At 35.0% G+C, this 72,089-nt stretch overlaps 1 protein-coding gene and 1 pseudogene across 1 annotated transcript; one reads left to right on the top strand and one right to left on the bottom strand.

Moving 5' to 3' along the window:
* Window positions 1-14,528: 14,528 nt before the first annotated feature.
* LOC123558676 (multimerin-1-like) lies at window positions 14,529-20,370 on the top strand (annotated as a pseudogene).
* An 818-nt stretch (window positions 20,371-21,188) lies between these two features.
* Window positions 21,189-44,433, bottom strand: LOC123557997 (syntaxin-binding protein 4-like). The gene is made up of 9 exons (XM_053544382.1): window positions 44,329-44,433; window positions 41,894-41,977; window positions 41,000-41,044; window positions 35,663-35,827; window positions 34,862-34,978; window positions 33,916-33,956; window positions 32,330-32,457; window positions 27,739-27,796; window positions 21,189-27,212 (listed from the first exon to the last, which is right to left on the bottom strand). Exons 1-9 carry the CDS (start codon window positions 44,386-44,388, stop codon window positions 27,092-27,094), a joined length of 819 nt encoding a protein of 272 aa, XP_053400357.1. The 5' UTR covers window positions 44,389-44,433; the 3' UTR covers window positions 21,189-27,091.
* Window positions 44,434-72,089: the final 27,656 nt, after the last annotated feature.

The raw sequence follows: 72,089 nt of genomic DNA, 5'->3' as shown, positions 1-72,089 counted from the left end.
CTATATAGTTAATTGCACAAGAATTAATTCATAAAATTATATAGTAAAGTTTGATGAGGATTTTCTACATTTGAATTAAATATCTGAGCCGTGCCATGGGAAAACCAACATAGTGGGCTTTGCGACCAGCATGGATCCAGACCAGCCTGCGCATCCGCGCAGTCTGGTCAGGCTCCATGCTGTTCGCTTTTAAAGCCTATTGGAATTGGAGAAATTATTAGCGAACAGCATGGATCCTGACCAGACTGCGCGGATGCGCAGGCTGGTCTGGATCCATGCTGGTCGCATACCCACTATGTTGGTTTTCTCATGGCACGGCTCAATTCTAAAGATGAAATATTTTCGTGAATGATGGACATAAGACATCTTATAATGAGCATAAACTTAAGAATTTGTTTAACGTGCTGAATGTATTATCATCGATTATAGTTTGAAAATTAGAGCGTCCTTGTGCTTTTATTCCACGGCTGAATTGAGTCAAGTCGGATCACGTAGCTCGAGTAAAACGCTCTAACACCGAAAACCGGAAGTGAAATTGTACAGCCCTGTTTAAGGCGCTTGTTTACATTGTTCACAAGGGTAAACCAACATTTCTACAAAAGTAGTTCTTTATTGAAATAATATTCTATTTGGTCATAAAGTTATCATATGTTTGCACCCAATACTAAAAGGATCGGGAAATGTGTTGTTTTTTTTTTTTGTTGTTGTTTTTTTTGCCCTGTAAACTATGCACGAATCGTCCTCACTTTCTCAATCCGCCATATTGTTCTCACATTTTTCGCGGTCCTCCCGGTCAGGAATTGGTGTGAAATTATGACCCGAGAACAATGTTCTTGGTCCTTGTTCGTGTCGTTAGGGCGATTCTCTCTCAAGTCGGACACAGAAGAACGAAGCGCCCAAGGACGCTCTTAGTGTCTTATAATATAGTTATAGCGCAAGAATACATTTATGTGTGATATGATTACACTAAAAAACTACAATAGCGCACTGATTTATAAATGAAATAATAGCTTTAGATGCCTCTATAACCTAGTGGTAGAGCGTCCGCTTCGAGTGCGGGAGGTCGTGGGTTCGATCCGCGGCTGCGTCATACCAAAGACGTAAAAATGGTACCAATAGCTCCATTGCTTGGCGCTCAGTATTAAAACGGAAACTGACTTCTTCACACCAACGTGGGGAAGGAAACCATCAGGAATAAGGCGGCGAGAGTGATTAATATAAGTAGTATTAGCGTCTCTTTAGCCCCAGGAGTACGCATGCGTGAGAATGTCCATTTTGAATTCTAGTTTTAGAATGACATCACCTTTCTATGTTAAGAATGACTTCACAATGTAATAAATATAAACCAGCATTGGTAAACTTTATAATGACCTTATATGTTATTAATAGAAAAGGTAAGTATAACCGCATGAATTGTACATGTCAAACTAAAGTCTTCTTTCATCAAGGGAAACATCTGGTTTCAGATCTAAGTATGGATAGCGCACGCTGCATGCAGCTATATATGCGACACTTTGCTATTATTCAGTTCTGTCAGGTGCAGTGTAGGGTAAATGTTAAATTCTCAAAACTATAACCTGCGTTTTGACATATAACAACATGTTACATTCTAAGACCGAATATTTCAGTGACATCTAATAGTGACAATTTACATTTTGACCGTAATAATGACATGTGTTTGTGACATTAACACCGTACTTATTTGTACATTTATAATTTTAAATAAACGGTATGTAACGCGAAATGCGATAAAGGCAATATTTTAAACCTTTATTTTTAAACAATCAGTCAAAACAATTAAGCTAAACAATTGTATTCCAGTTATAATAATTTTAACATCTTTGACTCTAAAGCAAGACAGAGACTCTTATCAGCTATCCGAACATAACTCGGACATTTTAGACAGAGTGGCTAATTTGCATTTTAGTCATTTTTAAGTGCAAATGAAGCAAAATACTATTATGAATTACTTATATGAATGATATTTTTGTATTTTCATTCTCTTTGTTTGTTATCCTTTCACGTCATAACAGTGATAAAATTTGTTTTAGAAGAGAAACAGTGTTAAATGTCCTTTAAAGTTAGCGAAAAGACCTGGTTTGCTCACATTTTATATATATAGGGAAGTAAGAAGAAATACACCAGTGAAAAGATTAGAAAATGAATATTATGATAGGAACAGTGATAAATTTAAATATGGAAGCATGAAATAAGAAAGGTCAAAACCAAATCTAATCCTTCTATATTTCAATGTAAATGACAGGTCTGTCTGATATCAGAAAGTCTCTGCCGCGTCTGTTCTCGCACACCTCTGCGGATAGTTTGATAAGTTGGGTATTCTATAACGTACAAATACGATGATTTTACATAGCGCGATTTATGAGCGCATTAATATAATGATTACAATTTCTTTAATAAACCCGATACGAAATACAATAGAAATAATTAACTAAATTATTCATACAACTTACCTGTCCGAATAAATTCGCCTAATGGATCAAATCTTTAGATGGTTGAATAGAAATATCCTTTCACTACCAACAGCCAATCGGAATGCAGTATTTTGACAAGCGGTAACGTTTTTCCGATACACCTTACAGGTTAAGACCCGTATCGCTTTACGTCTACTCCACGCTATAGTGTACATATAGATTGATTTTAAAGAGCGCCGTTAACGCTTCATACATAAGTATAGAAATGATTAAAGCAAAATGTCTTTAATAAACCCGACACGAAAATGAAATACAAGCACCTAATTTAATCGTTCATACAGCATAAACCGTGATGTGCGCTTTACCTGAGATCCTTTAACCGAATGTTATTTACCTGTAGAACTGGAGTATATAACACTTCGCTACCTACAACCAATCAGGAAGCAGAATTTTGACAAGCGATAGCGCGTAGTTTAACATTTGGCCGCATTATTGAGTGCGTTTTATAATTTCAGTGTATAGCTTTATAAATACTAACGGAATTAAAAAGCTAGGTTATTGAGTTTATTTATTTCCTCTAACGGTTTTTAATGTGATAATAGAAAGGAATATTTACTGTTCTTTAATACATAGACGAATAACTATTGAAACGGCAGTCAGTTAAGCACGAAGGCTGTCTTACCTTACCTATCTGTTAAAAAACGTAAAGTACAACATTTCTCTATTATGCTTGGAACGGCTTTAGCAGTGTTTGGTATCAAATGAAACGTTTTGACGAGTACTATTGACAAAATGGTTTGTTTTATCACATATCCAAAATGGCAGCGAATGAATTTACAGGGCGAAGTATAATAAATAGAGCCAAAGCAACGTTCTGATTAGTTAATATAACTTATAGCATTGCTTTGATTTGCTAGCGATACGGCGCATTTTGATTGGTCGCACAGGGATCACACGCATATAAGTCAAAAGTAAATTTAACCATGACTGAAGGGGTTACGAGTTACTGTATATACCTACACCACCTCCTCTCCCTCCTCCTCCTCCTCCACACCTCCTTCTCTCCTCCTCCTCCTCCTCCACTCCTCCTCCTCCTCCTCCACTCCTCCTCCTTTTCCACTCCTCCTCCTCCTCCTCCTCCACCACTCCTCCTTTTCTACTCCTCCTCCTCCTCCACTCCTCCTCCTTCACTCCTCCTCCTCCTCCTCCTCCACTCCTCCTCTCCTCCTCCTCCACTCCTCTCCTCCACTCCTCCTTCACTCCTCCTCCTCATCATCCTCCACTCCTCCTCCTCTCGTCCTCCTCCTCCACTTCCTCCTCCTCCTCCACTTCCTCCTCCTCCACTCCTCCTCCTCCTCCTCCTCCTCTTCTTTCTCCTCTGCCCCAAGAAAGCGTAAGAATGGCAAACAGAATAAAGCAGTGTCTTTTTGATAAAAGATACTTACATCGATTTCACAAATGCATCAGTGTCCTGTTTGCCATCAGTCTTTCTCTAGGATCGACAACATGCGGAGACATCAACGTTATGTCCACGGAAATGACGAAGCCACTGACAGTTTTTCACCGCCATTACAAGCATGGGACATCTCAAGAGAGATCACGTTTCAACATCCATTTTCTATGGTCGTTTCAGGACCAAGTGGTAGTGGAAAAACTGAATGGACAAGAAAACTGTTATCATCAAATCTTGTAAGACCTCAGCCTCAGCGTATCATATGGTGTTTTGGACAATGGCAACCATTGTATGACGAACTTCGGCGTGAAATTCCCGGGGTCGAATTTGTACACGGTATTCCAGACTACCTAAACGATTCCCAATATATAAATGTTAATCGAAGGAACCTGCTGGTCTTTGACGACTTGATGACTGAAGCTAAATGCGATCAAAGAATTGCTGATCTCTTTACCAAGGGCAGTCACCACAGGAACATATCTGTCGTATATCTCACCCAAAATTTGTTCCCTCAAGGTAAAGCTTGTAGAGATATCGCTTTGAATACGCAGTATCTGGTGCTATTTAATAATCCTATTGACAGACAACAAGTTGCTACATTGGCCAGAAGAATTTACCCTTCGTCTAGTAACATCTTTATGAAACGGTTTGAACGAGCGACATCAAGACCGCACGGTTATTTGGTAATAGACTTAAAATCGAGCACCCCAGAACAACACCGTTTACGCGAAAACATTTTCGAGGCGATCAATCCAGAAAAGAGAAAACGAACGAATGATGAATATAAACAAGAAGACTATTTCAATGGAGAAGGATACTTATCTGACAAAAATATTGACAAGGATAAAGATGAGGAGGAGGATTATGATGACCATGATGATGATGATGATGATGATGATGACGATGATGATAGTGATGATGAAACAGAAAATAGAAATAATGTCACGAGCTTTGTAAAGAAACGATCTTTGATCAAGGGACCTCCAGGTAAACGTAGAAAACTTGAGATTATAGAAGAGCGATCACGCCGTGAGATATGGGATAAGCGTTTTCAGTATCCTCTCAGACAATCTATTAAAGAACAATTCAGCGCTAAAGTTAACAACTATACGGAACAAGGGCTCTCTTTTGAAGACGCGTACCGTCACACCGCTAATGACGTGCTGCCTGAACTAAGAAAGAGACTGAGACAAAATTATGCCCGATTTCTAATCGACTTTTATGAGCTACAAAACGACCCTACTCAGCAGCAGATTATACAGTCGGCTAAGAAACTTAAAAATCAGCACGGGATGACTGTCAAAGAATCTATTCGGCAAGCCATTGCCCTTAGAAAAGACCTTTTTGTTGAGTTGTGGTCCGATCATAAAACCAAAGGAGACTATTCAGTGGAGGATAATAAAGAAAGTGATGACGATCAAGGATCGGATGATGATGAATGAACGTTGTAAGAAGGATTGGCGTGCTTTAACTTTCACCGTGTCAAAATGGGTTCCATAGAAGTGTACGATTATAAACAAGAACAATGGGTCCCGGATAAACCGGACCCTGAAAAATGGATACAACATTTCAAAGACCTGAGGGACGGATACGTACGGCCTGATCATATGGGCCGTTACTTTGTAGGAAGCGGTGCATATCGAAGAAAAATGGCCGAATTAAAAGAGGAACGAGAAAGGGAAGCAATGAAACAAGAACAAAAAGGGGAAGATCTCCCCGTAGTAAAACTTGTGACACCCGTAGCCCAAGCGGTTGATATTGCTAGGTCGGAAATAAGACAGTCACGAAAGCATAGTGATCTGAAGCGACATAGGTATAAAATGGGCACACCTTTGAGTCGCGATTTAGACAGCCCAAGACGTAAGAAGTATCGCGAAAGCATGACCCAAGATACTATAGATTGGAACACCTATACATTTTAAAATGAATAACTACGAACTCGAGGAAATGTTAAGAGTACCCTGTGACAATATGCGCCGCGGACCAACTTCAAATACGTAGAGGACAATACGTCATTTCGAATACAGACACAAGCAAGGGATCAGGAAAACATTGGGTGGTCTTTTATTTTCCAAAAAGAGGGCCCGACGAATTTTTCGATTCACTAGAAAATAGACCGGAGCGCTACAAAGTTCATTTTGAGCTAGCGTTAAAGAAGCGCTATTGGATGAACTTCAGTCAAATACAGGATACGGATTCAAACATATGCGGGCTGTATTGCGTATATTACATTACGAACCGATGTTCCGGACGAAAAATGAAGGACATTTTAAAACCGTTTGATGCGTATCGCAAGAAGTCGAATGATGAATTCATTGTTTCTTATTTTAGTTGATACATGTAGCCTGTTTTAGTAATACAAGCTTTGGCAATAAAAAATTAAAAGAACAATATGTCTTTATTATTTATAACCTATAAATTCGAATTTGATTTAACGGAAAAGATGAAGCGTCGGTAGGTGTACACAAATAAAACGACATATTCGTTTATTGTATTTTATTCCGTTTCACAAATCCATATTATGCTTTTTAATAAGCCCTCTCGCAATTCTAAATGAAGAACTGCATCAATGATATCTACAGTAAAATAAAATCATGTTTATTATTCTTTTCTCGGACTGGAAACCAATCGTATTGAAATTCTTAGCCACCCCATCGTATCACATCGTTAACATAAAGCGCTATTTCTTCGTTCTCAGGAATATAAGTCATCCAGTCACTGATCGCCCCAATATTGAAATTCATCTGAGAGCCATTCTATACGGCTCATAGTCCAACATGTAGCATAACGGTATATACGGTCTTTCTACACAGCCGGAAAATAGTTTTCTACAGAGATCCGATGGTAACACATCCATCACTTACACTGTTTAAAACTGCCTCTTTAGCCTGTCTTTCATACAAATTTCGTGTAATTGATCAATACAATTCAGCAACTAGTTCAACGCTTTAAAATGCTCTTTTCTACCAATTTCTGTTTGCATGATGATCACAGAGCATAGTTAGTACATCTATGTAGATATTTCCGGGTCCTTCGGGTTCCGTACTGATGTTACAGGGGCAATAGGAATTTGGTTGCAAGCTATGTTCGCACCACTTGAGTTCTATTTTCGGATGATATTTGCTCATGTATTGTCGGAGCATATATACCCATGTAGAGTAATTCATATCGAACTCTATTCTCGTTTTTGTTATGTCCTTGTACTGAACATAGAGACATCCCTTCGCTTTCAGAAAGTCGCCTAAAGCACACTCTATGTCTAGCAAATAATGTCCGTCAGGCAAATTAATCTCCATGTCCGTATACGGATCACCAGTGTGGATGATGGAGAAGTCTACATTCAAATTCGTCCTGTTTCTTATATAGCTTGTCAATAATTCTACCCAAATGTCTTCCGAAAACCCAAAATGTACTTTACTGTAATGCGCTTCGTAAAGCCATACTTTGTGATGTACTGGACACACTTCCTTTAGGTCAGCAGCGAAGGAATTCATCATATTCTGGAATACTTCCGAGCTATTTTCCATGATTTGACTTCTGAATGATTTTGTCTGATGAAAGCGTTATTATATACTCGCCACAAAGCCTCGATTTCAAAAGGAGGCTTGTATTTGAAGTAAGAACGGCATTTATCTCAATTCTGATTGGTCAATTAAAATAGTAATACTGGATTAAACCGGTAAAAACCAGACAAGAGGCACTTATTTTCAATAATTCTCATTTAAAGGACAAATGTTAAACTTTCCCTGCGGTTTTATCTCAGTATTGGAAAACAAAGTCGATCCGTGTTATCGCTTGTCAAAATTCTGCTTCCTGATTGGTTGTAGTTAACGAAGTGTTATATACTGGAGTTCTACAGGTAAATATCATTCGATTAAAGGATCTCAGGTACAATGCACACAACGGTTTATGCTGTATGAACGATTAAATTAGGTATTTCTATTTCATTTTAGAATCGGGTAAATTAATGACATTTTGCTATAATTATTTCTATGCTTATGCATAAAGCGTTAACGCGCTGTTTAAAATCAATAAATATGTACACTATAGCGCGGAGTAGACGCAAAGCGATACGGGTCTTAACCTGCCAGGTGTATTGGAAACGTGTTACCGCTTGTCAAAATACTGCATTGCGATTGGCTGATGGTAGTGATGTGTTATATACTGGAGTTCTACAGGTAAATATCATTCGAATAGAGGATCCAGTAAAGCGCACATCACGGTTTATGCTGTATGAACGATTAAATTAGGTATTTCTATTTCATTTTTCGTATCGGGTTTATTAAAGACATTTTGCTATAATCATTTCTATAATTATGTATGAAGCGTTAACGCGCTGTTTAAAATCAATAAATATGTACACTATATCGTGGAGTAGACGCAAAGCGATATGGGTCTTAACCTGTCAGGTGTATTGGAAAACGTTACCGCTTGTCAAAATACTGCATTCTGATTGGCTGTTGATAGTGAAACGATATTTCTATTCAACCATCTAAAGATTTGATTCATTAGGCGAATTTATCCGGACAGGTAAGTTGTATGAACGATTAAATTAGGTATTTCTATTTCATTTTTCGTATCGGATTTATTAAAGACATTTTGCTATAATCATTTCTATAATTATGTATAAAGCGTTAACGGCGCTGTTTAAAATCAATATGTACACTATAGCGTGGAGTAGACGTAAAGCGATACGTGTCTCAACCTGTCAGGTGTATTGGAAAAACGTTACCGCTTGTCAAAATACTGCATTCCGATCGGCTGTTGGTAGTGAAACGATATTTCTATTCAACCATTGATTCATTAGGCGAATTTATCCGGACTGGTAAGTTGTATGAATAATTTAGTGAAATATTTCTATTGTATTTCGTATCGGGTTTATTAAAGAAATTGTAATCATTATATTAATGCGCTCATAAATCGCGCTATGTAAAATCATCATATTTGTACGTTATAGAACGGGTTTAAGCCTGTCAAAATAGTTTATTCTCTGATCAGTATTCAGACTTACCGTTGTCATTTGCAGAAGAGAACGCCTGTATCCCCGCAAAATTCGTCTGCGCCGGTGAAAGTGTTAACGGTAAAGTTTTCCATGTCACCCGTATGAATTCCAATGGATGACGGCTGTGCACTCTCTTATATACGATTCTCTTTCTGAATTCGCGATGTCATTCGTTAATAATATTGAGCGCTGATTGGTTAAAATTTCGACGTTTTCATTGGCCAAAACGACTTTATTGGAGATGTTTCATTGGTTCGTTTTTCCTACCCTCTGATTGGCTATTTTATGTTTAGAAACGACGGTATTAATCTGTATTCTAAACCGTAAACATTCCTTTCTATTATTACATTAAAAAAATATTGTAAACCGTTAGAGGAAATAAATAAACTCAATAATCAAGCTTTTTAATTCCGTTAATATTTATAAAGAAGAAAGAGATTAAAGCTATACACTGAAATTATAAAACGCGCTCAATAATGCGGACAAATGTTAAACTACGTGCTATCGCTTGTCAAAATTCTGCTTCCTGATTGGTTGTAGTTAGCGAAGTGTTATATACTATACTGAAGTTCTACAGGTTAATATCATTCGGATAAAGGGTCTGGTAGAGCGTATATCACGGTTTATGCTGTATGAACGATTAAATTAAATATTTCTGTTTCATTTTAGTATCAGGTAAAGTAAAGAAATTAATAACATTTTGCTATAATCATTTCAATACTTATGCATAAAGCGTTAATGGCGCTCTTTAAAATCAATATATATGTAGCGCGGAGTAAAGTGATACTGGTCTTAACCTGTCAGGTTTATTGGAAAAGTGTTACCGCTTGTCAAAATACTGCATTCCGATTGGCTGTTGGTAGTGAAACGATATTTCTATTCAACCATCTACAGTGTGATTCATTAGACGAATTGTTCCGGACTGGTAAGTTGTATGAATAATTTAGTTAATTATTTCTATTGTATATCGTATCGGGTTTATTAAAGAAATTGTAATCATTTATATAATTATATTATTGCGCCCATAATCGAATCCTGCGCTAAAATCATCGTATTTATACGCTATAGCGCGGTGTACGGGTTTAAGCCTGTCAAAAATATTTTATTCTCTGATCAGTATTCAGACTTTGATTACCGTTGTCATTTGACGGTAAGATGCAGAAGAGAACGCGTGGCATTTACATGATTGATCATCAAAGACTCGTTAGATTAATGACCATCGCTATGAGCATACATACCTAAAAATAGTTGCACCGACGTCAAAAGTTTTTTTCTAAAATTAGACTATGAGTTCATTTGAATGACCTCTTGTTAAAACAGATACATGGCCATTTACTTAGTGGACGCCGAGGGGTACACATCATGGACAAAAAAGTAATCTTCAGTAAATCTTGCTTCTTTAAACATGTATTTATCTTAAACAATGCCTAATGTTTTAGTTTCAATGTGATAAATATTTCGTTTTAGATTAGTGACTTTCTTTACTTTTTAATATAATCTGTTTTGATATAAAAGAAATGTATTTGTTCATTTAGGTCTGAGATGAATTTATATGGTTAAATATAATTAATATTCTATTTGATTTTCTTGTAATATTTTGTTTTTGTGTTATCTCCCCGTATAGGGCTGACCCTCAATGTGCGCGAACACGCCCTAGATAGATATATAAGTCGGCTCTATCTACTTTAGGGAGTCATTTCTATTCATAGAACGTAAAGTCATTTTTGGTACGAAAAATAGGTTTATTACTGTCGTTTCTATCTATAACATTGTAAAGTCATTCTTAAAATAGAAAGGTGATGTCATTCTAAAAATAAAATTCAAAATGGCCGCCGCGCATGACGTCATTCTCACGCATGCGCAGTCGTGGGGCCAAAGAGACGCCTATACTACTAATATAAGTTGTAGACCTTCCTGGCCTAAAATGAATTAAGTGCAAACTAAGTTTTAGATGTATATTTAGATATATTTTAATAATTCATCTTCATGTTGAACAATTCTCCTCTTTGGCGATCTTATCAGTACATCTACGGCACATATTCTGATAAGCCATCAGACAGCGCAACTGATAAATCCTATTCCTATACATACATTGATTTATATAGGAAAATAATACATTTACCATAGAAAATGTCAAAAATTACACATTTCTATTTATTCTATTATACCATCCCGGATATTTCCTGAAAAAACAATTCAATACCTTTACGATGGTATATTTTACTTCAAAATAAGTCAATATTTGGTTGCTTCAAAATTCGTTTGAAAAATGTCTCTTAAATTCATTATACTCTCTATACAGATTTGGCAGAATTACAAGATAACCCTGTTTTTACTAAGTATTTTTGAAGGAAAAGTTAAAGTTAAAATACCATCCCGGATATATTTGGAAAGTCCTCGTCGTGCACATTCTAGATATATAGTTTATTATAAAATAAGTTATTTCTTTCTTGCTTCAAAATTCCTTTAAAAACAGAGTTTCAACGCTTTCTGTATATTGACAGAAACGTGCTAAGTTTTACGATAAGATAGAGACGTATCGGAATAGGAATACATGTATAATTATATAACCGAGTTTAGAATGATTTTTGGGTGCGTTCCGTCTGACAAATGTTCTTTTAAAAGTTTTTACTTTTTTTTCCATGGCATTTTCCTTTTGAAAATACTGAGATATGTTTTAAAAAATTCGAAAATAATAGTGAAAAACAGTTCTGTTGTTGCATTATAGTAATAATCAAAATAATAATACAAACTATTTATTATCACTTATTTTGACATAATGATTGGGTGTTTCAATAAATTAGTTGAATTTGAATTTGAAATTTTTAAAAGTGTCATTTTGGTCAAGTAGCATCCTGTTTCTTGTATACATGTATATCTTCGTGGCACGGGACAGCGTATTGTATTGACAAGATATTAGCATTATAAATTTTATGGCCATGTGCGCAGAATTTAAATTGTGTTAATTTAATTTTAAAGTGACGACAGTTGCCGTCCTAATCACGGCATGTTTGAATGAAAGGTATAACATCGTAACACGTGCCGATGTTTTAATATAAGCTTTTAAATTTAAACGCGTGATTTACGTCAAATTAAGTAGCGGATTGTATCAGTGAATTAGAATTAAAATGACATTAAGAAAATTTACAAGATATTGGCTATGACTTTGATGCCCTGTGAAATCAGCAGCAAAGTCGAAATTGCCTGAAATGTTCTTACATTTTCCGAAATCTAAATGGCTTTAATTATATTATTATTTAGTACTAAACTTAAATGCCGTTTAAAGAATTAATTTGATAACAGTTTTCTAGTGCGTGCTGTTTTACGCCAAAAAGATGTTTATCTCTTACTTAGATTATTAATTAACAGTGACCAGATGCACATGTGTTTTCATAATGAAGGATGAATCTACACCTAATAATTACCACCTGTGTTCATTTGGGCCAACATTTTAGGTTTTATTTTTTCCCCATGTTTTACCCTTTTTTAAAAAATAACAAGTGACAAGGAAAGAAAATAATTCTCAAATATGTTAAACTGCAACTATTATGTTAAAATTCAAATATATTTACGTATATAGGTTTTATTGTTTATTAAAGTCTCATCAAAGTACAGAAATCAATATTAAAGACATGATAAATTCTATATATACAGCGGAGAAGATCATCAAGCAAAAAACCGAAGAAATGAGTTTTACATTCAAAGTGCACATAAGAAATTTGAAAAAGAAAATGAAAAACCCGCCAGTGAAATGCATGACCACGGAAAAACTAAAAACAAAATTGAAATCGCTAGGAATCGTCACAAAAATTAGCAAACACAATATAACTGATAGAGTTATTACGCAAAGCTACACGGATGCGTATTGATAAGGATGTGTTAAGATGAAGCAGAGATAAAATAAGGGGAATTGTGTTGGAGATGATATATTATAAACAGATGTTTTGATATTGTATCTGATTTAATATTATCAAGTTTCATAAGAACTCTTTGTTTTATCATAGCTGCATACATTTACAATAGTATGGCCATTCATCCATATATCATATACATGTATGTTTTGATTTGTTTGAATAGCAATACTTGATATTATTAAATGATGTGCAATGAAATTATTGAATAAATTTGGTAAACATGATAGATCTATCTTTGTCAATCATACTGAAGAATACGTCAACTATTCAAGTAAATCTGATTTCTGATCTGATAATAAATACTATCACAAAAAATAAAACATAACACTATATCGTATTGAAATGTTTTCCTCTGGTACAGTTTAGATACTTTCGTTGGATTAAAATTTCAGGTCAGAAATAAATACAATGTATAACGAATAAATTTCTAATGAAACACTTGTGTATTAGGTGCGAAAAGTATCCATTGTGTCGTGCAAAGAACAGAAAATTACTAAAAAATTTTGTTAAAAAACAAAACAAACATCAGTCACAACATTCACGTTCTGAATAAAAAATGCTGTTTATTTATATTCATTGATTGTACAGACAACCAAGCCTGTAAGAGATGATGTCTGGTTACTTGGTCACTGTTTGAGATAAGAGATATCAAAGCGCTATCGCATTTTTGCTCATAAGGGGAGAAAACGCTAATAGCGAAATTGACTTAATCGCAGTATTTGCACACTTCCTTCCCCTGATAAGTGAGGAAAATTTCTCAGTATGTAACCCCTCCCTCGTATGAAACAGAATGTAAGTGCTCTAAGTGTGAATAAACAATTACAAAAAGCGGTTTATAAATCCCATGGATAATTATCTCATGTCGTTTTGAATGTTTGTAATTGCATACTTCTTGTATCTATTCCAGAAATAATCCTTACAACATAATGATATATAACAGGATGCAGCTTATTGCAAACGCTAGAGCACAGATTTCTACTGCACACCATTTTAGATAACGGTGAATCAGTGCTCGATAAAAGACGTCATTTGATTAAAACAATAGATTATTAAGTTTTCGTTTGCAAATGTGAATTTAAACTTTCCTTTAAAAATGTGAGTATGTGGAAATATGATAATCGATCTGTGAAAACAAAACAAACAAGATGAAAGGCGTTTTGTCTAGTTTTCTATGTATACGCTGTACAGAATACGATACTCAGTAGAAGCTTACGTGACGTAGATGTGCATGAGCTTCTAATCACGTCGGATGTCGCCCTTAGATACGCGAAAGTCTTAGTAAGGAGTGTAATGATCAACCGGAAGTCAACTGACCAGGAACTGACGTTTAACGTTAAGCTCCCGAAAGAAGCTTATATTACAAATTTTGTTATAGCCACAGACAATAGGACAATCGAAGCGGTTATAAAAGAAAAAATAGAAAGCTCAAGAAGCCTACGATAAAGCGAAGGTAAACAATGTAACAGCGGGTCTTGTTAGCCATCAAGGCGTCAGAGATGATTTGGGTTTGGACATCTTTGGAATCGAGGTAAATGTAGCTGGGGACACTGATTAGCAGAAGTAGAATTCCGTCTAGAATATGAAGAATTTTTGCTGGAAAATATTCTCAAAAGTTATTTATAGACACAGAGCAAGGGATACCTAGTCTGGAAGTAAAATGCAGTTTTAAAGAGAAACAGAAGTTTAAATATTTCTCGTATAAGACACCGTACCTTAAACAACGCGTAATGTATGACGAGGGTGTTGTGTCAAAAGATGGTTACTATGTAAATACCATAGACTGGAAGCCAAGTACTACGGAACAAGAAGTAGCAAACTTTGGACTAGAAGCGCCATTTGTAGTAGAGTATGAGTTAGAACTGGAAGACAACGGGGGTATGGTTTTCATGAATAACGATGGTAACTTTGTTCACCTGTTTTCAGTCCTCTGTAAGGAGAGTAACGTCATGAGGAAACAAATTGTGTTTGTAATAGATATAAGCGTTTCAATGTCTGGATATCCAATACATCAAGTTCGAGAAGCCATGACAATAATACTTTCTCAGCTTCGGTCAACGGATTATTTCAATATTATCATATTTGATGACATCTCCGCCGAGTGGGAAACGAGTTTTCAGGAAGCCAATCCAGATAATATAAACGCGGCAAAATTGTTTATTCAAAAGTACGTTAAAGCAAGTGGCTCTACAAACATAAACGATGCGTTTCTGAGTGCTATTGACTTATTTAGTCGTTCTAATTCTGTTGAACGCTACGGACAAATAATCGTTTTTCTAACTGATGGGGAACCAACAGTCGGTATAACGGATACTTTGGCAATACGACAGAATGTCCGAGATAGGAATTATGTACGTGAAGAGTGCTGCTAATCCACAATAAACACCATTGCATTTGGGCGGAATGCTGATATAAACTTTCTACAACTGATTGCATATGAAACGGGGTACTTGACAATCATAAAAAGAGATCGAAAGCAATGTAGCAGACGGGGGAATTGATTTCGTTGTATAATGAAATTGCGACATCCGTACTACAAAAATCTAGTATCTCATTCGGGAAATGGACGGTGCATTTTCAGAAACCAAAAATACGCAAGCGAAATTTTCGGCAATTGTTGCAAAGGTGAACTTTTTTATAAGGGGGCCAGACACGTCCGGGAGAGCAAGTTGCATCGTAAAAGTAGTGGCAAAGTTGATGATTTACCTTTTAAAAATGTCCCTACAATTCTATATTGACGACCGAATCTGAGATTTGCACGGCTTGCTGGGCTATCAAAGGGTGAAATATTCTTAAAAAAGCCTAATAGCGGATCGACTCAAATGAAAGGGGGAGAAAGCGAGAAGGTTAGCGTGAATGTCACTGCAGATGGATTTGTTACACCCTTACTTCACTATTGTTACGACTTTTGACCAACACAAACTGCTGGGCTGTTGACTATGGATTTGAAACCCGTGCCTTTTATGATATTGGTTACAGTTATTCAAGTAACAGTGACAAACAGTGCCTGTCATTGAACGTTTTAGTCACTGTATTTGTTATTTCAAAATGTTTTGATACGATTCTGTAAGCTAAATATAATGTGGTAAGAGAGTAAATAAATTCTGGCTACTGATAAGCGAACAGTTACAGTATAAAATGCCGCATGTATCTATTAAGACGACATATGAAATAACTCGTCAAGCTTTAACAACTTCAAAGTATTTTGTACATATTTGTTTTTTTTTCTATTTAACTTCTAAGTTTATGGGGAGTTGGGTTTAACATCACACTGACACAGTTAAAGGTTATATGGCGACTTTCCATCTTCTAATGGTGGAGGAAGACCCGATGAGCCCTTGTTGTTGTTTTTATATATGTGTATAAAATTATTATTTGTATCGTTGTTTTTTAACTTTTGATATTTGTGTTTATGTACATATTTTCATGTTCCCTGAGCGAACAAATTTTCTGGTTCCTTATTCAGCGTTAAAGCCTTATCATGCTGGACACGACTGATTCTTGCTTTGCGACCAGTACAGATCATGGTCAGCCTGCACATCTGTGCAGTCTGATCAGATGTGCAGGCTGATCATGATCTGCACTGTTCGCCATTCAGTCAGTAACTTTTTAATACGCACCCCTTTAACTGTTAATGGTACTGTCCAAATTAAAAGATGGACAAGTTCATTATAGAAATTTAGCAGAGTCAGGGTTAACTATGATGACAAAGTACTCTCATTAGGCATATATGGAGATTGGGAAAATTAAAACAAATAAATACATTAAGGAAACATATTTAAAATATTAATGCATTTATGAATATCTATGTCTCTTTCTAAGATGATTAAATAAAATATTTGATTTTAAGAACTGACAGTGTTAGATCCATAAATCATTAACAGTACAATAACTAGACTGCTTATATTCACAGGAGGATTTTTTTTTTTTTTTTTTTTTTTTTGGCATTTATGAAGGTATGCTTTGTCAGGATTTAAAACAGAAAAAAAGAAATGTGTATTTCTTATGTCAGTTATCATGTACATGTACTTGCTTTATATGAAAGAAAAACTGCAAGGGTTTAAAAGATAATCTCTTTTCCCCGAGATACGAACTTATTTTATCTTGTAACCTGGGCCATTTTGCTTATTCTTATTTACATAGTTAACGCTGAAGTAAATACAGACGAATTTATGAGACAAAAATATAAGCAATGAGTGTGTTGTATTTTATGTCTTGTTTTATTTTTATGGATTTAATAATGTTACCAACTGGTGCAGGTGTCTGGCACCAGAGCAATGTTGCGGCCTCCATCGTTTACGATATATATCAGTGTTGTTTTATTTCTGACAATAACCTAAATAGTTTCCAAGAAAATTCGAAACAAATGTTAAAGAATTCCAGACTCTTGAAACAGCGCTTGGTAGATCTTGGAAGTTATAAACATGATTTAACAGAACTTAGAAACCTAAAACAAGAAATAATGGACTTAGGAAAGTTCAAAGGAGAGTTAACAAGAATTGCAAAGTTTGAACAAAGATTTTACGAAATTGCAAAGCTTGAAAGAAGTGTCACCAAAACTGCGAAGCGTCAGAATTGCGAAGCTTAAAACAAAAGGTATCAGAATTGCGAAGTTTTAAGCAAGTGTTATCAGAATTGCAAGATTGAAACAAGAAATATCAGAATTGCGAAGCTTAAAGCCAGCGTTATCAGAATTGCGACGTATGAAACAGGAGATATCAGAATTGCGAAGCTTGAAACAACAGATACCAGAATTGCGAAGCTTGAAACAACAGAAACCAGAATTGCGAAGCTTGAAACAACAGTTACCAGAATTGCGAAGCTTGAAACAACAGATACCAGAATTGCGAAGCTTAAAACAAGAGATACCAGAATTGCGAAGCTTGAAACAAGAAATGTCAGAATTGCGAAGCTTGAAACAAGAGATAACAGAATTACGAAGCTTCAAGCACGAGTTGCCAGACTTGCGAAGCTTGAAACAAGAAATATCATAATTGCGAAGCTTTAAGCAAGAGTTATCAGAATTGCGAAGTATGAAACAGGAGATATCAGAATTGCGAAGCTTGAAACAAGAGATAACAGCATTGCGAAGCTTGAAACAAGAGCTGAAAGGATTGGAACAAAATATTATTGGTGTTACAGCAAATGTAAGATTGCCAGCTTACGGTTACCAAAATCAAGATGCATTTCGTCGAAATTTTAAAACCAATAAGAGCGCACAAGCGAAGAAGCTACCGCTAAAAATGATGAGTTCAAAAGTAGACGAAATCCAAGAAGACATGGTAAAAGAAAAGCCTGCTCTGGTTTCGAAGTTCAGACGTTCAGTAACTAATAACGTGGATACAGTGGCGTTTTCAACTTACCTTGACCACGAAGTGTCAAACATTCAGCCTAACACTGCAATTATTTTCAATCAGGTCTTCATAAATGACGGAAATGGCTATAACAAGAAAACTGGTATATTCACAGCTCATGTTCCAGGCGTGTACATGTTCACTTATAACATGGATTCCAAAATAGACCACATTGATATGAAGCTTGTTTACGATGGAGTAAATACGGTAGATACAATTTCAAACACAGACATATCTGGCAGTAACACGGTTATACTGCGACTTGACCGGGGCCAATCCGTTTGGATGGAATCCCACTTCACCGGCAATGCAGTAATTATATCAACAACTGCTTTCCATTTGGTCACATTTTCCGGATTCTTGCTTTACTGATGAACATGTTCACAGGTTTAAAGACTTTTAGAAGAAAGATATTACATTGTATGAGATAAACTTGTACACATAGAAAGTTTTAAGACATTTGAAAGACAAACTGACAGACAAAAGGGTGCCATAGTTGTCTTAACTTATTCGTGTGATGTTGAATGTATATATGACACACGAAATCATGAATGATAAACAATGTTGTTAAGTATAAACAAGAGCTGTCACCATTAGTGGCAAATGCCCCCGAAGCGTGCCCAAGAATGCTACAGTTATCTGCACATGATAAATCAACTCATTATGGGGAACATTTGTGCCAAGTAATTTTAAAATCCCTTCATAAATGAGTTATGGATGAAACAAGAAACAGACCATGTTAGCCTTTGACTTCTACTTTTGACCTTGACCTTGGAGCTGGGGGTCTGGGTATTGCGCATGACACGTCATCTCATTATAGAGAACATTTATGCCAAGTAAATTCAAAATCCCTTGATTAATGGCAGAGTTATAAACAGGACACCAAACAGACCATGTTAACATTTGACTTCTAAGTGTGATCTTGACCTTGGAGCTGGGGGTCTGGGTCTTGCGTATGATACGTCGTCTCATTATGGTAAACATTTATGCCAAATTATTTCAAAATCCCTTCATGGATGGCAGAGCTATACCGGTATACAGCCCGGAATAGAATTTACACAGGCATAAGCACAGACGAAAGGACAGTACGACTTTAATATGATCCCAATAGTCCTGTTCAATAAGGTTGTTACTTCCCTTGCGTGAGTTGTCGTTATTGATAAAAACTACTTCCGGTGAGCAAAAAAAAATCAGAAAATGGCGACGAACGAAAGAATCGATGAACCGTGTGACTTTGACAAACAATCAGTGCGTGAATTGAGGGTTATTTAAGAGATAGAGGTGCACTTGTGTCAGGAAATAGGCCGGAATTAACAAAACGCGCTAAAGGACTTGTTAAATTATGTACGAGGCCACTTCGTGAAATACAAATCGAGGACGATCCGCGCTAATAATATAATGTACAAACAACGACAATCAGAACTTTTTTGTACTCCTCTTGGTGAGAAAATACCGGAGCTCAAGACTTTAAAATGTGTGTGGGACAACGATTTGTCTCGATTTGACGAGACCTTACAAGGATGCTACTGACCAACTTTAAAGAAGATCCACCTTTTTTGCGGTCCATGGAAAAAATCATTTAAAGATTTCTATGTTAGCTCTTTTTCCATTTTGAGGACTTCATAAGAATGTTACAGTCTTAGAGTAGTTTCTATTTTTAGCTCTAGTGCTCGTAAAAAGAAGACAAATGCCCCCATTTTTATAAAGTTATGAGAGGGCTTTACAAGGATGTTACAGATTAAGTTTGGTTGAAATCCGTAAAGCAGTTCATGAGAAAATAATCATTAAAAGGTAACTCTATTTTCCTTTAGTGGTCCTTAAAATAGGCTAAGTATTCCCATTTGAACAAATTGAGAAGAGGATCTTCTAATGATGCTACAGACCAAGTTCAATTAAGATTCATTACGCGATTCATAAGAAGTTTTTTCAATGTATTTCTATTTTAACTCTAGCTTTCCCTTGCGCCCATTTGAAAAATTTGGGAGTGGTGCTACAGACCAAGTTTGATGAAGATCCATCAAGCAGTTCATGACAAGTTGTTAAAAATATTTCCATTTTTAGCCCTTGCGATCTCTAAAAGTGCCTCCATTTGAACAAAATTGAGAGAACCTTGCCAGGATGCAACAGGCCTAGTTTGGTGCCATCAATGGTGTGCTGGTGCAAACGTCAAAGGTTAGAGCGTCCGCTTCGAGTGTGGGAGGTCGTGGGTTGGATCCACGGCCGCGTCATACCAAAGACGTGAATAATGGTACCAGTAGCTCCCTTGCTTGGCGCTCAGCATTAAAAGGGAAACTGGCCGCTTCTCTCATACCCTCGTGGCGATGGATTCCATCAGGAATGAGATGTCGAGAGTGATTAATATAAGTTGTACAACTTCCTTCACAATCGACGTTAAATATATTATGTATACACTAAGTGTTAGTAGGATAGCTCTCGCTGTTTTTCTAATAGCGGAGATAGATGTTTTAGTTTGAAATACGAACAGCACTGAATTTAATTCAGCCATTTTTCCAGTAATTTGTAGCTTTAATAAATTGATGTATACATTTACAAATACCTTTTTTAAAATGCTTTTGGAGGTAGAAGTTTCTGGGGTGGTTGGGTCTCGATGGATTTATAGAAACAATATGAGATGTATACTTGTTTAAGATATGTTAGCGTGAGAAATAGCAAATGTGATAGCGCCTGAACCAGTGCTATCTTGTTCTCTTCAAGTACAGTAATAGAAACCTACCCTCTAGAAGAGAAAAAATGTTTCTGGTAAATTTTAGTAGTACAAAGTGACATTCACCTTGAGAGCCGACCTTGAGACTCCTACCCTTTGCGTGCTCAGCCTACACATCCGTGCAGGCACTGTTCAACATTCAGTATCTTTCTGGTATGCGCCCCTTTTAACACTCGATGGTACTGTCCAAATGTAAAGATGGACAGGTTCATTAAAGAAATTTAGCAGGGTAAGGGTTAAAAAGCACTTCTTCTTGAGCTGGTCATGACACCTCTATGCAAAGCTTTTGAAAGAAAAGAAGACAGACAATGTTTGGATACCATACAATTTTATTAGCACCGTAAAGAGTTAATACAAATATGTAGTTCTAAAGAGTGTATATAACAACATAATAATGAGTAATTATAATCAAAATCAAGCTAACAAGAGATTTAAACTAAACATAACTGTTCTACAATTAAAAAGACTCAGATCTTAAATCAATTAAAACTCCATAAAATTACACACACTAAAATAATTTTAATATGTCATTAACTACAATTACACAAAATAAAATTTCTAAGTACACATTATATATGTCAGCAAGGGTTTTGCTTACAAAGCACATGCTATTATAAAGTGTTTAATAAATTAATACATATTTTATTCACTAAAGAAGGTGCATACAAGTATAAAAACATTTTACATCGAGAATACACAGAAATAACATTATATATCAATACATAAAAGAACTTCGCTGCGGGTGGTTGAAACACATTTTTTTTTTAAATAAGATACATTACAAAAAGGGGTCCAATAAAAATGCTGACATTCTCATTTTTAACACAATGGTCCCAGTTTTGATGCTACATCAGCACTAAAAATGCATTCCATTATCAAGAGAAAATGGTTAACGAAAAGAAATTGAATAAGTCCGAACATTTCTTTTTTACAGACTGAGTATTAATTGACTTATTGGATTATATTTAATCGCTACATAATTAAAGTCATATTCTAATTTTTCAATTTTATTGTGTGGGAGAAGACCCCAGATGTTCTTCAGTCATTAATTTATGCACGGGGTGACCTGGGTAGAACTACTGACCTTTCTTAGGTAGAGTGGCTTCCATACACATTTATCAGAGATCGAACCCACAGTGGTGCCGGCAAGTGATCTCTTTTTATAGAAAAATAAAGACAATGAAGTTACCATCTTGTGACCGGAGATTAAAACTTTTTCGATGTCAAAAATAGTATAAAATATTTCCAATGGGTCAGCTGACTTTGAATAACTTTATTCTGACAAAATTTGAATTGTAAAACCTCTACAGAATTCAGCTCAAGATTATCAATTAAATCTATTGCACAATAACCTTTCAAACCCGTTTAATCTCATTCCCACACTTCTATCCTATGAAGTTACAGGCAAGTCTTTTGTTAAATTCTTTTAACACATTCATATATTCTATGCTGTTTGCAATGATTTTATATGTTGGTGAGTGTTGTTGTAGATGAGAAACAAAAGAGATATATAAGGTAAGTTATATATGTCACACAATTATCAGGTATCTTTACCTGGAAACAGCTAAACCCAGCAAGCATTATATATCGGGCAAAATAACAGACCTATATTGCAAAGTTCACCTAATATTGGTCTTGGTCCAATACTGATTCCAATAGTGATTAGATGATGATGTCAGATACTGGCTGAATATCTGACTAATATCATAAATAGATATTGGTTTGCCAATATTGGTCCGATATACCGATGTTTACTGGGAAGTCAAAGCAAGTGTCAAATGTTCTACAACTACATGTAGTGCAAATAACAAGTACAACATCAGTGCTAAAAACAATTATATAACATCTTTTTAAGTAAACAGTTACATGATTTATTTACCTGCTTTTACTTAAATACTTTTGGTTAAACATTTCATACAAAAACAAACTATCAACAGACTCATACAGTTGGCTATTATTTCACTAGGTTGTGCTCTTTGCTTCCAAAAGACCTCCTTATAGATTTCATATGTTCACAAATATATCCTGTACCAGAAACTAAAAATGTACGAGGCTGCTTTGACTTGACAGTCCAAAATGTTTAAGAAGCCTAATGGTTTTATATCTTCGTTTTGTCTTCATGTCATTTTTCAACTGTATTTCCGGCAGGCAGTTAATCTAACCAGTTTTCCCGAGCGAAGTACCAGGAAAAAAAAGAATGAACAAGAGCTGTCTCCATAAAATGACAAATGCCCCCGATGGCACTTTAAATGAATAGTTATGGCCGATGTTAGAGTTTAGGACCTTTGACCTACGGAGCTGGGTGACTTGCGCGCGACAGGTCGTCTTACTGTGTCACACATTCATGCGTAGTTATTTTAAAATCCATGCATGAATGACAAAGATATGGACCGGACATGCCCATCAATGCACTATCATGAATAATGACCTTTAACGTCTAAGTGTGACCTTGACCTTTGAGCTACGGACCTGGGTCTTGCGCGTGACACGTCGTCTTACTGTGGTACACATTCATGCCAAGTTATTTGAAAATCCATCCATCGATGACAAAGATATGGACCGGACACGCCCATCAATGCACTATCCCTTAATGTCTAAGTGTGACCTTGACCTTTGAGGTACGGACCTGGGTCTTGCGCGTGACATGTCGTCTTACTGTGGTACACATTCATGCCAAGTTATTTGAAAATCCATCCATCGATGACAAAGATATGGACCACACTCGCCCATCAATGCACAATCCTTTAATGTCTAAGTGTGACCTTGACCTTTGAGCAACGGACCTGGGTCTTGCGCGCGACACGTCGTCTTACCGTGGTACACATTCATGCCAAGTTATTTGAAAATCCATCCATCGATGACAAAGATATGGACCGGACACGAAAAATGCGGACAGACCAGCAGACAGACAGATGGTTCAAAAATTATATGCCTCCCTTTGGGGGCATAAAAACTGGTACTTTATAGGTTGCACAATGAAGTCAGTCAAAAGGTGGTATTATATCTATCCAGTAATGTGAAATCATTAAATGTTTGTGGGAGACTAATATTGGTGGGTTTCCTTGTTACATTAATCAAAGAAAATCAGATCCCAGTGAACAAACACATTTTACATTCCTCTTATCTTTTAGTTTAAACTGTAATCATTGATATATCTTATACATGTTATCTTTAGCAAAAACATTGATAAATGTTACAGTAGTATGTTAAACAGGGAACATACACCCTCCTCCCCCACAAAAAAACAACAGCTGTCACAGGAGACAGTGCGCTCGACTATTCTGATGCTGGATAGTGAAACTAGGCACATCTGAGGAAACTGGAGCTGTCACTGTCCAAGTGTTTAATGACTCCAACGGTGGATGAAGATATTGCACAATAGCTTGAGTATGTGTCAAAAATATTAAGTAATAAGAGAGGTAAAGACAAGTATAATTCTAAGCAAAAAGGGGGGCATAATTCATAAAATATTGGTGAAAGAGTTATGCACCTTGTGTCATATGATGTGGGTGATGATGTTGCACAACTACTTCAAGTTTGAATCAAATCCATTTTGTAATAACTGAGATAAAGTGAAAGTGCATCAAAACTTTAACCTGAAACTGTAAGTTAAAGGGAGGATAATTCATTAAATATTGGTACAGAGTTGTGGGCCTTGTGTCATATGATTTGGGAGATGATGTGGAACAACTACTTTCAGGTTGAATCAAATCCATTTAGGAATAACTGAGATAGAGTGAAAGTGCAAAACTTTAACCTGAAATTCTAAGTAAAAAGGGGGGATATTTCATGAAATATTGGTGTGAGAGTTATAGCCCTTATGCCATATGATGTTGGTCATGATGAGGAATAACTATCAAGTTTAAAGCAAATCCATCAAGAAATTACAGAGATAAGGAGAAAAAAGAGAAAGTGTAAAAAAAACTTTAACCAAGGTGGGGACGCGGAAAGACGCAGACGCCAACGCGAGTAGGATAGCTCTCCATATACTTGGTATAGTCAAGCTAAAAATTATACAATCTGGCTATACAATAATAAAGACAAATAAGAAAGGATTAATTACATAAATAATAAGATTTCAAAACAGAATTGGACGGCTTGGAAATGACTTTTATATTAAATGCATAGCTAAAGATCAAAAATGCATAATTTCCAGACTAGATTATAAACCAGAACGATGTCCCAACGTATATATACCTTGACTAAAACACATTTCTATTTATCAAATAAAACGTGAACATTTACAAAGTTTTGCTTGTACTAAAAATACAGTTGAAACTCTGAATCTAGGATTCTGAGGGATCGAGCGTTTTACTTCGAGATAACCAAAATTTGACGTAAAATGACATCTTCTGCACGTTTTCAGGATAGGACTTGAAAATGTATTCGATATCGCTAGAATTTTGAGATAAGCAAGTTCAAGATATCGAGTTTCAACTGTAACATGCTACTTTGAATGGGTACATAAACATGCACAACCTTATCACAACTCTAATTCAAGTTTTACTGAATACAGAAAAAACTTCTGTATAATAAATATAGAAATCATGAATTCTAAAATAAGTGTATAATATGCACCTGCACCTGAATGACAAAAACTATTAAATCATTACAGTTTTACATAATGGCACAATCATTTTTCCTTGAATGTTAAAAAGACAAGCAAGATAAAAACAGTAAAATTTACAGAAAAATCATTTTGTTCATAACTTTTATAGTCTTACTGACTACATCTGTATATCCACCATGATCAACCAGTAACAAAGGATGGCGTTGGTAATATCAATTGTGTGGTAAAGTAATACCAATGTGCTGCAATTTCATTTGCGGAATCCAGACATCAACCTTGATATTTTCACTTCGGATAATGCTAAATAACGATTTGTTTATTTATTTGGGTTTTACGACACACCAACACAGGATAGGTTATATGGCGCCAAACAGGACTACAAATTTTGGTTTCACATCTCATTTACATCGAAATAAAAACATGAGGTATGGAATCAAAATTTGCATACCTGCTGGAATCACAGAGTTACAGCAAAACCAAGTGTTAAGACCCTATTAGTCGCCTCGTACGATCATGCAAGGGTAAAGAAGTGGTTCTTTCCATACACAGATCGTCCCAGAACCACATGGGGCACTAAATAATGAAATGTATATTATTTGTAAGTGTAAATGAGTACAAAAAAAAATAAAATTATCAGCTTTGCATCAAGAGATATCAAGATGTACTTTCGTCAAGCAATAATGCATTCTTTATGTCTAGTGCAGAACAACTGCATACAGTAACTGTAAAAGCATATAATTATTTTCTCTAGGTCAAAATTTCGCGAATTTGAAATTTTGAGTATGCTTGCAAGGTTTAATACTCAAGAAATTGTAAAAATGGTATCCTACTTATATCTGAATTATACTGATTGTGAATATTTACATGGGGCTTAATTTTTGCGATATGTAGGGCCTCCCGAATATAGCGCAATTTAAACCCTTAAGAAAATTTCTGCTTTTACAGTACTTATCCATACAAATCTAATAATGTCTAAAAACTGTATAGCTTACTCTGCTATTTGTTAATATTTGTCATTAAGATTAAATGCTACAGAATCTCAAATGACTGAGAAAAGCATCGGTATTTTTTTCTAAAAATGCTGATATTCCATACTTGCTGATGTTTGTGCAGAAACAGGCATTTCCATGTCGTTTAAAACAGAATAAAATGTTGAAAAAACACAAAGCATTTAAACCTGTTGGTAAAAAATTTGTTTTTTAAACCACAACAGATAAGGAAAGTAGTGCATTCCTGCCATGCAGTTATTGTAGAACACATATCAACAAATACATTATCAAACAAACATTTTCAGTTGTTCTACAGGTCCACTATGATCATAATCTATTCAGCATAACATTTCTTGGTTTTGGCCAGAATAGATCTTCTGATAGGAAATAATTTCCTGGATTTCAAACTTTAAACATATAATGAATGGAAATATACTTTAGGATTTCATATCAAGTTTTGAAAACATGAAGAAACTTTGTCTTTCACAAAAATAAATGATTTAAAAACTTGTTGCAATCACTAACACTATTAAAAGCATGCAACAATAATTCTAAATGCAATAGCTGGCACGTCTCAAAATTAAAGCATTCAGAATCAAATAATGTCCTAGCTGCTCCCCCACCCACTTCTGTCTGCCCCTTCAAATGGAATGGATCAGCTCTCTGACCCTGAAGGTTTGGGTTCATCACCTTTAGACTTCTTATCATCCTGTACTGAAGGAAGGTGTGTCACATTTGATAGTGGGTGTGTCCATGTTGTCACTTGATTTAAATGGCTGCAATAAAATATATAAATACTATCATGTAAATGCCTGTAATAATACATTATTTTTTATTCTTTTTATTTTCTATTTCTAGCAACACAAGTATCTAAACCTGTATATATAGAGGTACATGTATTTCTCAAGTCTACACACCTCTTTTGTTATACATGACAATATCTTTACACATGAATTTCTTGTGGGGGTTATGTTAAATGTCACACTGGCTAAATTTTAGGTCATATGGTAATGTTTCCAGCTTTTGACAATGGAAAAAGACCCCAGGTGCCTCTCTGTGTATCATTTCAGGTATCTGGGTAGAACCACAAACTTCAGTAAAACTAACAGGATGGCCTCCTCGCATGAAAGAACTCTACACTTCGGGCAGTGTGTGGACACATAACAATGAGGCACAGGCTATTCATAACAAACCTGAATCATTCTACCAAGAAGCGCCCCCTTCATCCCCTTAAAATTTCTGTAATAGGCAAGCATTTCAAGCTGTCTATTGTTTTGAAGCAATGATATTAAATGCACTTACTTGATGTAGTATCTCATGCCATCTGTGGTGTACGTCTCTTCCCAACCAAACGGTAAAGCTGAAACACATAATTACCAAGATTACATTTGAAGTTACACATCATTATTATACACTTTACTATAAATAAACTAGATGTGTGTCCATAAGACACAGGTGCCCCCACTCCTGCCACTGTAACATGGTTTAATGACTCAGGTTAAACAATTTTTAAGATGTTTGCAACACAAACTTTTAAGAACCTTATGTGTATTTTTCACTTAGTTGGCCACAACTGTGGCCTAGCTGAGTAAAATCCTAAAGAGAACACTTCGTAGGCTATAAAACAATCCTCTAATGTTTTATGATTGTAGGTCAAGTACATTTTAACCTATATGTTTCACAAACTTTTTTTTTTGAGTGAGTAAGTATGGACAAGAAGTCTGGTCTTGTGTAGTGAAATAATGACTGTAGGTAAAATATTTTTGGAGCTATGCACAACAAAACATTAAAATGACAATTTTTTCCTAGGTCAGGGGCCATAACTCCTACAATACTGAATGAATCCGGACCCGAAACCCCAGGTGCACAACTGCACATGCTGACCAACATTCCTGTAAACTTTGGTGACTCTAGGTCAAATACTTTTGGAGCTACGCGTGACACAACATTAAAATGACCAATTTTTAACTAAGTCAAGGGCCATAACTCCTCCACGACTGAATGAATCTGGACGCGAAACCCCAGGTGCACAACTGCACATGCTGACCAACAAACCTGTAAACTTTGGTGACCCTAGGTCAAATACTTTAGGAGCTATGCGTGACACAACATTAAAATGGACAATTTTTAACTAAGTCAGGGGCCATAACTCCTATATGACTGAATGAATCTGGACGCGAAACCCCAGGTACACAACTACCATGCTGACCAACATTCCTGTAAAGTTTTGTGAATCTATGTCAAATATTTCTGGAGCTAGGCGGGACACAACACTAGAATGACCAATTTTTACAAAGTCAGGGGCCATAACTCCTACACAACTGAATGAATCCGGACACGAAACCCCAGGTGCACAACTACACATGCTGACCAACATTCCTGTAAAGTTTTGTGACTCTACATCAAATACTTTTGGAGCAAAGTGTGACACAACATTGTCGGAAGGACAAGAGCAAATCTATATGCCCCCACCATTCTCTTGTGAGGAAGGGGGGGGGGGGGGGGGGGGCACAAAAATGCAGTTACAATTTTTCATTAAAACAACAGCTATCACTAAAGCTGATTAGCTCCCCTAGATATAACTTTGATACCTTAGTTACTTGAAACAAGAAACAATCCTAATTCTAAGTAAAAAGGGGGAATAATTCATGAAAAAATGGTGCCAGAGTTATGCACCTTGTGTCATATGATGTGGGTGATGATGTTGAACAACTATTTTAAGTTTGAATCAGATCCATTCAGTAATAACAGAGATAGAGTGAAAGTGCATCAAAACTTTAACCTGAAAATCTAAGTGAAAAGGGGGGATAATTCATGAAATATTGGTGCCAGAGTTATGGCCCTTATGTCAGATGATGTTGATGATGATAAGGAATAAGTATTTCAAGCTTGAATCAAATCCATCAAGTAATTACAGAGATAAGTTGAAAAAAGAGAAAGTGCACCAAAACTTTAACCAAGGCGGGGACGTGGAAAGACGCCGACGCCGGCGCCGGGGCGAGTAGGATAGCTCTCCTTATACTTCTTATAGTCGAGCTAAAAATGACCTTGGGGCAGATGTAAAACCTACCTAAATTTCTTCCACAATATGTTATCTAAAGAGTGAAAGCAAAATAGAGAACTTTTACCGCATGTAACTCATTATTTTTAAAAATGTGTAACTCTACCCCTTTTGTTTAAGTAGTAATTCACTTTGAACATCAAGAAATCGCTTATCAAATTATTTTTTTCCATTTTTGTACAATAAATCAATCATAGATGTTGAAAAAAGTAAAATTTACCACAAACAAGAGGACCATGATGGTCCTGAATCGCTCACCTCTTCCCACATGATCCAGTTTTGAGTATGACGTCGTCTTTTCTATTATTTGACATAGTGACCTAGTTTTTGAGCTCATGTGACTCAGTTTTGAACTTGACCTAGATATTATCAAGATAAAAATTCTGACCAATTTTCAAGAAGATCCATTGAAAAATATGGTCTCTAGAGAGGTCACAAGGCTTTTCTATTATTTATCCTATTGACCTAGTTTTCGAAGGTACGTGACCCTGTGTTGAATTTTACCTAGATATCATCAAGGTGAACATTCTCACTAATTTTCTTGAAGATCTCATGAAAAATATGGCCTCTGAGAGGTCACAAGGTTTTTCTATTTTTATACCTACTGGCCTAGTTTTTGACCGCACATGACCCAATTTCGAAACTGACCTAGATATCATCAAGGTGAACATTCAGATCAATTTTCATGAAGATCCATTGAAAAATATGGCCTCTAGAGAGGTCAAAAGATTTTACTAATTTTAGACCTACTGACCTACTTTTTGACCGCAGTTGACCCAGTTTCAAACTTGACCTAGATATCATCAAGATGAACATTCAGACCAACTTTCATACAGATCCCATGAAAAGTATGGCCTCTAGAGAGGTCACAAGGTTTTTTTATTATTTGACCTACTGACCTAGTTTTTTAAGGCACGTGACCCAGTTTCAATCCTGACCTAGATATCATCAAGGTGAACATTCTGACCAATTTTTATGGAGATCCATTCACAAGTATGGCCTCTAAAGAGGTCACAAGGTTTTTCTATTTTTAGACCTACTGACCTAGTTTTTGACCGCACATGACCCTGTTTCGAACTTGACCTAGATATCATCAAGATGAACATTCAGACCAACTTTCATACAGATCCCATGAAAAATATGGCCTTTAGAGAGGTCACAAGGTTTTCCTATTATTTGACCTACTGACCTAGTTTTTGAAGGCATGTGACCCACTTTCGAAACTGACCTAGATATCATCAAGATGAACATTCAGATCAACTTTCATACAGATCCCATGAAAAAATATGGCCTCTAGAGAGGTCACAAGGTTTTTCTATTATTTGACCTACTGACCTAGTTTTTGAAGGCATGTGACCCACTTTCGAACTTGACCTAGATATCATCAAGGTGAACACTCTGACCAATTTTCATGAAGATCTCATGAAATATATGGCCTCTAGAGAGATCACAAGGTTTTTCTATTTTTAGACCTACTGACCTAGTTTTTGAGGGCACGTGACCCAATTTCGAACTTGACCTAGATATCATCAAGATGAACATTCAGACCAACTTTCATACAGATCCCATGAAAAATGTGGCCTTTAGAGAGGTCACAAGGTTTTTCTATTATTTGACCTACTGACCTAGTTTTTCATGGCACGTGACCCAGTTTCAAACTTGACCTAGATATCATCAAGATAAACGTTCTGACCAATTTTCATGAAGATCTTGTGAAATATATGGCCTCTAGAGAGGTCACAAGGTTTTTCTATTTTTAGACCTACTGACCTAGTTTTTGAGGGCACGTGACCCAGTTTCGAACTTGACCTAGATATCATCAAGGTGAACATTCTGACCAATTTTCATGAAGATCTTGAGAAATATATGGCCTCTAGAGAGGTCACAAGGTTTTTCTATTTTTAGACCTACTGACCTAGTTTTTGACGGCACGTGACCCAGTTTCGAACTTGACCTAGATATCATCAAGGTGAACATTCTGACCAATTTTCATGAAGATCTTGTGAAATATTTGGCCTCCAGAGAGGTCACAAGGTTTTTCTATTTTTAGATCTACTGACCTAGTTTTGGAAGGCACGTGACCCAGTTTCGAATTTGACCTAGATATCATCAAGATGAACATTCTGACCAACTTTCATAAAGATCCCATGAAAAATATGACCTCTAGAGTGGTCACAAGCAAAAGTTTACGGACGCATGCACGGACGCACGGACGGACGGACGACGGACGACGGACACCGCGCGATCACAAAAGCTCACCTTGTCACTTTGTGACAGGTGAGCTAAAAGCGGAAAATAACAGAGAAAAAAATTTGGTCCCAGTAGGGTTTTGAACCTATGCACCCCTGAGAATTGCAGTAAAAGTGGGTTTATGTTAGGAATTGAATACTCTTCAAAAAGGAGGTACTCTATTAAACATCTACTACCTTAAGTACAATCTGCCCACTGACAATGTGGGAATCAGCAATTTCTTCCCATTTCATATTGATCTAGATGCAAGGAAAATCATTTGAATGAGAGTATTGTATGTACAGCCCACCTTGAAAAAGTACTTTGGTGATTTGACTTTGAGATAAAAATCTGTGTGTTAAATAAAAAGATAACACATTAGCTGAAATATCAAAAGTGTTATCTTAAAAAGTGTGTCTGTTATTTCTATTCATATCTGACTTGATGACTGAGCCGTGCCATGGGAAAACCAACATAGTGGGTTTGCGACCAGCATGGATCCGGACCAGTCTGGGCATCCACACAGTCTGGTCAGGATCCATGCTGGTCACAAACCCACTATGTTGGTTTACTCATGGCACGGCTCATGTGTTTATCACTTACGTTGAGTATCTATAAGTGATCTAACAGATTTCACGATATCTTTCGCCTCGCCGGCCACCGTCTTCACACTTTTTGTGCTTCTCTTATGTTTTCCTAATACGCCTGTAGTTTTTGTTCCAGCTAGTGGCCTAGACAGAAAAAGAGGGCAATGTGAGAAAGCACGTTCAAATGCTGTAATGATCTCCTAACATAAACATACAGGCACACTTATATACAGTCACACCTGTACATTGTACCACAATAGAAGCAAAAATTAGTCTTTATTTGCAATAGCGTACATAAAATAATCTGCACAGTCCTTAAATAGGAAAGGTTATCAAAGAACAATTGTCTAGATGTTTACTAGAGCACATGTCAGACTGTATGTAAGGGAAACCATGAAAGGCATTCCCTTTCACTGTGTTTCTTGCATTGGTTTCTGTAACATATAATTTCAAACATTCCAGAAAAAGCAGTTCTACACAATTCATTGAAATTTCTGCTACATAAGTTTATTATGTATAAACCAAGTATTATTACAGTAACTGTTAATCCTTATCATGCTGGACACAACTCCAATCTATCTGTTCCTTCTACTTTAAGGAATCAATATATGGTATGAAACTGTCTTTTAACCTTATAATTGCTTCTATCATTTTACTTTAGAATTTATTACTTACAAACATATACAGTCGAGACTGCCTTAACGACCCCCTGAATTTAGCGACTCCCTGTCATATGCGACCCTATTTTATGCTCCGGACGCAATTTACTATTAAAAGAGTCTGAATTAAGCAACCCCCTGCCTTACGCGACAAGCGGCTGTGAAATCAGGCTCCCGAATCGATATTTAGACCGTTTTCAGCGACTTTGAGACGCTCCCTCGCAAGATTTTACACGATAGAGTTACCGTTCTTTATCTCGCGTGAAGTTGTTTGAGACGAGAACTTATTTGTTTACAAAAAATGGCTGAAGAAAAACATAAAAAAGAACTGTCATTAAGGCACTTGAATTGCTCGATTAGGGAAAACCAGCGTATAATGTCGCTGAAGAATTCGGAGTTGGTGCATAAATTAACTTTATTCCTGGTGAAACAAAACTATGGCGGTATTTAACAGGAAACGACGAAGTAAACACAGATTAAAGATGCAGTCAATAATCGAATAAATTAAAATGAACAATTAGAACATAAAATATAAATATCATCAACCTCAGTGTAGTTCAAATGGAACATTTATATTTTACTGCTCCCCTTTATTTTCTTGCCAGATCATGAGCTTAAATTTGTTTTATCAACATCATATGAATGATGCAAATTATTTGAAATTTATATTTTATCAATATGCAATTAAAGAAATAGTATTTTATCATTTTCCACTCCTACCTTAAAAGAGGCCAATATATAAGTATCCGATATTCATGTACTTTAATTGGAAACATATTATGAAACCAGCGTCATCCTGTTAAGTAAGACTGTTTTAAGAGACTCCCTGTCATATGTGACCTTTTTCGCTGCTTCCCAAAGACGGTCTCTTAAAACAGTCTCGACTGTATCCTGAACTCAGTGAAATGAATAAAATCAATATTTTCAAAGTAAAACAGGGTACCTGGATGCTGCTCCATTTTCACTGAACATCTCATGTACACCCTGAAAATCAATTTAACAGTGTCAGTAAAATATAAACAGGACCAGTAGATTGTTTGTTTGTTTTTTTGTTATTTTTGATGGATCTTGAATCACATTGATAAAACTACAGTGCAGCATTTAATGATGGAAGAAGACACAAGTAATTTTATGCTATGAAAGAAATGCCAGCACATAATAAAGATATTATGCTTGTATGGCATTAGCTTAACTATTAAAAGATACTAGTAAGTGAATGGGCCTAACTTGTGCTAAAAATCATCCAGCTGGCACTGAAGTAAAACTCCAAAGTAAACTCCATTCATAGTTCGTCATTACTGAACATATCTCAATCCGTAACAGTTACTGTATGAAGAACAACTGCTATGGACATTCATTCTTAAATCTGACCTTTGACCTTAAAGTGTGACCTTGACGTTAGACCTGGTTCTTGCGCATGACACTCCATTTCATGATGGTGAGCACTGGTGCCAAGTTACATCAAAATCCCTCTATGCATAAAGAACAACTGCTATGGACAGTCATTCTTGAAGTTGACCTTTCTCCTCTGTGACCTTGACCTTAGACTTAGGGACCTGGTTCTTGTGCATTACACTCCATCTCATGATGGTGAACAATTGTGCAAAGTTATATCAAACTTCCTCCATGCATGAAGAATTGCTATGGACAATCATTCTTTAATTTAACTTTTGACCTCTAAGTGTGACCTTGACCTTAGACCTAGGATTCTGGATCTTGCACATGACACTCCATCTCATGATGGTGAGCATTGGTGCCAAGTTACATCAAAATCGCTCCATGCACGATGAAGAAATGCTCCAGACAAAATTTGTTGATGTGGCCTGCCCGCCCATCCTTCCACCCGTCAAGTAAAACTTTTTTCTTTATTTTGTAGCAAATCTACATACCTCAGCAAACTGTAAGAGCTTTTCTGTAGCTACTTTAAATGTTTCTTTCTCAGATTCAGCTTTCCTCAGCTGACAGGTGAGTACAGCCAGTCTTCTCTGCATGATAGGATCAACATCCTGTAAAACAAACAAGAGTAAACCTTATATTCCCTAATAAATGCTCCCCGAGTCATTTAAACGGATAGAAAATCTTTTATTAAGAGAATACCACATTCCTGACGTGCTACATATGTTAAAATTCATTTATTACAAGTCTGGTTCATAGTATGCATTCACTAAAAAAATGTAAAAACAAACAAACAAACAAGTTAAGACATAAATAAACACCCCCGTTTTGCAAAATGTAACGTTCTTTGGAGCATTAACAAAAAAATAAATCAAAATCTCAATCATATGCCCGTAGATAACTTACAACTTCTTCACAAGAACCAATTGTGGAGGATGAAATATTTCACTACAAAGAAAATATGCCTCTCATTATCTATTGAGATTGCAGGCAAAATATCTTATGTAAAGCACTTAACATTGCTATCAAGTAACCACAAATTTAAAATGTTACATATAAAAAAAGAAAATGAAATATGCCACGCCATGAGAAAACCAACATAGTGCATTTGCGACTAGCATGGATACAGACCAGCCTGCACATCCACGCAGACTGGTCAGGATCCATGCTGTTCGCTAACAGTTTCTCTAGTTGCAATAGTCTTTGAAAGCGAACAGCATGGATCCTGACCAGACTGCGCGGATGCAAATGCACTATGTTGGTTTTCTTATGGCACGGCTAAAATCATAACTTACAGACTGCCTACCCAGCTGTACTTTGAGCTGGGCTATTTCTCCCTCCAGTAGCCTCACAACCTCTTCATAATCATGTTCCATATCTCTGGCTACTTTCTGCGCCTTGGCTGCTAAATGCACCTTGCTGCGTAACTCTCGCTGTTCCTGTATGGCTCCTTGGGCTTCCTGTTTAAAGCAGCAAATATATTATACATAAATGTTTGAATGTTTCTTACAAATTTCATCATTTACTGCATGGAAGGTGCACACAGTTTTAAATGTCATCCTCTATGATGAACTGTTTCTTATGCAAAAGTTTTTGCATCTGGAGCATCTAACCATGAGTTTATTTCAAAGGACTGTATGAAGCATTTTGAAGTATATTATACCATCCATGTAAGTTTCTTTTAGAAATAAATCTCTGTTGTTACAAGTTTTTCATAAAGCAATTACGTAATAAAACATTTATTTCATGGGTATTTTTTTGGAAACAGTTAAAATTTATTCACTCTGTGTATTGGTGAGGCAACATTTAAAACGGTTTCCCTTAGCCTATCAGCATACTACAACAGTTCTAATGTCATTCCCTTTACATGAATAAAATGGCTTATACTGCTCCATTAGCACAAATTAAACTAGACCTGTTGCCTTTTGGCAGACTAACTAATACATCCATAATACCCACTTCCTGTGTGAAACAAAGACCTCTTTAAACAAGAGCTGTCCGTAAGACAGCCAAGCTCGACTATTTGAAATATTGTCACAGAAGCAGGAAATTATTACCCAAAATGTTAAATATCAAAAGAGTTTTAAGTTCCGAAACGGAAACATAATTTGACCAAAATGCATATTAGAGTTATGGGACTTGATGCTATCAACTAGTTTTATAACCCCGAAGAAACATGTTAAGTTTCAATTCCATATCTGCATTAGTTTTGGAGATAGTAACTTGCATGTAAAACTTTAATCAGAATTTTCTAAGTCCAAAAGAGGGCATAATTTGCTCAAAATACATGTTAAGAGTTATGGAACTTGACCCAGTGAGGTTGGAAACTGACCTAGAAAAAGAATAAATAAGTTTCAAATCTATATGCCTTTTAGTAATAGCTGTTTGTACTTTCACGCAAAACTTTAACCAGAATTTTCTAAGTCCAAAAGGGGGCATAATTTGGCTAAAATACATATCAGAGTTATGGGACTTGATTCTATCAACTAGTTTTATAACCCCGAAGACACATGTGAAGTTTCAATTTAATATCTGCATTAGTTTTGGAGATAGTAACTTGCATGTAAAACTTTAACCAGGATTTTCTAAGTCCAAAAGGGGGCATAATTTGGCTAAAATACATGTCAGAGCTACAGGACTTGACCCAGTGAGGTAGGTAATTGATCTAGAAAAAGAAAAAGTAAGTTTCAAATCTATATGCCTTTTAGTAATAGCTGTATGTACTTGCACGCAAAACTTTAACCAAAATTTTCTAAGTCCAAAAGGGGGCATAATTTGGCTAAAATGAAGGTCAGAGTTATGGGACTTGATTCTATCAACTAGTTTTATAACCCCGAAGACACATGTGAAGTTTCAATTTAATATCTGCATTAGTTTTGGAGATAGTAACTTGCATGTAAAACTTTAACCAGGATTTTCTAAGTCCAAAAGGGGGCATAATTTGGCTAAAATACATGTCAGAGTTATAGGACTTGACCAGTGAGGTAGGTAATTGATCTAGAAAAAGAAAAAATAAGTTTCAAATCTATATGCCTTTTAGTAATAGCTGTATGTACTTGCACGCAAAACTTTGACCAAAATTTTCTAAGTCCAAAAGGGGGCATAATTTGGCTAAAATGAAGGTCAGAGTTATGGGACTTGGTGCTATCAACTAGTTTTATAATCCCGAAGACACATGTGAAGTTTCAATTCAATATCTGCATTAGTTTTGGAGATAGTAACTTGCATGTAAAACTTTAACCAGAATTTTCCAAGTCCAAAAGGGGGCATAATTTGCTCAAAATACATGTTAGAGTTATGGAACTTGACCCAGTGAGGTTGGTAATTGACCTAGAAAAAGAATAAATAAGTTTCAAAGCTATATGCCTTTAAATGATAGCTGTATGTACTTGCATGCAAAAACTTAACCAAGGTGTGATGCCGACGCCGACGCCGACACCGACGCCGACGCCGACGCCAGGGTGAGTAGAATAGCTAGACTATTCTTCGAATAGTCGAGCTAAAAATTGTAAGTTGAAAAGGGGCCAAAACTCCACCAAAACTAAGTTAACTATAATTCTGTTAAATATTCTTATTAGCTGAGGGTGCCTGTCTCAAAACAAAACTTTTTTAGTAAAATGTTCTTAGATTGTTAACACACTATCTGGCAGCAATATGTAACAAGAGGGCCATGATGGCCCTATATATCGCTCACCAGAGTTGATCTGGCCTACTGACCTAGTTTTTTTATCCCACATGAGCCAGTTTCAAATTTAACCTAGAGATCATCAAGACAAACATTCTGACCAAGTTTCATAAAGATTGAGTCACAACTGTAGCCTTTAGAGTGTTCACAAACTTTTCCTTTGATTTGACCGTGTGACCTTGTTTTTGACCCTAAATGACCCAGATTAAAACTTGACCTAGAGATCATCAAGACAAACATTCTGACCAAGTTTCATTAAGATTGGGTCACAAATGTGGCCTCTAGAGTGTTCACAAGCTTTTCCTTTGATCTGGCCTACTGACCTAGTTTTTGACCCAACATGACCCAGTTTCCAACTTGACCTAGAGATCATCAAGGCAAACAGTCTGACCAAGTTGCATAAAGATTGGGTCACAAATGTGGCCTCTAGAGTGTTCACAAGCTTTTTCTTTGATCTGGCCTACTGACCTAGTTTTTGACCCCACATGACCTAGTTTCAAACTTGACCTAGAGATCATCAAGACAAACATTCTGACCAAGTTCCATAAAGATTGGGTCACAAATGTGGCCTCTAGAGTGTTCACAAGCTTTTCCTTTGATCTGGCTTACTGACCTAGTTTTTGAACCAACATGACCCAGTTTCGAACTTGACCTAGAGATTATCAAGATAAACATTCTGACCAAGTTTCATTAAGATTGAGTTATAAATGTGGCCTCTAGAGTGTTCACAAACTTTTCCTTTGATCTGGCCTACTGACCTAGTTTTTGACCCCACATGACCCAGTTTCGAACCTGAACTAAAGATCATCAAGACAAACATTCTGACCAAGTTTCATTAAGATTGGGTCACAAATGTGGCCTCTAGAGTGTTCACAAGCTTTTCTTTGATCTGGCCTACTGACCTAGTTTCTGACCCCACATGACCCAGTTTCGAACTTGAATTAGAGATCAGCAAGACTAACATTCTGACTAAGTTTCATAAAGATTAGGCCACAAATGTGGCCTCTAGAGTGTTCACAAGGCAAATGTTGACGCACAACGCAAGATGGACGCTGGACAATGACCGGTCACAATAGCTCACCTTGAGCACTCTGTGCTCTGGTGAGCTAAAAACGGCACCACCATCGCTCGTCTGCAAGTGCTGGACAGTACGTAAGAAAAAGAGTTACAATTCAGAATTTCTAAGTATAACAAGAGCTGTCTCCGTAGGATGACACATGCCCCCGATGGCACTTTGAATGAATAGTTATGGCCGATGTTAGAGTTTAGGACCTTTGACCTACGGACCTGGGTCTTGCCCGCGACACGTCGTCTTATTGTGGTACACATTCATGCCAAGTTATTTGAAAATCCATCCATCGATGACAAAGATATGGACCGGACACGCCCATCAATGCACTATCCTGTAACGTCTAAGTGTGACCTTGACCTTTGAGCTACGGACCTGGGTCTTGCGCACTGCACGTCGTCTTACTGTGGTACACATTCATCCATAGTTATTTGAAAATCCATCCATCGATGACAAAGATATGGACCGGACACGCCCATCAATGCACTTTCCTTTAACGTCTAAGTGTGACCTTGACCTTTGAGCTACGGACCTGGGTCTTGCACACTGCACGTCGTCTTACTGTGGTACACATTCATGCATAGTTATTTGAAAATCCATCCATCGATGACAAAGATATGGACCGGACACACCCATCAATGCACTATCCTTTAATGTCTAAGTGTGACCTTGACCTTTGAGCTACGGACCTGGGTCTTGTGCACTGCACGTCGTCTTACTGTGGTACACATTCATGCATAGTTATTTGAAAATCCATCCATCGATGACAAAGATATGGACCGGACACGCCCATCAATGCACTTTCCTTTAACGTCTAAGTGTGACCTTGACCTTTGAGCTACGGACCTGGGTCTTGCGCACTGCACGTCGTCTTACTGCGGTACACATTCATGCCAAGTTATTTGAAAATCCATCCATCGATGACAAAGATTTGGACCGGACACGCCCATCAATGCACTATCCTTTAACGTCTAAGTGTGACCTTGACCTTTGAGCTACTGACCTGGGTCTTGCGCACTGCACGTCGTCTTACTGTGGTACACATTCATGCATAGTTATTTGAAAATCCATCCATCGATGACAAAGATATGGACCGGACACGCCCATCAATGCACTATCCTTTAATGTCTAAGTGTGACCTTGACCTTTGAGCTACGGACCTGAGTCTTGCGCACTGCACGTCGTCTTACTGTGGTACACATTCATGCCAAGTTATTTGAAAATCCATCCATCGATGACAAAGATATGGACCGGACACGCCCATCAATGCACTTTCCTTTAACGTCTAAGTGTGACCTTGACCTTTGAGCTACGGACCTGGGTCTTGCGCACTGCACGTCATCTTACTGTGGTACACATTCATGCCAAGTTATTTGAAAATCCATCCATCGATGACAAAGATATGGACCGGACACGAAAATTGCGGACAGACCGACAGACAGACAGACGGTTCAAAAACTATATGCCTCCCTTCGGGGGCATAAAAAGGGCCATAATTTTTTTTAAATGCAGGTTAGAGTTAAGGTTCTTGGCCTGCATAGTCAACTAATGATGATAAACAAGAGTGCGAAGTTTCAAAGCTGTAGCTCTTATAGTTTTTGAGAAAAGGTGGACCTAAATAAAAAATTTAACCAAGGAACTAATAATTCTGACAAAATGCATATCAGAGTTATGGTTCTTGGCCTACACAGTCAAATAATGATGATACAAGGTGGATATACAAGTGTGCAAAGTTTCAAAACTGTAGCTCTTATAGTTTTTGAGAAAAGGTGGACCTAAACAATAATTTTAACCAATGCTGACGATCACGTGACGACAATACCTCGTAGACTTTTTCAGCTAATTATATAACAAGCTAACAATATAACCATTTCTTACCTTTCTTATTCTTAAGACTTCATCCTCTTTTTCTCGTAATAGCACCTTCAATATAAAGTAAGTCGGTTTTACACATCAAACAATATTCCAACAAAACCATTTCAATTTAAACATAGATCACATCACGTATTCTAATTCCTGCTTTTGCAGGACTATCCTTTTTTAACATCAAAATGGAACTGGTTTTGATTATAAATTCAAAACTTTTAGCAAATGGCCAGAAATAAAAAGCCCCTCTTAACTGAATTTTAGATGAGAATATTCCATACACTTACAACAAATGAGCCGTGCCATGAGAAAACCAACATAGTGGCTTTGCGACCAGCATGGATCCAGACCAGCCTGCGCATCCGCGCAGTCTGGTCAGGCTCCATGCTGTTCGCTAACAGTTTCTCCAATTCCAATAGGCTTTAAAAGCGAACAGCATGGAGCCTGACCAGACTGCGCAGATGCGCAGGCTGGTCTGGATCCATGCTGGTCGCACACCCACTATGTTGGTTTTCTCATGGCACGGCTCAAATCATTTCACAAACTAAATATTTCCAATGTATCACAAAGTCTTCTTCACCAAAGTGCTAGGCTAGTGTCATGTGATACCAACCAAGTTCTTCAAAATTACATATCATCTCAATAAAATGATTAAATTTTACTAATATTTATTTACAGAAATAGAACTGTTGCAAAATAGGCAAATCACACATAACACGGAAGAAAAAAAATTTTCAGGATAAAATTTTGTACTTTCAGCAAAAACAGCCATTTTGTTATGGCACCAATTTTAAGACTTTAAATAACAACAAAATTGATAAGAAGTTTATTTGTTCATTTGGATTTAATATTTTGGTTTAATGGTTACAAAGTCTGAATATCAGTGATGTTACAGTGGATCTGTACCTGCAATCTCATATTCTCCTGTCTCAGCTCTTCATTCTCCAACTCTAACTGAGGGGGACTGACACCACTAGCACCACCGTTCATCTATAAAATATTCACATACAAGTATTACATACCATAGCATCAAAAGTGATACAATGATACATACCTTTAAACTAGAGCCCCTGACATTAAGGAACCGATCATGACTGAACAACTGTCTTAATCCTGAATAATTTCCTTTCAATGGAAGGAACCACTAAACCTTTAACCCCTCAAAACTGATCCTTGTCTTTTGGTCAGGAGGTTTGTTTCATTTAGACAATGTTAGAGTGGTTAAAATTTATAAAGACAAGAGGACCATGATGGTCCTGAATCGCTCACCTCTTCCCACATGATCCAGTTTTGAGTATAACGTCAGTTTTTCTATTATTAGACTTAGTGGCCTAGTTTTTGAGCTCATGTGACCCAGTTTTGAACTTGACCTAGATATTATCAAGATAAAAATTCTGACCAATTTTCATGAAGATCCATTGAAAAATATGGTCTCTAGAGAGGTCACAAGGTTTTTCTATTATTTGACCTATTGACCTAGTTTTTTAAGGCACGTGACCCAGTTTCAAACTTGACCTAGATATCATCAAGGTGAACATTCTGACCAATTTTCATGAAGATCCATTCAAGGGTATGGCCTCTAGAGAGGTCACAAGGTTTTTCTATTTTTAGACCTACTGACCTAGTTTTTGACCGCACATGACCCTGTTTCGAACTTGACCTAGATATCAGCAAGATGAACATTCAGACCAACTTTCATGAAGATACATTGAAAAATATGGCCTTTAGAGAGGTCACAAGGTTTTTCTATTATTTGACCTACTGACCTAGTTTTTGATGGCACGTGACCCACTTTCAAACTTGACCTAGATATCATCAAGATGAACATTCAGACCAACTTTCATACAGATCCCATGGAAAATATGGCCTCTACAGAGGTCACAAGGTTTTTCTATTATTTGACCTACTGACCTAGTTTTTCAAGGCACGTGACCCACTTTCGAACTTGACTTAGATATCATCAAGGTGAACATTCTGACCAATTTTCATGAAGATTTCATGAAATATATGGCCTCTAGAGAGGTCACAAGGTTTTTCTATTTTTAGACCTACTGACCTAGTTTTTAATGGCACGTGACCCAGTTTCGAACTTGACCTAGATATCATCAAGGTGAACGTTATGACCAATTTTCATGAAGATCTTGTGAAATATATGGCCTCTAGAAAGGTCACAAGGTTTTTCTATTTTTAGACCTACTGACCTAGTTTTTGACCGCACGTGACCCAGTTTCGAACTTGACCTAGATATCATCAAGATGAACATTCAGACCAACTTTCATACAGATCCCATGAAAAATATGGCCTTTAGAGAGGTCACAAGGTTTTCTATTATTTGACCTACTGACCTAGTTTTTGATGGCATGTGACCCAGTTTCGAACTTGACCTAGATATCATCAAGTTGAATGTTCTGACCAACTTTCATGAAGATCTTGTGAAATATATGGCCTCTAGAGAGGTCACAAGGTTTTTCTATATTTAGACCTACTGACCTAGTTTTTGAAGGCACATGACACAGTTTCGAACTTGACCTAGATATCATCAAGGTGAACATTCTGACCAATTTTCATGAAGATCCATTGAAAATTATGGCCTCTAGAGAGGTCACAAGGTTTTTCTATTTTTAGACCTACTGACCTAGTTTTTGATGGCACGTGACCCAGTTTCGAACTTGACCTAGAATTTACCAAGATGAACATTCTGACCCATTTTCATAAAGATCCCATGAAAAATGTGACCTCTAGAGATGTCACAAGGAAAAGTTTATGCACGGACGGACGCACGCACGCTTGCATGGACGAAGGACGACGGAATGGCTCAAAAAAGCCCCCCTTCACTTTGCGGGTGAGCTAAAAAGAAATGTCAATAAACCGCATTACACATTTTTATTTTGGGAGTTTTTTTGTGGTTTAAATTTTCAAGATGGTTTTTTTAAGTTTTCTGTGTAAGCGTATGTTTAATCCCAAAATACATTAACGGCAGGCCCCCTTGAGTTCCAATAAAAGTTAATGGGTTTTTTTTTGTAAATAAATTAAGCCCCTCTAAGTATAAAGCAACATGAAAGTGAAAAAAACATCAAACAGTCCAAAAAAAACACTGCCAAACCTTTTTGCTCGTGCTCATGATTTTTTCACAAAAAAAAAGCTGTGCCTAAAATAATGCGGAGGGGGGCACAAGAGTTTCCCTCTACAATTTCAGAAAAAAAATCTATAAACATCTAAACTGATCTGTGAATTAAAACCCAAAACAATCAAACAAGTCCGTAACTTTTAACCATAGAGAATGAAATGGTAGCTGATCCAAGAAAAGAAAAAATTTTTATGAAACAAAAGGGGAAATTTACGTCTGATCTAAATGCAGGAGGCTCCACCAGATCTGTAATATCATTAGCAGCAAACATCATAGTGCTTGTACCAATATTCTTCTCTGCTAACTCTACCTTGAACACATCTCTACCACCTCAAAAAACCTGAAAGAAAAGTGAACGTGAATTTATAAGATTCAGAAAAGCGAGAAAACTCAGTTAAACAGAAATGGCCTTTTCAACATTTTTTTTAATTTTTGGGGGGGGGGGGGGAAAAGAGGGGCCCAAGTGTACTAAATGAAGAAGAAAACACTTTTTTTGCTTTCACTTGTAAAAAGACCATATTGTTTGGGGAATAAAATACAATGTCTACAACAGGTTTTCTTTCCTTTTTTTAAATTAAGAAAAGACTTTAAAGGAAGCCATTTTTTTCATTGTTTTTTGGTGGAAAAAGCGTGCTAAAATGTAGCACTTTCTGTTTGAAAGGATGGTTTTATTTATAATTCTGACTCTCCCAAAAAATCCTGAATCATTGTAAATAATATCTATAATGCTTTCTACATTTCAACACACCGATTTCATCCATTATTGGTGTAATGGTCAGTCTTTCCCCAGTCATTTGTTCCCCATTGGAAAGAAACCAGGTTTTTTTCTCCATCAATATTGAAGATTTTAAAAAAAAAATTTAATTTTAACCTGCTGCCACATTTGATTTTTTTAAATACTTTTTTGTCTTCTTTTATAGCTTTTGTATAAAAAACAGTTTGACGTATTTTTCTTTTTCCTTTCGACAATGTACTTCCCCCCCAAATGCCGTTCCCTGGAATCTATATTTAGTGTGACCTCATCGGTCCCCTTTCTCCGGTGGGGCAAAAACCAAATATCTCAATGCCCTGAAACGGTAAAAAAATAACATGTCACAGTCATCTGCATTTGAAGGTGATCATATATAAACTTTCATTGGAACCTCATTAAAATCATTGTAAATATTTCAGATTTCATAACAATTTCTGAAGTAAATATTTTATTTTGACTTTATCAGCAAGGCATAAGGCTAAAATAATAATACATATATTTTTTAATTAATGATTAAATCAACAAAAGCTGAATACTAAAGTTACATCATACAAAGAAAAGAAGGAAAATTAAAGAAAAGGAAGGGATACAAGTAGTATGTTCACATAAAGACCTGCAGCAAGTTGATTTTAAAAAAATGTTTTGGGGGGCAGGGGGGTTTTTTGCACTTTCATTCCCTTCATGAACAGACCCAGTCAAACAAAGTTGCTACCATTTTGTTTAGTTCATTCACTTTCCGAGATTTTCTACGATTTATAATACAGTCGGAACCCTTATCCAAATTTCAAGGGAGGGGCTTTTTTTTTCGGATACCCGAAAATGGGGAGTTATGAGGGGGACGAAATTTTTGACAAAATGATGAAAAAAAAAGTTGTTCCACCCCTTTTTTAAACCCAGTAGGGGACACTTTATAAAAAAGAATCCTTTGAAATAAATCTTTTAAAACGAAACAAAATGATTAAAATTTAAAGTACATTTTGTTTTATTTTCCATGAAAAACATAATTAAAACACGTCTTACATACTTTTCGTCAATTACATTCCAGCATAGCGCACATCATCATAAAAACACATAAATATTCAGTACACCGGGCACTTTACGTACACGATTCCGTACATTTTTGTTTTAAATAAAGTTTACAGTTTGGGAAAGAATTAAAATGATAATGAAACAAACCTAAAATTTTTCTTGATCAATTTTCCTTTTAGATTTTTCTCCCCCCGGGGGTTTGTAGTTTTCGATCGAATTCGAACGAATGATTTTTCTCCAAAGAAGAAATTTTTTTTTTATACATCTCATCGCGTTACCTCTAATTAATACTTATTAAAGCCCCCCCTTGTTTAAAATTAATTCTTTATTTTAAAATTAAAACAATTTTCATAACTTTCCAAAAAAAAAATGACCGCTGATTAAAAAAACCCTAAAAATGACATCACTCACTTTGATTTTGCCGCATTTTGATAGTCGGCATCAGGCTTCGGTAAGGCATAAACATGGCATGTTTTTAAAACCAACCACATTCAAAAGAATGTGTAAAATTTTTGCTTTTTTTTCCCTTAGAGTTCCCAAGTTTAAATGCACTTAAATTTTATTGAGGGGACTGAAAAACTCTTGGACAATCCAAGTCTGGGTAATCAAATTTTTAAACGTAACCGGATTTTAAATTTCTTTAATAAAGAAGGAAATTTGAAGGACTTGAAATTTGTTTCGATTTTAAGGGGAATGTCGAGGTAAGGGAGTTTGAGATCCGGTTTCGACTGAAATAAGATTACTTTTTATCTTTAAAATCTAATTTTGCAAAACCCAAGATAAAAAATTTTTCAAAAATTTTACCGCATCAATTTCCCATTTTTAAATTTTACATAAGGACCTAAAAAGTTTTTCTGGTCAAAAAAGTTTCGGGGGTTTTCCGCTGAGGTGGTTGTGGGGTTTGTACGGGGCCAAACACTGAACCGCTTGAATCATGTTTTTTTCAAAGGGGACAACACTGGTGCCCCAACGGGGTAGGGTTTCTACAGGGGGAGCTGAAAAACCGGGGGAACCAAACTACCTGACCCTGTAGTTGCAGTGGATCCACAAAAAATAATAAAAAATTTGTGAAAAGGTAGTAATACATTTTTGGCAGCCCTGAATACTGCTCTCAAATTTTAAACTAGAAAAAAAAATTTAAAATATCAATTTTACACACATTACTACTTTATAATATTTTTATATCTTGAGCAAAAAAACTGTATATCAAATTTCTGTAGGGGTTTAAAATACACCCATGCAGGGAAAATAGGGGTCCCATAATGCAATCAGTTAACAATCCTCCATTGCAATTACGGTCCTTGTGGTCATAACAAAAAAAAAAGAGTGTCCAAAAACAGCGCGCTTGACTTTTCTCAGTCTGACTCAAATTAGAGATTTTCCCAGTAAAAAAAAATTCAAGTTAAAAAGGGAATAACATACAAAATTCAAATCAAGTTTAGAATTGTGTCTCCTGGTGTAGATTTTAATTTAAATAACTATTTTGATTTTCAAGTAAAAGTTAAAACAATTTGATTTTTAACAAAAAATTTAAGAAAAGGGGGCAAAATTTCCGTCAAAATTCAACAGAGTATGATATTTTTTCTCCCGTGTAGCTTTGTGGTAAAAATTTTTTAATTTTCAAGCAAAAGCTTTGATAGAACAGAGATATTTGACTTTATCAAAACTTTAAAAACCCAAAAATTCTAAGTTAAAAAGGGCATAATTTCTGTAAAAATTTCCCCAAACCGAGTTAGGGGAATTTGTGTCTTTTGTGCAGATTTGTTTGTTTAAAAATTTTGGGTTTTCAATAAAAATTTTTAAATAGAAACGAGATTTTTGCTTTAGAAAAATTTTTTTTTAAAAATTTCAAATTAAAAAGGGGCTAATTCTGTCAAAATTCAATCAGAGTTAGGGGGATTTTTTCTCCTAGGAATTTTGATATAAAAAAATTTTTAAGTTTCAAGTAAATAGCTTCGATATAACAGAGATATTTGACTTTTTAAAAAATTTTAAACCCAACGGCGACGCCAACGCTGCCGGGGGCAAGTGAATACTCTACTTTTCTTCGAAATGCCCCAAGCAAAAAGTATTTCATAACTCCAAGAATGCCAAAATTACATACCATAATCGAAAACAAATTAAAAATTTTTTTTACAGGTCCACTACCTTAATAGCTGTACTATAATATTACGAAGTAAGTTATACGAGAAAAATAATATGATGACCATAATGGTTGTACCATTCAACTGACAGACAATAAAGTTCCCATTATCATGTTTTATTATTTGTTGTTTTTTTTAATTCTCTCATTTGGGTTTTATATACACTTTTTTTCGGGGAATTTTTTAAAAAAGCTAAATTTTATATTTGTGCTCTAAAATTTTAATATAAATATGGATTTGTAATAAAAATTATCCCCCCCAAATTTTATTCATTTTAAGGAATCTTTAATTGAAAAGGGATTGTAATAAAAAAAGTTGACTTTTTGATGAAAAAATTTATTACTAAACCACTTTAAATCTCTAAAAATCAGTTTTTGTCTTTCTGTTAAATTTATATAAAATTTTTGAAAAAAAAATTTTTTAGAGAAAAAAAAGTAATTTATATTTTAAAATTTAAATTTCTAATTTTTAAAACTTTAAAGTTTGTCAGTACTCTTAAGTGTAAAAATAGACAGACCAAAAATCCTGGCCTGAAATCCTTGTGCATGTTTGTTGTGTGTTGTATAAAAATTGCAAATTTTTGAACGTAAAATTTACAAACATCTTGTCAAACTACAACATGAAAGGGATGCAGAGATCTGAACCCAAAGGGAGGAATATAACCATATGTTTTATATTGACAGTGTCTTTTAAACTTTTCCAAACTACCCATTAACCTTTAGCTGCTAAATTTCAAAAAAGGACCGGTCCATCATTAAATTTTGGCCAAACACTTACTATTTAATACACCCCGAAAATTTACGACTAAATACGAACAGTGAGACCAACAGCCAGGGGCTAAATTTTTTTAAAATAACAATCATTTCGAAACTTTAAAACTTACAGAAAATTTCACAGCCAAAATTGCAATTCTATCAAAAGGTGTCTATTTATAGCCTGAATTTTTGTTATGATTATACCCAACAAACTTTTTTTGTTAGTGTTGTGTACATTTTTTGGTCATAAGCAAAAGAAATGTTAAATCAAATAAATTTAAATTAAGCATTTAGCAAAAATATGGCCTTTCAAAGAAAAACTAGATGTGTTCCATGAACAGGGCCCCCCACCCCCCCCGTCACAGACATTGTTTTTGATTAAGAATAAAATTTTTTAAGATGTCGAAATACGAATTTTAAAGAATTTTATGTGTATTTTTCACTTACCAAAACCGGGAAGCTAGTAAAATTCAAAAAAAAACCCATGCAAAAATTTCATAGGCTAAAAACAACCCTAATTTTTCGACTAAAGATCAATTCATTTGACAAAATGCAGCAAAAATTTTTTTTTTTGATTTATAAAGGGGCCTAACTCTGGTATTGCATAGAAAAAAAAAAACGCAGGTGCACAAATTCACATTTGGGAAATATTCCTAAATGTTTTCAGCTCTAAATGTATTTTTTAAATATAGAACGAAAGCCTTTCTGTATTTTTCACGTCAAGGATAATAACCCCAATCGGGCTGAGTAAATTCGAACAGAACCCCGGGTGTGCAACTTCATTTTAATAACAACCCCCCAAATGTTTATGACTCTAATTAAAAATTTTTTTTTAGATAAATGTGACATCACATTTTTTTTGACAATCTAGGCCCAAAACTCTGATCTGAATGAAAAAGAAATCCAAAAAAAAAACCCATGGCAAACTTCAATGTAAATAAAATTCTTAGTTTTTCAGACCCATGCCCATACATTTAGATATTCAAAACAGTTTTTTTATCCCTTTTAAAATGCACAATTTTTACTAATAAAGGGGCCCATAACTTAGTCTGATAAATGAACTCTAAAAAAAACCCCAGATGCCAATTACAAAATGAATAATTTTCCCTGTAAAACATAATTCGGGGTCAAGTACTTTTTATTTATATGCAACATACTAATATTGGGTTTTTTTTTTTTTTTTTGATAAGTCAAGGGCAAACTCTTTTCCCGACTGTGTGAATAAAAATTTAAAAACCCCCCTGGTGCATTTTTCCCAGCTGAATAAAAAACCCTGGAGGTTTGATGGCTGGGGGTAAAATAAAATTTGCATATGAAAACCAAATTGGATGGACTGAAAGGAAGAGGGAAACCCCCTTTCTAAAAAATTTTGGGGGCACAAAAACATCCAACCTTCATTTCCCTAAAATAAAGGAATTTGACAGGGGTATTTAAAAGTGACCTCCTTGAAAAAGGGAGACTAACCCTTCGGCTTTTTTTAAAGTCAAGGGGAGTTTGGGATCTTCAGGGGAAGGTTTAAGTAATTAGAAAAAAGGGTAATTTATAAATAAACAGATATTAACAATTTTACACAATTTATTCACGCACAAAACTTGCATATTTTCAGCATGTGGTGCATAAATGGCATACTGATTTTTTTTCCAGATTTTTTTTTTTGTATCCTTAAATACCCCATTTTTACACTCTTTTTTCCCCAAAAAAAGTCAGGAAGAGTCTTGAAATACCTTTTTTTGGTGAGGTGTAAACCTGCAGGTATGAGACCCAAAAGGTTTAGGATCATCCACTACAAAAGCTTTTTCCCCGGACTACCTTGTGTGACTGGTGTAATCTGTTCTTCCTGAAAAAAAAAAGTTCTTTGTTTTTGGGGGAGAGACCCGTAATGACATCGACATTTTCAGCATTTCCCTACCTTCGTATAAAATTTTTCAGTACTCCATTTGTTTATATTCTTGTTTTTCCTTTTTATTTTTAACCTTTTTAAATATCATTATTTAATTATAATGAATTATTTTTTTTATAATTTGCTTGCCTAAAAATCTGCCCACAACAAACCCAAATTTTTTCCTGTTATCATAGAACAAGTAAACATAAAAGAGGGTAGGTCAAAAAAATTACTTTTTTCATAAAAATTTAAACTAATATTTTCAACATCCACTGAGTATACTGTGAAATCATTTATTTTCATCGGCACGAAATTTAATGGTTTCGGCCAAAATGGCTATTTCATGGGGAGTAAATTCATGGATTTTATACTTTTTGAAAAATTTTCTTTTTATAAAATTATCATTTTGCGGTTACATGAAACCTACAGTGTTTCAAGCACTGCCATAGATACTGTTTGCTATTTTCCCCGCAGCGAGGGGATACGAGTATCACCCCCAATTACCCCCATTTTATCTCGAATTCAGACCTTGATTTTGAAAATCAATAAAAAAATCAGCACCAAATAAAAGTGACACTTCTGCACTTGCACAATAAACATTCACAATCGATTGGAACTAATTTGTTTTTCTTCATCAAATCAAATAACACTGAAATGTGTTTAAAATTATTTTCGCCCCTTTTGTCTGCCCGATAAAAAATCAGTATCTATCATTTTTCAAGTTTTTGTTTGTTTGTTTATTTTAAATTTTTTTTAAACCAAAATTTTCAGACGATTGCGTACTGTCTGATTTTTTTTTGCCAATTTTGTAATTTTGAAATTTTTTATTTGTATTAACGAAAACCGAGAGTCCGGGTTTTTTTTCAAAGAATTTTTAAAAAGATGTGTTGTAAAGGGGTTTTCATGCAAAGTCATCCCATTGTTTGAAATAAAAAGGGAAAAATCCAATATCTAGCGTTTTTTTATATGTCATTTATCCCATCAAAAAAATCATGCGTCCAAAATTAACACGGACATTTCGGGAACAACTAGACAACAACCTCCAAAAATAAGGCGGAAGACAACTATTTAAATTTTGGGAAAAATTTTAATAAAGTATTTAAGAAAACATTACTATGTATTAATATATTTAAACAACTTTTGGGATAACAATCATTACATTTTCGCCCGTGAAATTTAGCTTTCAACGATTTAGTAGACAACAATCATATGGGTGGGGTATAAAAATTTGGATAAAGGGGTTAATTGTTCTTGTGATTTAAATTTGGGATCAAGGCAACCACGAAATCCACGAAAAATTAGTTCCCCACAACAATAATAATTTACAGTATTTGGGAATTTTGTGCAGATCATTTTATGCGATACATATAATTAAATTTTGAAAAGTAAAACAGGAATAACTGATTTTACTTGTGATGTTTTTGTCTCTGTCTCATTTTACGGGTTTTCCCCATTTTTGACTTTGCAATGAGACTTTTTGCTGTTTAAACCCAAATAAAATGGAAACAAATATTTGTATATTTTTCATTCCGGGTTTTTGGGACAATGGGCCACGGCCTATACTTTTTTAAAAAAAGTGAATTTTTCAGGGGGCGGCCTATATCGAAGGGCCCTATATCAATTATTTTTTTAAATGGGGCCTTTCATGCGGCCTAGCAACTTTTTTAATTTTTCACTTGCTTTGAAAGTCAATCAAATCATTTTAAAAGAAAAGAAGGGCAAGTACACGCATTGAAAATTTAAAAAAGTGTAATAATTTAAAAATTTAAAACCCGATTTAAAGATATTTATCGAGGACAGTTTTTTATACGACATGTTATTTTAGCCGCTTTAGTGGTGTATAGGCCCCGGGCCAATATGCCGAGCGGCCATACGTTAATTTTTTTTGAATAGTTAAAATAACGGTGCGGCCAATAGGGTTTGCAGCGGCCTATTGCCGGAAAATACGGGTCCAAAAAATTTCCCAAAATTTTAAATATTTTTGATTTAAAAATAAAAAAAGAACTTAGTACATAACTAACAAGCCTTCTAAGATTACTGAATTTCAAATATAAGATTTTTTCCAGATCTAGACCTATATCTTTCCATTAAAAAATCTCTAAAAAGCAAAATAAACATGTACTCAAGAAAACCTGACCTGGGGGCACTGGTCCCGGGAACACTGAAATTTAGCTACCTCTCCGAATTCTGAAACCCTTACGTAATGTCAAATAGACAATGCATAAGAACAATTTTTCTACACACATTTCAACTTGTTCAACTGAAACATAGAAAAATTAAAAAGAGGGGGGGTTTTTGCCCCTACCCTCCAAGTTTAAGTTTGCCAGTTTTTGGCAGAATGATTATTGGTATAAAAAAAAGCCCTTGGGCCCCAAACTGATTTTTTGGATAAAACAGAGCTATCCGTAAACCCCAAAGCCGACTTTTCAAAATATTGTCCCAGAAGCGGAAAATATTTCCCCAAAAAGGGTTAAATTAAAGATTTTTCAGTTCAAAAGGGACATAATTTGACCAAATGCATATCAGAGTAGGAACTTGCTGCCATCAACTAGTTTTATAACCCCCCAAGGACATGTGAAGTTTCAATTCAAAATCTGCATTAGTTTTGGAGATGTAAATTTCATGTAAAAATTTTAAACCCAAAATTTTTTAAGTCCCCAAAAAGGGGGCATAATTGGGTCAAAAACATTCAGAGTTATGGAAATTGACCCCGTGAGGTTTTAATTTACCTGAAAAAAAAAAAAAAGGGGCCCTGAAGGCCCTGTACGCTCACCGACCTATTTTCCTAAAGATTATCAAAATTAACATTTTGACCAAGTTTTATTAAGATATGCATAAATGTGGCCTATAAAATTTAAACTTTTCCTTTGATTTGACCCGGGACCTATTTTGACCCGACAGACCCAGTTTGAACTTTACCTAAAGTCACAAGTTTTTTACTAAGTTTCAGAAGAACAGTCATAAATGTGGCCTCTAGAGTGTTAACAAGCTTCCCTTTGATTTGACCTAGTGACCCATTTTTTACCCCATCTGACCCAGATTAACTTGACCATAGATCGTCAAAATAAATTCTGACCAAGTTCATTATGATATGGTATAATTGGGCCCCTAAAGTGTTAACTAGCTTTTCCTTTGATTTGACCCGGTGACCAGTTTCTGACCAACATGACCGATTTAAACCTGATTTAAAACCCTCAAGTTTAAATTCTGACTAAGTTTCATGAAGAAAAAATCATAAATGTAGCCTCTAGAGGTTGATAAGCATTCTTTTTATTTTACCCAGTGACCAGTTTTTTTACCCCACCCAACCCAATTTGAACTTGACCTATAGATATCAAGATTTAAAATTTGACCAAATTTATTTGATATGGCATAAATGTGGGCCTTTACAGTGTAAACTATTTTTCCTTTGATTTTACCCCCGGGCCTAGTTTTTTATCTACTGACCCCCGATTTAAACTGGACCTTGAATCATCAAAATTAATTCGATCAAGTTTCATAAAGATACAATAAAAAATTGGGCCCCTCAGTTAAAAAAGTTTTCCTTTGATTTTTAACCCGGGGCCTAGTTTTTTATCCCCGATGACCCCAAAATCAATTCTCCCAAAATTTTTTTGAGGAAACACTCTGACCAAGTTTTTATTAAGATCGGCCAAAATTTTTACCTCTAGAGAAACAACTTTTCCTTTGATTTGACCCGGGGACCTAGTTTTACCCCAGGGGACCCAATATCAAATCGCCAAAATTTTTTTGAGGGAACATTTGCCAAATTTTTATTAAATTTGGGCCAAAAATTGACCTCTAGAGTGTTAACAAGCTTTTCCTTTTTATTTTTCCCTGACCCAGTTTTTGACCCCCGATCACCAAATATCGAACTCACCAAATTTTTTGGGGTAAAATTTGACCAGTTTCATAAGATTGGGCCCCAAAAGTGACCTCAGAGTGTTTAAAAGTCAAATTTTTGATGACGGGTTTGGGCACGGGGGTCACAAAAGCTCACTTTAGCACTTTGTGCTCAGGGGAGCTAAAAAATTTAAATTTCAAAGCTATAGCCTTTTAAATATAGCGTAGTATTTCATGCAAAAACTTAGCCGACACCGGGTGAGTAGAAAGCTAGACTATTTTCAAAAGCGAGCTAAAAAATGTGGGTTTTTGTAAAAAACAAAAAAAAGCTCTTAAAAATTACGCAAACCTTGTAAACTCATTTTATTAAACAGCACTTGTCTTAACAAAAGCCTTTCTATTTCAATTTTTATATTTCCGAGGGGAAATTTTCCCTTTTGCCCAAAAACCTCTCTCAAAAAGGCAATTTCTCCCCCTTTTAGTTTTGCTTAAGACAGAGTGGACGTAGCTGCAATAAAAAGTGAAGTAAACATAAAAAATTGCTGTACTTGACTATATACTTTCCTATAAATTTTTATTTTTTTTCTATGACCTTATATCAAATTGGGAAACAGGCTTTCTATTTTAATTTTTTTGAAATTTTACGTTTTTTTTTCAAATTTTTTGGATGCCCTTTTAAAAAGCTGATTAAAATGAACCCACCAGGAGAAATCCCAAAATAAGCATTTTTAACCCGCAGGTCCAGACTACCTGCGCACCGCCAGTTGGCCAGGACCCCGCTTTTCGCTTTTAAACCTACCGTATGCAATTACAGGAACTGTTTTCAACAGCATGGATCCAGCTGGTTGCAAAAGCCCGCGGTTTCTCAGGGCGGTTTAAAAATATGTCAAGAAGCTTACATTCTTTTCATCCCGCTCACATAAACTCAACATGGTGGGAAACACAACCCGTCGCAAAATTTACATGCTCTGTAAATTATAAAAGAAAATAAAGCAATATTGAAAGCATAAAATATGAGATTTGAGATTTTTAAAATATGTACATTAAGACATCCCAGATACGCAATAAGCCTCTGTTAAAAAATTTCCCAAAAATTAATCAAACTGCTATTAACATTTCCCAAATGCCTAACACAAAATTTAAAAGGTTACTAAAACTTTCCTTTCAATTTTTTCTAAACAATTTACTGTACATCCTCAGTTACAGTTGCTGTTAAAAACCATAGCAAATATTTGAAAGATGATAGAAACTATAGTTTTACCTATCATTAGTCACACCCTCTAGACTGTCCCCATTCACTTCTAATATTTGATCGCCTCGCTGAAGACCACCTGGAAAAAAGTCAACAATCCTTTTTTGAATGAAAACTTGTAAACAGACATTAAATTCTTGCACACCGGACTAGCGTTTCCGATGATTTTACCCATGCCGGCAAAACCCATCTGGCACCCCCCATGCCAGATGACTCTCGTGCAAGCCTCATTACCGCCCAATGCGCATGTGCCTTCGGGACGGATATTTCTATCCGATTCGTAAACACATGACAGATATTTTTATTAAAGTACTGAAAGTAAAAACACATACATAATGAAAAACATTGACTGAAACGAAACAATGTACAATAAAATTTTTACTCATAAATTGGAATAATCCCCAAAAACCTTCATTTTCCCTTTAAATTTCGTACTTGAATCAAGACCTTTTTGGGTTGTGAAAGTCTCAAAGAAAATTACCTTGTGATTCACTTCCCCCTGTAAAAAACCCCTTAAGAACACACCCTTTTAAACTTCCCACCAGACTGCACCCCCACATACTTTATACCTGTTTAACATTAATTTTTTTACTGTAAAAAAACTAGCCTGTTTCTTTTAAAGCAGGAAATTTACTACTATAGGGGGAAAGACCCAAGGTTTTAAACAAAACTCTAGATAAGCCCTTTTGTGTATATGTTAAAACCTTTGAAATTTGCCCTAAAGTCATTTAAAATTTGGCCGTGTTACCAATACACATTGAAAAAAATGGGACTGTATTTTTTCAATTTCCGGGTATAGCCACTTTTATTTTTACATCAAACCCTTTGTGGTTTTGTTTCAGTCGAAGGTAAAAACAAAACCTTGTGATGAATAATAACCGCACTCCCACCTAGTAAATTTTTGTTTTTGGTTTTGTATCTTTTCCCACAAAATTTCAGTCATATTCATGTATTCCCCCACATGAGCACAATGCACAAGTTTTATGCTGCGTCACTTTTTAAAAAATCTTGCCCTAGAAGTGAATGACACCTCAACTTTAAAAAAATTTTACCGACAGCAGGAGACCCGTCCTATCCCTTAATACTTGCATCAGCACGAAGCTAAATACCTTTTTCACGTCTTTTGGGAAGAACAGTAAAAGGGGAGCACACAAGCACCTGCACTTGAGACGGGTGCTCTAACACTAGGCTGAGGTGGTTCAGTAACAAATGAAGATAATAATTTTTTATATAAATGAGCCCCCCATAGAAAACCAAATAGTGGCTTTGCGCAGTTGTCAGGGTCCCTGCTGTTCGTTTTAAAACCCTTTGGGTTGGAAAAAATGTTAGGAACAGCTGGTCCTGACAAGACTGCGCATCCGCGCAGGGGTGGTTGGTCCATGCGTTGAAAGCCCCTAGTTGGTTTTTTTTCATGGCAGGGGGGTCATATAATGGGAGAAATTTCCCCTAAAAAAGCCTTTTGGCTTGTAAATTCAAACAGCCGCCCCGAGGTGGCACCCCTCTTTAAAATTTACCCTCAACAGTAATGATAATCAGATAAATAATAAATTGATTTCTGGTATTTAAAATTTTTTTATTTTCCACAACTGTATAGAAAGCACCATAATTTTTCAGCTTTCCTGGGCTCCAAAAACCTGTAATTTAATTACATGTATGTCTAAAACATACAGTATGGATAAAGGGGCTGTACTTTAAAGGGGAGGTGATGATGTGGTAATGATTTCGAGTCAACGGCGATGTTGAACTGGAGTACTTTAAAAAATTTCATGAAAAGTCATTCAAGTTATAATAAGAAAAAAGTACTTATTTGCAACGGATTAATCAGATATTTTGGAAATTTAAAATTAATGGCCCTGCCATGGGGAAAAACCAAAAAAGTGCTTTTACCAGCAAAGGATCCAGACCAGCCTGGCCTCCGCGCAGTCTGGTCGGATCCAGCTGTTCGCTTTAAAGCCCATTGGGATTAGAGAACTGTTAGCGAACAGCTGGTCCTGACCAACTGGAGGTGCGCAGGCTGGTCTGGGTCCAGCTGGTCGCAAACCCACTATGTTTGGGTTTTTTCATGGGCCGGGTCAAAATTTTTAAATTTCTATAGGTTTTGCATGGTACAATATATGTCATATGGTAACAGGTAACATATAGGAGGGCTTTTTTTAAAGTAAAAACACTTTGCAAGATTTCCTTTTTACGAGATGGACATGAGCAAACAAATAATAGTGAAAATTTAAAAGACTTCAAAAACATTTGCTTTTTTAAAAAACAATAGCCAAAACACGGCCCTTTTTGATCAACAGGTTTCCACCCGCAATTTTTGTAGATAGAAAAGTCTTTACATATTGGGATCTAAAATTTTAACAAAATTTTATATACTCTAGATTTAAGTTCCCCACCCTATTTTTCATTCCTGGTAGGCCTTTTCTTTTAAAAAAGATATATTTAAAATAAATCTTTACCCGTACCATGTGTACTAAGCCAATTTTTTTCACAATGCCAGGCAAAAAAAGTACAAAAATGAGTTTATTTTATTTTTTCGCTTGGTGACCCCCTACAGGTTTTGAAAAACGCATGGGTCAGGGTTTTATTTGCCATGTAGGTTTTTCTTTTTTAACCCTTAACATGCTGGACAACTGATTCGCTTTTTCGACCAGTTGATCATGATCAGCCGGAAAAAAAAATCCTGCAGTTGTCATGATCGATGTTCGCCTTCGCAGATTTTTGGTTTGCCCCATTTTAGATTAAAGCGTCAAACTGAAAGAGGACAATTTCATTACAGGAAAATTTTTTGAGGGTAGGGTTAAATGAACACGTAATACAAAAAAAAATTTTACAGTAAAAGAAAAAAAACATTTACCCATCCTGTCTGTCGATCTGTCTGTGTTTAAAAACCCCAGTGGAAGACATTTTTAATACTTTAAAAAATCACATATTTAAAATCAAAAAATATAATATTTTCTGTAAAAGTAAACATAATATGACTGAAATGAAACAGGGGCAAATCAAATTAGATGGTTGTTTTTTTTTAAAATTTTACCTTTCCATTTTCTTCTGCAAACCATTTGAAAGCAAGAAACTGATGACCATTGCTGTGATGTATTGCTTTCCTCCCTTGTAAGATTATCTCTGGCCAAAAGAGGCAGTCCAATTTTAAGTAAGAAAGTATGTTTTAAATTTCCCTATTGAAAAAAATTTTTTAAGTATTACGATACGATATGATCATAAGAAAAAAAGTCTAAAAAATTTTCATGCACATGTTTCAATTGCCTTGGGTATGATTAAACGGTTTTAAATTTTTGCAATTTGGACAGTAGTGTAAGATAAGTAATGCCCGGGGGTGAATTTTTTGAGAACAAAAGGATTATAGGAATATCAAAAATTAATTAATAAACATTTCCCCGGGCCCCGATTTGGAGTTTCAAATATTTTAAGCAAAATGTGTGAAAACCGTGGGAAAGTTTTTACACAGCCCCCAACCCCAAAATGAAAGCTTGCGGCAACTTTCGGCAACTTGCGCAAGCTTTTAACAAAACTTGTAAAGGGTATCAAGAAAATATTGCAAGCTTTCGAAGTTACCAAGCTTGCGTGTATTTACAAAAAATTCGCAAGCTTGCATAGCTTTGCGCTTGGCAGCTTTTAGTTTCAACTTGCGCAACTTTTTCTGTTAAAACTGGACTTAGAAAATTTTTGCCGTGTAATGGGGAAACAGTAAAAAATCTAAGTCGAAAAAATGGAAAAAAATTTTTAAAAAACATTATTGATGATGTTGATTTTTATTCTAACAATTGGGATTCAAAATTTAAAAGCATGAAACAAAGAAACTAAATATAGGGAAACTTTATTTTTTTTAAATGTCTATATAAAAGGGAGTCGCTAAATACCAAAACTAAAATTTGTCTGTAGCATGCATAATATAATTTAAAACAATAAAAATGAAAAAAAAAGATCTAACCTTTTTTTTATACATTTAAATTTTTTGTTTGGAAATGTCTAATCGATTTTACAGGAAAACTGTATGGGGGGGGGTTTTTTTGGGGAAATTTTTTTATGGAAAGGGGTTTTTTTGGGGGGGGGGTAAAGTTATATATAAATCTTAAATTTTTTTTCTTAAATTTTTCGTCCGAAAGGGGGGAAAACTGAAAAAAAGGGAAAAAAATCCTGAAAATTTTAAATAATTTAAAATTTATTAAATAATGCTTTTTTTTTTCCCAGAAAAAAACAGCGCAACATAATTGCATGAAGGTACAATTCTTTTCACCCAAATTATTAATAGTTTTCCGATAAGTGATAAATCTTTTGGTCTATTAACACTGCAGTGGATTTTTGTTGTTCACTACAGGAGATTTTCTCGTGCAATATAAGATCTGGCATGGTTATATTTAGAAACTCATAAAAAAATCAACAATGAAAAAAAAGTCAGGAACTACTTTGGGGGGGTGTACATGTACCACAAAAAATAATCCATAGCTTTTTCTGTTTTTTATCAGAGAATCTTTAAAATTTATGAATATGTGATTGAATGGGAAAAAAATTTCCTTTACAAAAAAATTTTTAACACAAGATGTACATTCCTTATTACTGACGTAAAAGGCACATTTGCCCAAGAAAATCAAAATTTCAAATCACACAGGAAGTTCTTTGACAGAGGCAGAAAAGAGTAATATTTGGGGGAGTGTTTCCCTAAATATTTTTCTATGTCATTATTTCATCTTGGAAGTTTAAAAATAAATTTAAAAGAATGCACCAGGTGGTTCATAAATTTTTTTGTTTTCAAAAAGTAATTTTATTTCCTTTTAAAAAGTCAAAACTAGAACAAGGGTTCTAACGGAAGGGTTTAGTTTTTTACTGGTTTTGCAACAAATGATTTTATTATGTCATTTTTTTCCACGCAACTATATGCAGCTGCAATTTCAATTTATCATGCTTTTAATTTTTAGAAGGGAAAAATTGGGTATTTGTTTAAATGAAAATATCAAAGGAACAAAAAAAAAAAAAGGCCAAGAGTTATCTCCACAGGGGGCACGCTGATAAAAAAAGCACAGTCTGCTGACTACAATATTACACAGTATATTCAGGGTATTAGAGTTTTGGGGTTTAAATCAATGTTTTTAACCTGTTTTTAAAAATGAAAATTATTTTTTAACAGAAAAAAATGTTTATGGATAATTTTGTTTTATTTAGACATTATACCCTTTTTTGAAAAGCAGAACAATTTTTATCGAAAATTTAGCAAAAACAACATATTAAGCAGCTTTTTTTTATTTATGGTAATACTTTCTTTTGTTAATTCTGAATCTTTAAAACATTTTTCACTTGTCTAATTTTTTCAATTAAAATGATTTTCAAAAATTTTTAAAAAAAAGTAGCACTTTAAAATGGAATTTGCATGTCTTCCAAGACTATTATATCTTTTTAGAATTTTTTTTTTTGAATTGGAAAAAGCCATCTAATCTAAGGTCCAATATAAAAGTAAATTAAAATCTGTAAATTTGATGGCTTTTTCAAAAACATACTTTTTAAAAATCCATTTTTTTTTTTTGTGACAAGTTTTTTATTTTCAGTCCGCGGTGTCTATATAGTCCCCCCTACTTTTGATAGTCTTAAATTGTCAATATTTTCCCATTTCAACACAATAAAAGGAATTAAATAAAAAAAATTCCCTGTTCAAGGTTAAAATAAAAATTTAGGGTTTTCCTTTTTAGGAGTCTTACAGAATATTGACAATAATTTTTAAAGTTCAGGGGGATTATTTAGCTTTATACTTAGGAAAATATATCAAACTTTCCAGACTTGAAAAAAAAGGCTAATACAAACACATCATTTTTTTTATGAACTTTGCAAAGCATTTTTTTTTACTTTCAAAAAACTTTTTTTTTTATTGCAGGGGGAGTGAAAAATGCATAAATATTTATATTATTTATAATTTGTAATTTTAAATGTGTGGAAAAAATTTAAAAAATTTTTTTTACATAAACTTATGCAAAATTTTTAAAGAGCAGTTATTTTTATTTATACCCCCTTTTTCATTTTTTTAATACAAATTTAAAAATATATAAATAACTTTTCCCCAAACAGAAAACAAAAAAAAAAAATTAACGACTGTCAAATGAGAATGCATCAGAACATTTTTTGGCCCATATTCATCAAAGTACAGTTTCAGTTTTTTGATCATTGACATATACCCAATAAAAAAAAAAAAAATTAGGACATTAAATGTTAAATTAAAATTTTTTTTCGGTATGCAATTTTTTGGGATAAGATCGCACCGTGAATGAAATTTAGAATGTTTTTGTGACCCAATGTTTGGGGTTTTAAAAAACTCCATCCAAAAGTTAAAGAATTTAAAATTTCTTGCATTATAGCAGGTTTTTTTTTAATCACCCCCCTTTTATCAACCAGACCAAATTTATATATAAGGTTTTAAAAAATACCAATAATAAACACTTTTGGGAGTCAACACAATTTGGGGGTTGCAGGGAACTGGTAGAAAACAAAATTGTTATTTTACAAAAAGAATGCAAAGTCCAACCCATTAACCTCTAACCCAAAACATTAAAAAATCTGTCTTCCTTATTGGAACCTTTTTCTACCAACTTTTGAAATCAAAATGAGAAAAAAAGCTTCGGAAAAGCAAAAAGTATGTTACTTGTTTTAAAACTGCATGTTTCCGATGATAGAGATGGACTACTTTTGAATACCATGAGATATTAATTTTTTTTTGAAACTATGAACTATGGATAATAAATGAAAAATGCTTTAATGGTTAAATCTATTGATTCATTATTTCAACAGGTCAAGCAAGTGAACAAATGGGGGCAAATGAGGTTTTTGGTGGGTTTGTGAAAAAATGTGCAATCTACATTTGGGGGTGGCAAATCGAAGAAAATTTCGGACCAGCAGTACAGGGAAATTGAAATAAGAAAATTTACATTTTACTAAAATTAATTGCGAAAAAAATTTTATAAAGAAGTTTTTGGCAATCAGTGGAAAACACGATAATACAATAAGAGTGGAATGCATTTTAACACTATTGTTTGTACATATACATCACCTGTTCAAAATCAAAGCTTTTTGTTAATTTAGCTTTTTGGGATTGAAAAAAAAAGTTATTAAAGACCTAATAATATGTTATTTTTCTAAAAAAGTTAAAAAGCTACTGATTTAAGAACAATCAAAAAAAGGTTATTTTACATTTTTTGTTTCATTTTTTATTGGGACCTACATTTTTATTTTTGTCACTTTTTTGTCCTTCCCTAAATCCTATCGTCAAAATGATAGCAGTTCTTAGTTTTGTATTTTTTTTTTTAAAATTTAAGGTATATTTTTTTCTTTTTTTTATTGTGTTTAATTTCTTTTTTTTGCTCTTTTAATGCAACCCAATTGCAGGAAAAAAAAATAGGAACTTTCAATTTTTGCAACTTGGCAGCTTTCGGAACTTGCCAATTGAAATCAAATACAAGGGGTGCAACTTTCGCAAGTTGCAACAGGGGTTCCCCAAATTTAAGTTTCAGCAAGGTTCATGAGCATAAATTTCGCAAACTTTCAAAATGAAATGAAAAGCAAGCTTTCGCAAGCTTGCTGCGAGGTTCCAATTCTGAGCTTGCGGCAAGCTTCATCTGCAAGCTTGCAGCAAGCTTGCCGCAAGCTAAAAAATAAGCTTGCGATTTTGGTTTGGGAGGTCTTGTTATAAATATATTTTAATGAAAAACAGCATTTATTTATCTTAAGATTTTACGTGAGCGCTAAATTTTACATTTTATACAAAAGTAATTTAAGACGCCGGGTCCCGATACCGGCTATTAGCTAAACCCGAGTCATTGATATTTACTCCCCTTGAATTCTCTTCAATATAAAGGTACGCGGTGTAAGGCTGAACACCACTAAATCCAGCTGTTCTTTATTTCATATAAAATCCACTCACTTCATAACGGTGTTTCGACATTTTCTAGCATATCAGATTTTCAGAGACTTATATTCTCTAAGAACTAGATCGCTACTTTAGAAAAACTAAACGAAAAGGGGGTGTTAACTTTTATATAAGAAAACTACAGTTTGTTAAATACAACCCGCTGAATTTACTACTTTTCGCTTCTTTCAATTTCTCTTTTCGTGACATTAAATTCTTACGCCGCCATTTTTATCTAGCATGCGATAGGAACATGCCGATTTCATTAGAATGCAAAGTGATACATACTGAAACGCGGTAGGGTAAAAGTAAGCACGTTGCTGCCGAGAAAATGCACTAGGAAAGGAAAAAAGATTAGTACTATTTATATTTGGACTACCTGTGACTAGACCTGCGGAGGCTTACATTCTATTTGGTAGTGATCAGCCTATAAGAGAAAATTTTTGTTTTATTTTTCCATGAATTTGCATTCATTCTCAAGGTACACCTATTTCACAATGATTCTGCTTTTTTTTGGTGCAAAATATTGAGAAAATGTAGAGAAATGACAATTCATTACAGGTCACCCCCATCCCCAAAAATATGTAAAATTTAGCCCTGTGCAAGCAATATTTCAGTTAAGTTTTTACCTTATTCGTGGAATTTACATTTAACATACATTTAATCGTTACGATGTTTGTCATTTTCATTCAGAAACATGCTAATTTCAATATTATTTAGACAACTGAAGTGCTAAAATGCGAGAAAAGACATTTACTAGGTCCTAAAACGAACCAAAATAGTGCCACCTGGTCGAAAATTCGATCTAAATTCCAAAAACACAAGAAATTTAAGCGTTTTCAGCCATTTGTTATTGTTTTACATCATTAAGAATAGATTAATGGCATTTCCATTCATTTTCGCGGGGTTTCAGAAAATAACATGTATTGCCCCTTATAGGCTGAACACCACTAAATCCAGCTGTTCTTTATTTCATATAAAATCCACTCACTTCATAACGGTGTTTCGACATTTTCTAGCATATCAGATTTTCAGAGACTTATATTCCCATAAAGAACTAGATCGCTACTTTAGAAAAGCTAAAAGAAAAGGGGGTGTTAACTTTTATATAAGAAAACTACAGTTCGTTAAATACAACCCGCTGAATTTACTACTTTTCGCTTCTTTCAATTTCTCTTTTCGTGACATCAAATTCTTACGCCGCCATTTTTATCTAGCATGCAATAGGAACATGCCGATTTCATTAGAATGCAAAGTGATACATACTGAAACGCGGTAGGGTAAAAGTAAGCACGTTGCTGCCGAGAAAATGCACTAGGAAAGGAAAAAAGATTAGTACTATTTATATTTGGACTACTTGTGACTAGACCTGCGGAGGCTTACATTCTATTTGGTAGTGATCAGCCTGTAAACAAAGATCGATTTTCTTAATTTTTGAGTCGGGGGAAATGTTTGGTCTTTTTCTATCCCCATATATAGGACGCATCGGTCCTCTGAGACCAGAATCTCGGCAAAAAATGCGTGTCTTATATTCGTAGGATGACGGTATATGGTTTTTAACTTTTACAGATCTGATAATGCAATTAATGATTCAACAGATTTGACAATGCAATTAATGATTCATTTATCTGGAAATCGAGAAACTTCATTTTTGGCATTGTCTCTCACTGTAGGCTATCACTGCACTAATCATCATTAATTTGTGAAATATATTGCATTTATTTAACCTTTGGTTTAAACAATATTTTATTCATATATATTTACAACATGAAACGTTACATAATTACAGCATGAAGGATTGAGTAGAAAGCCAAGCTTATTTGAAATTCTCTCCTTAAATTATTATTATTTATAATCCTTATTTAACCTTTATTGAAAGTAACTGTTGGTATTTATGCTTCCAGGTTACTATTAATAATTTTTATATAAAATCAATTATTCATACCAGTAATCAGAGAGTAATCAAAAGTAATCATAATTACAGGCAGAAAATGCACTGTAATTGATTAAATAATATTACATGTAATCAGATTGCGGTGAGTAATCAGATACATTTGAATACTTGTATTTGAGTAATCAATTACAGGTGATTACAATAACTGTATTCAATTACCACAAGCATAAATACCAAATGTTAGAAAATGGAAATTATATTTTTAGTTTGGTCCAGAACAAAAGATAAGCTGCGTATTAGTATTATGTTAATAATAAAAAATTAATGGTATATATAATATTATCATTTGTTGCAGTGTTGTTTTAATATCTAATTAATATCTTTTTAATATCTTAAACAAAGAACATTAATTAATATCTTTTTAATATCTTAAACAATGAACATATGATCTGACATATGATTTGCCAGGGGCGTAGAAGGGAGGATGGTCCTGTGGTCTTGCCAATGTAATAAATTGCATCACTTTGTTACAGCAATGTAATTGTCATTCTTTTACAAGCGTAACATGATCTATCTATCTATCTATCTGCCGTTGACATCAAACCCCTTGCGGGAACATAGACGTTTTGCGCGTCAAAATCACAAAAAGAAAGAATATAGTGATAAAAATTTAGAGTGGAAGAAACTAAAAATAACTTTGGGGATATAAAAAGGTTAAAACTTGAATTTGCATGATAACTAGGGCGAGACATGTTCAAGGCTGCAAACTGCAGCACTGAACTGCTCTAGGGTTGGGAGGTGGGCAACACTGGGGGGAATGTGGTTCCAGTGGTACACTGTTCTCAGGAAATAAATTGTATTACAAGTATGATTGTATACATGCCAGGCTTTTTGAAGTATGTGGTTGGCCAAAATGAAATACTTGGTCCTGTGCAATCAGTCTATTCAGCATGTCATACATGTGTACAGAATGGGCATTATCCTGTTATTTGGTCCGCAGACCAAATAAATTCCACAACATTTAAATGATATGTTTAGCTTCGGCTTTGTAAAAAAATCATAGTGTATCCATCCGCCATTCTAAAAAAATCATTGTGTATCCTTCCGCCATTCACTGTTGAGGTCATGTAAGGTCGCGTAGGAATACACATAATAAATTATACATGTGCGGACCAAATACCAGGAGTATATATATAGAGACGAAAATGTTTTCCAATAGATTCATTCTAATGCCTTTTAAGGGGAAGTATCCCCGGGAAAGGGGTTTTCTTTGGGGGATCATATTTTCAGAAAAAGGGGTTTGGTAGTCTTTTGGGGGTGACATTTTTAAAATAATTCGTTAATATAGAAGTTTTCAGATGCGGACCAAATACCAGGAGTATATATAGCAACGAAGAATTTATTTGGTCCGCGGACCAAATACCAGGAGTATATATAGCGACGAAGAATTTATTTGGTCCGCGGACCAAATACCAGGAGTATATATATAGAGACGAAATTGTTTTCCAATAGATTCATTCTAATGCCTTTTAAGGGGAAGTATCCCCGGGAAAAGGGTTTTCTTTGGGGGATCATATTTTAAGAAAATGGGGCTTGGCAGTCTTTTGGGGGTGACATTCTCAAAATAATTCGTTAATATAGAAGTTTTCAGATGCGGACCAAATACCAGGAGTATATATAGCGACGAAGAATTTATTTGGTCCGCGGACCAAATACCAGGAGTATATATAGAGAGACGAAATTGTTTTCCAATAGATTCATTCTAATGCCTTTTAAGGGGAAGTATCCCCGGGAAAAGGGTTTTCTTTGGGGGATAATATTTTCAGAAAATGGGGCTTGGCAGTCTTTTGGGGGTGACAGTCTAAAAATAATTCGTTTATAAAGAAGTTTTCAGATGCGGACCAAATACCAGGAGTATATATAGCGACGAAGAATTTATTTGGTCCGCGGACCAAATACCAGGAGTATATATATAGAGACAAAAATGTTTTCCAATAGATTCATTCTAATGCCTTATAAGGGGAAGTATCCCCGGGAAAAGGGTTTTCTTTGGGGGAGGATATTTTCAGAAAATGGGGCTTGGTAGTGTTTGGGGGGTGACATTCTTAAAATAATTCGTTAATATAGAAGTTTTCAGATGCGGACCAAATACCAGGAGTATATATAGCGACGAAGAATTTATTTGGTCCACGGACCAAATACCAGGAGTATATATAGTGAGGTCAGGCATTCTGCAGACAATGTTTACCCATAATTTTACGTTCAGATCAAAAGATGACCATGTACTTCGAATGAACCCATTAACATAGTTCACAGAGATGTTAATATGCCTTGATTTTGATTGCAAGTTTCAACTGACCGTTAGCTATGGAAGAAGAAAAATTTACACACAATGGATGATAATACAAGACATTATTGGAGATGCTAAAAAGTGGCCAAAGCTAATTAGATGACTGTTTTGGTAGATAGGTGTTAAACATTTTGATCGTTTATTATTAGCTGCATTCGTGTATGTCAATGAATTAAATCCAGATATATTTCTAAAGTGGGCTTATCTGACAAATTTGTGCAGGGATGAGAGCGGATATAAACATTTTCGCGATTTATTCCGTCTGTTTGACGAAAAGAAATACAATCTGTATGCATTTAATGTCACAAATAACCGATACGAGTATATTGATTTTTTGTGTGTGTACGTAAACAGTATCTCGGAATAAAGACTTTACTAATTTTGTGCTGGAACTGTTCCTTTAAAACTTGTATATTTCGTTGTTCATTTGCTGGGAAGTAATTTTGGACTTCTAACTGACATGTAAGTAGTTTTCATATTCGGTTACTTTAAGGAATAAATAGCTTTTGTCTATTGATACAGACTATAGTCACCTGAGGTGAGGGACTATTTTTTTCAACACTGTACGGAATAAATAGCATTAGTCTTTTGATACAGACTATAGTCACCTGAGGAAGGGACTTTTTTGCAACACTATAGGAACTACTTTTTAGGATGGACTACTTTTTGACCCCAATACGGTGAGAAATACCGATATATAATTTCAAGAAAGTTACATTAATACAAGAAAATAAGACCGGAAAGTTTCTGGTCCGCGGACCAAATAACAGGATAATGCCACAGAATGCATGCAACAAGTGCAAATTGATGTACCCAGACAACTAGATATATATACAAATGAGCTGAATACATCAGTGACACTGACAGTAGTCTAAAGTCTGTTCCACCTATTACGTTTACCTCGTTTCTGAATTATCAGTATCGATAAAATCGTCCAAAAAACATATTTATATACCATACATCAATATCTCTAGACCTTTTTTTCATTTTTTCAATAAAGTGTATTTTAAAGATATAATCTTGGATTTTTCTTTTTCCCCATAGGCCGTTATGCTATATGACGTTACGTCGACTTTCCAATATGGCGGCGTCCGTAGCGCAACAAACTAGGGGTCAACTCAAAATTAAAACGCCCGAGTTAATATTTGAAAATACTGTGTTTGTTATCGTATTATGCTAATTCTTGGGGAATTCATGTCAGGCCACCTCAACATGAATAAATAAATAAATAAATAAGAAAATAGAAAGAAACAAACACAAAAATCAATGGCATTCTAAAAACAAATGTGCGTGCGAGCGTCTCGATATTTTAATAACACATGGGTATTCTTCTTATATTATGTTTTCTGTTGTTAGACCGGAAAATTATAATATAACTTGACTTCTGTGGATGTGACCTAGATAGATATTACCTCCCGGAAGTATTTTTATGGGTTTAATTAATAAAAGTGGAAACTAAACTTCGCAGTCCGTCAGGATATTCCCTTTCAATCACGTCACATTAACCTGAACGGACAGGACAAGGAAAAAAATGTTTTAAACATAAAATGGTTAGATGTCTACTACTCGAAATATTTGCGTTGAAATACGTTCATAGTTGACCGTTTAGAAATAGAAATATTGGGTTTTCCTAAATAATTTTGTTAACATTTCTGTATTTTTTAGTTATATTTAGGACCCAGATCTAATTTATAAAGAAATATCAGTTTATGTAAATGTTCCACTGAAAGGCCAAATTTTTATATTGGACCAGTGACAGAAAACATACAGAAAAGTAATAACGTAAACAAATTTTTTCTTTAAGACTCCATATTTATGTTGCATGTAAACTCCTTTAGTCACCACTGTGGATAAAAAATGTAGAACGGACAATGGCCTCTTTTTCAAAGGTAACAATTTAACGTTTTACCGACAGGGTGTAAAATTCCACTCGCCCGCTCGCATTGGCGAGTTAAAGTCTGAGTAGGACGAGTGGACCTCGCTGTATACTCGACCGATCGGGCCAAAATTCAGAAATTACAACTCCAAAACCTCAACAAACTTTGAGATGGTTCAGTCGCTACCTGGATTGACTGGAATTTACCCGCGAATCGTAAAGATATCAAAACGTCATGCCGGTAATTTTCCATTCCACAAGCACGTACGACCTGTCGTATTAAATATCTAATTTATATCGACACGTACACAAAAACCGTGCGTAGTGCATTCATTTTTTAACATTTTCACTTCAAGTTTTCAACACCTCTTGAGAAATAATACTATTTGAATTCTATAATGATTTTAATAAGATATCGACAGAAATGTAGGCAAAATTCTATAAAAACGGTCGAATTTTCATATAATCATTTGTAAAAATTCAAACAGCGCGATCTTAGTTACTTATTTCTTTCGAAAAGTAAATAAATGATAAATACTCTGGGCATAAAATTCAGACTTTTGACCAGAAAGAACAAAAAAACAGAATAAAAAAATCTTAAATAATGAAAAAGCGGCAGCAATTACAATACATAGAGCAAAACGATTTTTGGCAAACAGATTTCTGTTAGTGCGGCAGAATAGGTTACGTGACCTCGTGAACGTAAATAGAAATGCGATTTTAAAATAAAGCAATGTGATGTCATTGCGGTTTTTATTAAGTTTTAAATGAATCTTTGTACATGTATTTTTTACCAACAATTTAAAAGTTTTTTTTGTCAAACAATAATGTAAATTCCTTGAGGGCAATAGGCCCCAAGGTAGGATATCCGCTATAGTAACTATCGTTTGAGACATTTACCTTTTATACGGGATAATTATTCACATTCGCTTTTGATAACAAATTAAAGAAGAAACTTTTTATTGATTTCTATTTCTCAGCAATTTTAAAGGTGGTTAATCAGATTTTGGTCAACTTTCAGATTTTTTAAAAACTTTACCAACTGATAATTTACACTTATTTGTGTTTATCAAGTTCTTAATACACATCAGATTTTCACTGGAAGAATTTTTAAACTATGATTTTTCTATCCTGGTTGCCCAACCAACATACATTGCCTAAGGAATGTTATGAATATAAGCACTACTGCATTAGAGTTGTAAAAGATTTGCATTGACAAGAACATATCTTGCCAAATTCATTAGAAATGCAAGTTTATAAAATTATTATTACCTCCCTTTGTCTATCTTGGTTGCGCAACCCAGATAGATTTAAAATAAATCAATTCCAAAGCTACACTTTGTTTCAAAACTTGCCTTTTGTTTCAGATAGTTGTAATATTCCAATATATATCAAATGCAAATGTAAAACTAGAAATTATATTGAAATTAAAAGAAAAATTCCACGTTTTAAACACTTTTGTATTAAAGGGAGATAATCACAAAATTTCTTAAGAAGTAATAAATCATACATTTCCAATAGGTATCTACCTTTCTGTAATGGGTCTTTTCGTTCCTTAAATAAATCTCTAACAGAATATATAAATACTGAAAAATGTCAGAAAATGTTCCTCAAAATTAATGTGATTGACTACCTTTAAGAACCGATGCGGTACGATCAGACAGTGATGTGTCACATGGCGCGAAAAAACATGACGTAATGCCATGACAATCTCGAGCAAAAATACCGCTTTGATCTCCACTTCAGATGTCAAGATACTGACACACTTCTTTTAGCTCTTTGAGGGGGTGTAAATTGATCATGAAAACAAGGTCAATTACTTAGTTTATCAACTGAATAATTACCGATAATCTTTAACGTTTTTTTTTTCATCTCTTTCAACACGGGTGGATGGACGATGGTTATTGTGTCCAAATTTTTTAGACACTTTCAAAATAAATATTTTTCGGGAAATAATACTATTGTACATAATACTCCTTTCATAAAAGTGACAGTATTAAAAGTGTCAATTATTAGGGCGAGTGGCTGTTCACTAAGGGCGAGTAGATATTACTGGCTATAAGTCCTGCAGAGCGATTGGTGTGAAATTTTTTTACACCCCTGAATTTAGTCTAAATTCTTATATAAATGCTCTCTCAAATGGGCTTTTTCTGTTAATTCTAGGAAAAAAAACTCTTGTTTTAATTAAAAGTGCGGGAAACGACCGGGGGGGGGTAAGATGGGGGGGGGGGCAAAATACATGCTGTACACCGGGTGTCCTTCAGGTCCCGCTGCTCCAACGCCTATGTTACACTTTTTG

This window comes from Mercenaria mercenaria, chromosome 5 (genome assembly GCF_021730395.1).
Source record: "Mercenaria mercenaria strain notata chromosome 5, MADL_Memer_1, whole genome shotgun sequence".
Taxonomy (NCBI): domain Eukaryota; kingdom Metazoa; phylum Mollusca; class Bivalvia; order Venerida; family Veneridae; genus Mercenaria; species Mercenaria mercenaria.
The sequence above is the reverse complement of the archived record's forward strand: the minus strand, read 5'-3'. Positions and strand labels throughout refer to the sequence as shown.

What these genes read in the sequence shown, in the direction of transcription:
- LOC123557997 (XM_053544382.1), bottom strand. Translation starts at nt 44,388, where the DNA reads ATGATGTTTGCTGCTAATGATATTACAGATCTGGTGGAGCCTCCTGCA. An exon ending in TACAGCTGGGTAGGCAGTCT is followed by an intron (nt 34,979 to 35,662) that starts GTAAGTTATGAT and finishes TTTGTTTTACAG; the next exon opens with GATGTTGATCCTATCATGCA. An exon ending in GAAAATGGAGCAGCATCCAG is followed by an intron (nt 32,458 to 33,915) that starts GTACCCTGTTTT and finishes TTTTCTGTCTAG; the next exon opens with GCCACTAGCTGGAACAAAAA.